The 72,089-nt window shown below is 43.4% G+C and overlaps 1 protein-coding gene across 1 annotated transcript; it reads left to right on the top strand.

The window, feature by feature from the left end:
- Positions 1-32,351: 32,351 nt before the first annotated feature.
- On the top strand, positions 32,352-62,393 carry LOC146801933 (matrix metalloproteinase-18-like). The gene is made up of 10 exons (XM_085621455.1): positions 32,352-32,598; positions 49,009-49,253; positions 49,353-49,501; positions 50,180-50,305; positions 55,561-55,722; positions 56,862-56,979; positions 58,445-58,578; positions 59,844-60,003; positions 60,427-60,530; positions 61,532-62,393. Exons 1-10 carry the CDS (start codon positions 32,494-32,496, stop codon positions 61,639-61,641), a joined length of 1,413 nt encoding a protein of 470 aa, XP_085477581.1. The 5' UTR covers positions 32,352-32,493; the 3' UTR covers positions 61,642-62,393.
- Positions 62,394-72,089: the final 9,696 nt, after the last annotated feature.

Genomic DNA, 72,089 nt, shown 5'->3' with positions numbered 1-72,089 from the left:
CCCCAAAAATTTAGCAACAGCAATTACCAAGCAGGGGGTGCAATCAGATTCTAAGATTCTTAAAGCTTCCTTGTAACTACGTGTTCCCAAATTTAGGCATACAGGCTTTATCCATCTACGGCGAGGGGCAATGTATAGCGGACACACAAACAACAAATGGCCAGCATCCTCAATCAAGTCTAAACAATGATGACATTTATCATCCTTGGAGATTGACCATTTGTGGGTGAACGCTTTTACAGGGAGAGACCCAATTCTGAACTGGAAATACAATTTCCTATCCATGGGCCTCTCTATGATATCCCAATATGCCTCATAAGATGGTAGAAATTTTATGTCAAAGAAACGGCCAGTCAGGTTTGGGCCTTGGCCAGCACGAGAGGCAGATGTCAGGGTCATATCCCAATACAATTTCTTGAGTATTGATTTTGATGGGATACTTGCACTGTTTATATCATTCCATAAATGCCCTAGTTCCAGCTTTGTAAGCAAGTTCTTAATTTCTTTAAGCCAAGTAATGGAATGAAAACAATCAGCCCTAATTATGTCCTTCAGGGCACTAGCATAGTGATCAAGTTCCGGCGTTGTCATGATCCGCCGCCAATACAGAAGTGGACGTAATTGTGCCAGATCCTCGATTTTTTTCCTCCCTAGATCATATTTTAATGGGATCATTGGGGTACTTTGGGGAACACCTGTTAGGCTGCGTAGAAATTTATTTTCAGCCAGCCGCAAGCCACTTAGATTTGCAAACCCCCATAGCTCCGAACCATACAGCGATGCACTAATGACTTTCATATTATAAATTTCCAAAGCAGGCCTAATTGGCTTAGTCAATGAAGATCTGTGCTTGGAAATAATTGCACCTGCAAGCTGGTGGAATTTTAATACAGTCATATCAATGTGATTTGACCATTTCATGTTATGTTGGAGCGATATTCCTAAATATGTAAAAGCCTCAACCTGTTCTAATAGAATACCATTATATTTTATTGCTCCTCTAAAATTTTGTCGTTGGTTTAGACACATAAATTTGGTTTTAGAGGTATTTATCTCGAGACCCCGGTCCTGACAAAATTCAGCGAATACATTTAACGCTTTCTGCAATCCGCTTGGGGTTCGTGAAACCAGCAACGTATCGTCCGCGAACATGAGAACAGGCACTCTGGATCCTGCCAGGATTGGGGCATCAGTAGGGGACCTGCCAAGGTAATCGACTATCTCATTTATGTATAAAGAAAACAATGTCGGTGCCAGGACACATCCCTGCCGAACACCTCGTTCAACGGGAAATGGGTCCGTCACCTCTCCCTGGCTTCCCCATCTGATTTGTGCATAGTTGTTCTGATGTAGGCGGACGAGTAAGGTTAGTAATTCCGGGGTCATACCTGCTTGGGCGAGAACCTTCCAAAGTTTAAAGCGAGGTACCAGGTCGAACGCTGATCGCAGGTCAATGAAGACTGCATAGAGAGTCCCTTTGGACAACTTCACATTCCTCCAGTAAAGAGCTAGAAAGTAGAAGACTTGATCAATAGAACTGGTGCAAGGTCTAAACCCGGCTTGATATGGTGACAAGATGTTATTGTCCTCAACCCAAGATTGGAGTTTATTTTGTACCAACCGACCTATTAGTTTTTGTGCTGAGTCTATAAGACTAATAGGTCTATAATTACTTGGGAGTGATTTGTCACCCTTTTTATAAACCGGGATTATTTCTGCCCCTGTCCATGAAAGAGGAACGGGTGCGCCCATAGCCACTGAGTTGGCCAGCCATTGAAAGTATTGGCACCAAGATAATCTATCAGTTAAAAACACATCCGCAGGTATCCCATCCATTCCAGGTGCACGACCTGCTGTTATACTATCCAAAGCTAGGTTAACCTCTTTAATTGAAAACACCTGTGTTTGGAAATAAACAGTGGGAGGAAGTGATTGCTCTTCTACGGATGGGACAGAAGCATACTGTGGTTTAAAAAAATCAACCCATTGGTTTTTTGCCACGTGGTTTTGTGGGGAGGGTGCAGAGCCACCTCTACCCCACTTTAATGTGGCCCAAAATCGTTTTTGGTCTTTAGCCAGGCATGCGCATTTCAAATCCTGCCACTGGTTCTCGTCCCAGTCCTTCTTAGCTGTTACCTGAGCTTGCCTATAGAGCTTCCTGGCTGATCTCACATCTTCCGCTACTCCTGATCTCAGAGCAACACTCAAGTTCTTGCGGGCTATTTTACAGGATTTGTTAAACCATCCCTCTTCAGGTGGACAACCCTTAATAATTTTCCCACTACTAGGGGATTTCTTAAAAAACCCTTGCAGTTTAGTGAAGAAAATATTATGGGCCTCGAGCATAACTAAATAGAAATCAGAGTTAGTTGATTTAGGGCCTAGATTGGCCACCTCGCAAATGATAGTTTCCTTGAGGTCATTCAAAATTTCTACCTTCTCAATGAATCTATCCCATTTGACATGTCGCATATTGTTTGATGTAACGATATCCATAGTTACTTTCCCCCCCTCAGTTTTAGATTCTCTAGGGGTGTATGGTAAATGTAACTCTAGGCACAAGGGATTATGATCACTTTCATCCCGTGTAATTACAGACATGTCATTCAAACTACTCCATACTCTAATATCCACCAAAAAGTCATCGATTCGACTAGCAGACCTTCCATTATCAAATGTGCTTGCACCCTGCTGATCTGATTTAGTGCGCCCATTAGCGGCTCTAAGCCCTCTTTCTAAACAAAGGGCTTTGAGTTGGATGGCTGCAGCGGACCATTTCTTGACTGAGGGAAGATCCAACTGGGGAATACCCCACCTGTTGTCCTCTTCAATAGCAAGGAATCGGTCCTCCGGACCAAGAGGCTCAAAAGTTGTATTAAAATCACCTCCAACAATTTTTATCATTTCATGGGGGACCACTGCAAGCTGGTGGTCCAAGACATTTGTCACCTCTGGCGAAGTACCCCCAACCATCCCTCGAGCATAGATATTAAAGATAGCCATATTCTTATTGTTAGGCCAGTTTAAGATTAAAAACATAATATCTAGCGATGGGAGATTAGGTTGAGTGATTTTGCAACATAGTGACTGTCGTACCCATATTATCAAGCCACCGAGTGGTCGGCCTTTAGCTTTTTTAGTTGCAGGTATACAGAAGTTAAGGAATCCAGGGCGAAAGACTGGGGCCACAGACCAAGATTCTTGAAATAAAATAACATCAAATTGATCCACAAAACTACTCCATACACCGGAATGCAACTTGTTATTTATACCTGCAATATTCCAGGATAGAATAGCCAGTCCTGAATCAGATACGAGAGGATAAAAGAGTTGTTTAGTCAATGATCCCATGGTCTCACTAGTTTCCCTAACCTGGCAATCACTAGCGGGACTTAAGATATCTGATGCAACATTTACCAATGAATCAAATACTAGGGAATCAGGTAAATTATTAGTCTGTGGATCCTGTACCTCACCTGATATCTTGCCCAGACAATCAATAGTAGCACTTAGTTTAGCTGGTAAAGCACTTCCCAAAGGGTTGGATGCTAAACACATCCCACCGAAATTATTTGAGGACTTAGACCCCAATGGGTCCATAACAGCAGTGCAAATTCTTTGATAGTTCCCCATTGTCTCAGTAGCTCCAATGCTAACAAGAGGAATGGGGTCTGCCACAATTGCGGCCAGCCCCATATCCGTATTCGCCATATTAGATCTATCTTTGAGTCAATCACAATCGTTTAAGCCCGACAACACCTCAAACCTATTCACCAGGCTGATGTTCCAATTGCTGGTGGAGACGCTCCTGCCCTCTATGTAAGTATTACTAATTCTAGTTGGAACTACTTTTTGTGAACTCTTTTCTGCATTTGTCACATTCTCTTTATGTATCTCAAATGTACCTATTGTAACTCTAAAAGTAACTAATAAAGCTAGAACACCCCATAATAGCATCAAAAATGCAGTACAACAGCAGCACATTCTACACCATCTTTTCAAGAAGGCACATCTACTTTGATTATTCTCTATGTTAGCCATTTTACTACTTTGACCTTGTCTTTTGACTTAGCCTCTACTACTCCACTACTGAAATTTCTTGAACTTTGGATTTTTTCAATAATTCTTTTTCAGACACTTTTCTCTTCACTTTCTCCAAGTGATTCTTTCTTATTCACTTAATCCAAGTGAATCCTTCTTCTGTTTATTCAGTTTGGATACTTGTCATTCTTCACTTCAACTTCTTCAACATCAAATTGTATTAGATCTCCAACATCAAAATCCTCAGTATTTGACTCTTCTCCAATGTCAGTCAAGATTACTTTCAGGATTTCACCTGTACCTTCTTCAACCACTTCACGTATGGCCTCCTCTGGATTTCCTTGACTTTCTCTCTCTTCACCTTCAGACAGTGCCACGTACATCCATTCCGGCGACCTATACTTCTGGTTAGGTTTTCTTATTCTTTTGATCTCCTCTGGTTCTTTTAATTCTTCTCCTTTTGTTGAATTCTGACTTGATACTTCATTCACTTGTTCAGCCTTCGAAGTATTTGCTCTTATCAATCTGTATCTCAACCTTTTTATTCTACTGTTAGGCCAACGATCTCCTTTTATCACTTTTTTCGGCCTTATTTCTTTATTATTTCTTTCTCCAATCCAAGTTCTCTTTCTTAGAACTCGACCCTCTGTTTTCTCATTCTCGCTTTCATCTGATTCTGTCTCAAACGCCTTCTGTTTTTGTTTTCTAGCAGCTTTCTTTCTCTCCACAGTCTTTTTACACCACTGTTTGAGACTTCCCTACTTCTGTCCCTCCTCGGGTCTCCGACACGCAATCTTCTTGCTGTCTACTTGTCCCTTCTCCTAGCTTATCAGGAATGTTCCCTACACCTCCTCGGGGGTCTTCCGCAATCTGTCCCTCTCTATCTTCTTCTGACCCTACTTCTTCTGGAATAGTCTCAAGTGGTTCTTCAATCTCAATCTCCTCTTCTAATTCAGGAGTAGTCTCTGTGGAATTGTTCTTTTCTTTTCTTTTTTCTTCACTACTTCTTGGAACTTCAGGCTCTTTTACAGAATCTGATCTCCTTTCTAAAACTCCCAATGATTCTCTTGAAGCCCTTTCTGCTTCTTTTTCTGAACTCTGATTCTTTCTTACTGTTTCTGGGTCTTCATCATCACTGGAATCTGACTCTTCAAAATACTCCTTACCAGTCCCTTCTTTTGGGTTTGGAACTCTCAGAGTATGACTTGCATGTACCCAGTTTTTCACACCAGCACACTTTACTGCAGTTGTTGTTGTGAAAATGACTTGTCTCGGCCTTCCCCACCTTGGAACCAAGCAATTTCTTCTTCTGTGCACCTTAATCCTCACCCAGTCCCCTGGACTCAGATCATGAGCTTGCTTCTTCTCAAGTGTGGTAGCTTCTTCTCCAACCTGGTGAAACACAGAATGAACTGCGTCAGCCAGGCCTTTACAATAATCCAAAATCATGTCATCAGTTATTGTCACCAACTTATTGACAGGTACAAATGCATGGCGCATTGCTCGTCCCATGAGAATTTCGTGTGGACTTAAACCAGTAGTTCTATCTGGAGTAGATCTAATAGTCATTAGCACTAGAGGCAAGACATCCGGCCATTTCATGCCAGTGGCTAAACACATCTTACCAATTCTATTCTTTATTGTGCCATTTACCTGCTCAACAACACCAGAAGCCTCTGGCCTGTATGCACAATGTAGCTTCTGTTGTATGCCCAATGCTTCACAAATCAGACTCATGAGCTCATTATAGAAGTGTCCACCTCTATCAGACTCAATCGTCACTGGAAATCCATACCTAGGAATCAATTCTCTTAACAGTAACTTTGCCACTGTTATTCCATCATTTCTCCTAGTCGGATAGGCCTCCACCCATCTTGAGAACAAACAGACTACCACTAGAACATACCTCACTCTGTTTACTTGGGGCATTTCAATGAAATCAATCTGCATTCTCGTAAAAGGACCACCTTCTCTGCCTATTGTTCCCAGACTCACCACTGTCTTTTTCCCAGTGTTAAATTGCTGGCAAATCAAACATCTTTGACAGATGCTCTCTGCAATTGTCCTGAACTTTGCATTATACCAAGTTTGTTTAAAAGACCTGATCATCGCATCCCTTCCCAAATGTCCCTGGCCATGATACATCCTTGCCATTGTCGACAGCATGGAATTGGGCATTACTGGTCTGCCATCTTTATAGACCCAAACATGGTCTGTCTCTCTTGGGGCACAACCTGCCTTGATCCAGTCTTTCTTCTCTTCCTTTTCTGCCTCATCCTGCAACTGTTTCACTTCATCCCATGTTTCTAGGACATTAGTAAACATCACAGAACAAAAAGACATTTCCCCTTCTCGTTCCCTATTAATGGACTGGTTGTGCTTCGCGCAATACTGAGCAATATCATTGGCATATCTATTGCCAACTGTCACAAAATCATCTCCTTGTCCATGAGCAGCACATTTTACAACTGCTAACTCCTTAGGCAGCTGTATCGCCTCAAGTAATTTTCCAATCACTTCAGCATTCTTTATTGGAGTCCCACTCGACGTCAAGAAACCTCTCTGCAGCCAAAGCTGGCCAAAATCATGCACAACTCCAAATCCATACTGACTATCAGTTATCACAGTTGTTCTCAAATCTTTCCCAATTTCACAAGCTTTTGTCAATGCCACCAATTCAGCAACTTGTGCAGATTTCACTCCTTTCAATGATGATGCTTCCATTACCTCTGAAACCTTGCACACTGCATATGCTGCACACAGCACACCTTCATCATTCCTTAAACATGATCCATCCACAAACAACACATGATCACTCTCCTGCAAAGGAAGATCCCTTATGTCTGGTCTCGGTTTTGTACAGTAATCCAATACATCCAAACAATCATGATCATCTTCCATCTTCACACCCACATTTTCAATATCCGGCAACAGTGTCGCTGGATTCACATTCACACATCTCTCAAGAGTCACATTTGATGCTCCCAGAATCACCTTTTCATATTTAGTCAGCCGACTATGTGACATGTACTGGGTTCTGCTTCTTGTCAAAAGAATTGCCACATTATGAGGTACAAATACCCTTACAGGATATCCCATTATGATTCCCTCACTCTGTTCTAGGCTTCTGCATGTTGCAGCCACAGATTTCAGACAACCTGGTAAACCCACAGCTACAGGGTCAAGTGTCGATGAGAAGTACGCAATAGGCCTTCTCAGTAGTCCATGTTTCTGAATTAACACTGAAAGTGCACATCCATTTCTCTCACTACAATACAATTCGAATTCTTTTTCATAATCTGGCATACCCAAAGCAGGGGCTTCACACATTCTGTTTTTTAGCTCCTCAAATGCTGCCATTTGTTCTCCATCTAATTCCAATGGGTCTGTCATCTCACTTTTTGTCAGCTTAATCAGTGGCTTTGCTATCAGGGAGAAATTAATTATCCACTGACGACAATAACCCACCATACCCAGGAACATTCTCACTTCCCTCTGGGTCTTTGGGGCTTTCATTTCTCTGATGATTCTGATCCTGTCATCAGTCACTTTTCTCAGACCTTTTTCAATATTGTGTCCAAGATAATGCACCTCTTTCTTACAAAATTGCAATTTGGCTGGAGATACCTTTAACCCTCCATCTGCCAGATGATTCAGTAAAGCTATGGTATCTACTTCACAAGCTTCACGTGTTTTTGATGCTACAAGTAAATCATCTATATACTGCACTAGTACTGAGTTTTCAGGCATGATCAAACTCTCTAATGACTTTTTCAATAACTGATAGAAAATCGAAGGACTCTCTGTATACCCCTGTGGAATTCTACACCATGCTAAAATACGCTGGCCAAACCTAAATGCAAAAATCGGCTGGCTGTCATGATGCAATGGAATTGAAAAGAAAGCATGACACAAATCAATCACTGTGTACCACTCAGCATCATGTGGAATCTGATACAAAATCACTGACGGATTTGGCACAATAGGACAACATGCCACCACAATTTGGTTAATTTTTCTCAAATCTTGTACAATCCTGAACTTTCCATTAGGCTTCTTTAGTCCCATTATCGGTGAATTACAAGGACTACTCAGTAGTTCTCTCAGAACCCCCTGCTGAATCATTTTCTCAATTATAGGAGTTATTCCTTCAATTATTTCTGGTGTCATTTTGTACTGAGGGATGTTAGGATAAGTAATTCCCTCTTTCACTGCAATTTTCACTGGATCCACATTATTCATCAATCCCACATCTTCTCCAGTAAAATCCCAAACTGTCCTTTTCACTGTGTCTCTCAGCTCTCTAGGTAAATCTTCCGGATCAAACACAGCATATGCACCAATTAACTCACTCTCTCTATTTTCTAGAGTCACTCGGTACAAAACATCCTCATCCGGTGTTTCAAAAGCTATTCCATCCGGTGTACAAAAAATTGTACAATTCATCTTACACAATAGATCCCTACCTAACAAGTTCACTGGACTAGTGTCACAGACAATGAATCTGTGCATGTCTGAAAATTTCCCTATTTGTACTCTTACTGGTTCAGTAAGACGTGTCCTGATTTGTGTATTCGCTACACCAACTACTTGGATTGTTTCATCCGAGAGAGGAAGATTTCTAATATCTGCTGACCTGACAGTTGATCTTGTTGCACCTGTGTCTACTAAAAAAGTAACACTTTCTTCATTTATTTTCCCATCCACAAATGGTCCTGTCTGGTCTATTTCTAGAGTTGCACCAAGTATGCACTCTTCCTCCTCTCTTCGGCACCGTCAATATTCACCCTCAGACTCACTCTCCTCATTCTTTAACAAGTACTGTTGTACCTGGTTAGAACGCCTTGGTTTGTTTACCTGCTCATCATTGTAGAATCCTGAATCCTGATTATACTTTTGTGACCCTCTATTCTGTGGCAAGGGCGGTTTCGGCTCTTGACTCTGCTGTCTCACAACTTTCTGTTGTTGTTGCTGCTGATTACATCCCTCGTTCTGCACCTGTTGATTTAAGGGTTTATTTTCATTACTCACTAATGGTGGATTGGTACACTCGGATCTCCAATGTCCCAGTTGGCCACAGTTGTGACATGGGAACTTCTTTTTAGCCTCCTCAAGATTCCCCTTTCCTTTCCCTACATATCTGGGCCTATTCCCTGTATTGTTTCCTGTATTATTCGCCTGTTCCACCAACTGTGCTTCTTGTCTTTCCGCAACTTTCACCTGTGCCCACATTGCTTTCTCCTTCAGCTTTCTCTGTTTTGCCTCAATTTCATCACTGAAGTATTTTGCATGTCTCAGAATCTCATCTATTTTCTTACTCTGCCAATCCACTGTATGCTCACGAATTCTCTCACCAATCTCAGGTCTCAGACCATATACAAATCTGTATACAAAATGACTCAAATCTTTGTCACCCAGGTGTTCATCTCCACTGAATTGTTTAAAAGCCAGTATCAGCCTCTCGTAAAAAGCATGAACTGATTCTTTTGCTTCCTGTTGTGTTTGATCTATTTTAACCCAGTCTGTCTCTTTTGCAGGTACTTTACTTTTCAGGTATACCATCACCTGATCATACTTTCTCATTACCTCTGGATCTGGTGCTCCTGTTCTCTGATCTCTTGGATATTCCTCAGTAGGCCAACTCACAACTATTTTACACTCAGTCCACAAGTCTGCTGGAACAATTATATCAAACAGACTATTCAGGTCAACCCACAGCCCTTTTGACAATTTCACAAACCTATCTACCTGCCTATACCACTCGACGGGCTTTTCTCTCAGTCGAGGAAAATCATTCGTGAATGATAAAATATCCTGTCTGGTCCATGGAACATGTACATATCCTCCTCCAGGTATTTCTCTCATAGGATAAACAGTAGTTGCTTTCTCTTTTTCTCTCACAGGAAATGCTGAATAAGTCCTATCTCCTGATTCTTCCCTTTTCTTATACCACCTATCCTTCCATTTTTCTACATCACCCCATCTTCGCAATAACGCAATCATTTCTTTAATCTGTCCTGTTCTACCAGCACCATTCAGATTTTCAATATCTTTGTCCGTGAAATCCATCCTGTAAGACTTCTGCAAAGCTTTCACCTTATCAATGTCAACTCCCTGTTCATTCGCTATTGCTCTCAATCTGTCATGTGTATTTCTAGCTCTCCAGGTGATATTCTTACACATGAACAACAACTCACCATCATGATGATTTTTGAGAATTTCTGTAGGAATTGTCCCTGCAACAAGCTCCTCCAATTCTACACGTAACCTAGCCACATCAATTGCCTGTGAGTCTTTATCCCTCTTTTGAAGAACTTTCATCCATTCATTCAAATCTTCAGCTGTTATTTCAGTAGATTTTCTCACTGGAACCACTTTCTTCTGCGGTTCTAAAATTGGCATTCTTGAACAACTAGCTTCACTAGCATCCACTCCTTCATTAAATGTGTCATGTCTGGATTCTCTTGAATCTTCATTTTCTATCCTTCTTCCTGAATCTCCTGAAGGACCTGCCAAACTTGTCATTTTATTTCCAACACATGGAATCACCAATCCATTTTCACCTATCCTCTGCTTATCAAAAACAGGCATAACTGGACCTATTGTTACAGGCACCGTAACAGCTTCCAGATTTTTCGTCAGCTCCCTGATCTTTTCAGACAACTCCGATGTCGTTCTGGCTAATTCTCTCGTATTCTCTCTCTCCTTTTCCCTGAAAGGATTACCACTTCTTAACTCAGGTGTCACATTTTCTGTCTCAATGATACGCAATGTATCTCTTATCGGAGAAACAACTGGTGTGCTCTCTTCTGGTTCCGGTCTATATGGAGGTGGTCTTTTGTAAATCATGTCATTCAAGACCTCATCCTCATATTCATTAACTCCATATCTTTTCACTTCAGCCTCAGGAACCCTTTCTTCAACTGTTCTCATAGGATATAATCCCTCTGACATACTAGCATCCCGCCATCTTTTCATTCGATCATGATGAGTTTCACGATCATGTCTCCTTCCGAACATATACCTATAATGTCCTCCAGACCTCTGCTTTTCTCGCTCATGCACTTCCTCTTCCCATTCTACCAGAGCCTCAAACTGTGTCGGCCTTGGTCTTGGGTCAAGACACAACATCTTTTCCCGTAAATTTTTCAACACGGCCAAATTAAATGAACCATGTTCTGGAAATGCTAAAACACCATCTTCCTTGGTATACCTAACCCAATTTTCCAACCATATACAGGTATGATACCCATATCTTGCAGCCATGAAGGATGCAGGTGTTTTTGATGGAGGTAACAATTCACCCTCTCTTGTTTTAACATCTTTGTCTTTGTCAAACCAATTCTTAATCTTTCTGAACAAAGATTTTTTCTTTTTCTCTTCTTGGTAATACATTTTAACGTTTACCAACTCTTTTAAATCCTTTCCGTATTACAACTAAATAATACGATATTTTATCCAATAACAGCGCGACTCACACTAACGCACCAATCCTGGAACGTCTACGTCACTAAAATCCCTTCCAATCCTTGCGCGGCTCACACCAACGCACCAATCTCAGCGCGAGCACTGTACTAATCCACTATCCAATCAGAGCGCGGTCTATATGACGTCAACAGTCGCTGCAGAGTCTCTGTCTCCTGTCTCCTGTCACTCGTCTACCCCTCCTTTACAAAACTTTTCAGTAGACTTCGTGTCAAATTTTCTACAAAATCTATTAGTTACAACATATAAACATCTCCATTGTCTGTTTCGCTAACCACAGAATAGTAAAGAAAAATCTATTTCACAAGAATCTCATTGACACAGTAGCACATCCCTCTACTTTGCATTCACTGTTTTCTCTAGGACTTGTCCAAAGAGTCTTACTATCAACTAAATACTTATACATTCACGCACATCCATTCAAGAAAAATATAGTACATACACACAAAATCCTACCTTCCCGAGAACAGCGAACAATCTGTCCTACTACAGGATTATAACACACGTTAACCAAGCAGATTACCTCTACTCAGTCCTTCAAGCAAGCTCAGAGAATACCTATTACTCCTCCCGCAATAAGCTTTAACGGTGAACCTTACGGATCCCTGGGACTTAAGACCAGAGTTTCACAGATAACCTTCGCTACCATACGCACTCCTTATATACCAGAAATATATCTAGTAGTAACACACAACGATGTCACTAATTCCGAACCAGACAATGTGACGCGCAACTTCAATTGTCACACGTTTTTCCTGCATACATACAGGACCAACAATTCCGTCTTTCCCGAGAGCAGTATATACTTCCCTCTGCCCTACTACGGAACTGCTATTAGCTCCCAAATTCCAGAAGCACTACATAGAACTCAACATGACGACTCCAACATATAGTATTAGTACATATACCAACATCAATCAATAATCAATAAATCAAAAAGCCAATGTACAAGCAATCTAATCAGATCAAAACAATCTCCAAAACCATCAAATTCTGCTACCAGGAAATTGATCCAGATCAGGGTATATAAATCCTACTTACTTCCACGGATAGAGTAAATTCACAGTTACACGCACATATACTCACCATACACTTGGGCCCATTTTACTAACATACACTCAATTACTCTATTACCACCAAACCTGTGGAAAGAAAACTCTTCTAAACACCCTGCCTCTGCACCATGGTCGATAAGACCTAAATGGAACTGTCTCGAGTCTTGATTTAAACAATAATTCTAAACATTAATAATGAAATAGAATACTCAATAATTGACAAGAAATAACCACCAACACCATATTATAATAATGAAAATTTATCTAAATTAGTCAAAGTAAAATCAATCATAGCAAATCATTTTCTCATAATTACCTATTCTAGCTAAACGTCAGAATGGGTCAGGACAAGTCTCTCAGTAAAGTCTCTCGGGACGCCGTCCTCACAGCAACGATCCTCACCAACGCAGATTTGGGAAGAAGTGGCATAGATGGCAAAACGCAACGACGCAAACCCTCTCTAATCTAGTATATTTATAATAATTCAGACAAAAGAAAGAAACATTTAATTCTACTGCATCCGCTGAACCGCTGAACAGAGCGAAAAGGAAAAGGATGTAGCATCGCTACATTTGGAAAAAAATCTCCGCTCAGAAAAAATCACAAAAATAAAAAAACAGAACAGGAACTGAATATTAAAGTATCCTTTCACAACTACATTTCCTCTGCTGCGCTCAGAGTTCATTTTTTACGGCTCCATTGTCCTTCAAGGTTACTTAGAAGCTTCTTGGATGCCGGCCCAGTGCTGCTGTCCTCACGGAAAATTTTAACCAGGCGAAGACTTGTAGTCAGATGACTTGCATCCATATTCAGCAAGGCCTTTTTCATCACAAACTCTCACTCGAGACTAGGCTTCAAATGTCGGCCATTTTGTAACAGGCCAAAACGCATAATCTTAATTAAAAGAGACAAAAACAACGTTACCACAGCATAATGATTAAACAGTGTTAACCCCACTAATACCCTTATGTGTATGTAATTAGAAAAGCATTAATTCAAAAGCGTTTTGTGCTTTAAAATAAACAGCACACAGCAACGTTTATTTAATAAACACGCACATTTATTATTCAAGCAGGACACAAAAGCACACACCCGCGTATAGTTTTCTCTTGTTAATTCATTCATGTTAGTTAGTAAAACTACATTTACACAAAACAAAATAATTAGTTATTTAAAATTAATAATTTTAATTTTACCACGTATAGACAACTGAAGCTTCAAAACCCGATGAATTTTCAACAGAAAACTCTGCTCCAGCACCGACGCATCACCTTCCCTGTTGCTGTTCTTGCATTTTGATTTTGACACATCCACGGTACTTTGTGTCGAAAGTGTTGCATCTGCAATTTGCTTTGAACAGAACTGTTTCTACCTTTTAAAAGTCATATTTTGATTACTGTATTGTGTTTTTTTGTCATTTTGGTCTTGTTTGGTTTAGATAAAGATGACTTATTTTTCTAAACTGGTGTGGTGTCCATTTGTAGTTTTTCACTGTATTACTGTATGTATGCACAAATGCTTTACACACTGACTCTGAGATAAGCCTGTCTGCTTGTGCCAATCTGTCGAGGGGGTGAGCAGGGATTATTTTAGAAGTGTATCCCCCGTACCCTGACTAGGAAGAAGGGGCCCTACTTGGACAATGGTGCAAACCATTGCCAACTAGAGACCCCCATTTCTAACATGGATCTTCAGCAAGTTTGTCAGCAATTAGTAACCCTGACATTTAGTTCTATGTATGCACCGCTCTCAGGGAAATCTTAACGGGGTTATCGCTTTGATTGGACAATCTGGAGATCAAGGTTGAGGTCTTATAGACTTTTACCTCTTACATGTTTGCAATTAATACTCAAGTGTCTACTACAAAATGTTGGGTGAAGTTCAAGTAAAATCCACTAATGGCTTTTGTTCCTTAGTCTTTGATACGCTGAGCTCCCTACTAATTATCCTGCAGACTGCAGTGAAGTTTTTTTATTTAAAAAAAGCTAATTAATGGGATGGTAAATTCATCCCCCTCCCACAATAAAAGCACAGATCCATTTAGCTGCCACAGTCCGTCAGGTTTATGTTTTAGGAAATCAATTCATAGAGAACCAGGCCCAAGCTTTTTTTCACTACATTGCTATTGAACCCTCGGTCCTTGCAGAGCATCATAATTTTGTACCCCTGGGTCCTGATAATGTAAATCTAGGTGATCCACAGATAACATTATATCCAGCCTTTTTGAAAAAGAATCATGAATTGTTAAAATAAGCTAAATTAAAAGGTAAATACTGAAAACATCCCGCATCACATGCAGGTAAACAAAAACAATTCTAAAATCTCACTCCTTTTTAGGGTGGTCTGGTAGTATCAGTCGAAGAATCTGTGAAGCATACAGTTTGGAACAACTTCAAGAATTTACCTAAAAGCCCACCTTTCCTTTAGGGGATTTGGAAAATCTATAAAAGCTTCATAAGGCTTCAAAAGACTGAGAAAAGGGACAGGTCAAACATAAATGCATTCATGTTTCCCCATCTATGCACTGCCAGTGGCATCCCAAAGAGGGCACTCTCCCAAAGTGCTGCTTGATCCATTTTTCAACAATTTTTCACCCAATAGTCAAAGGGTCAAGCAGGCATTTAATAGTCCAACTAAATGTGACGAAAGTGAGGTAAAAGTTGTTTGAGGCATGGAGACTGATAGGTTGTTTATTACCCAGGATGACAAAGCTTCTTCTCTAAAATCCATAGTCGCCAGGAGGACATAATGACAGCAGTGCTCTTAAAACCCCAATCCCAACTTTGGAGGCAACAGGGTATCCTTAGTGGTTATTTAAGGAGGCTTGATAGTCAGTGATTTGCTCGTGTTACTCCACCCATGGACTCTTAGGGGACAAATAGACACATGGAACAACGTTAACCCCCAAAATATAACCAAAGTTAGCAGTATTCATGTTCTAATTCAGGGCATGCCATCCTTCTTATACAAGATCTCCCCACAACATTACCCATTATGTTTTCTACTAATAGTCAATGGGGAGAGGGAGTGCATCTACATGGCCCTGACCAGCCTAACACAAAATGCTGGCTTTTTTAAATTTGTCCAGTCCCTGATCTTGTGCAGGCTTTGCTTAGTTACTGTGGATACTAAACAGAGTGTATGTGGACCTTAATTAAGCATTTCCCCAAATTATCTTTAACATTGGTAACCCTGCATTATAATTTTTTATGGATGTGCATGTGTTATTTACTTTTTATAATAAGATCCAAGCACTGAAAATAAACAATTAATTCAACACAATTTGATTTAAATAAGCCCATATAAAAAGATCCTTTGCTAAAAACCAAAAGGTCACAGTCATCTGTGAGGTAGATCAATGCAGTACATGCCAGGTAGGAGAGGCAGCATGAGATTTACTCAGGATTCTTCGTAGGAACAAAACTCACTCCTATTCTCAGTGTCATTCTTCATTCCTAGCAAGAGTGTGTTGGTAACAGTAAATTCTATGCAGTTTAGCAGTCGATCTTGGAATTTTGAGTGTGTAATCAAATGAAGTGTGTGACAAAATAACCAAATAAAGGAGGATGATCCAGTGGATTTCATTTAAAAAAGGGATAGAGTGCCCCCAGCCATACATTATTGCAAGTCACTGAGGAGTGTCATAACCATATAGAGGAACAAGGTGGAAAGCTGAAATCCATTATAAGGCTATGGAACTCCGAGGTGACTTGCAATGTCCTTTTCATGTACAGCAGGGGGTACTTTATTCCATATAATCCATAGTCATACCATCAACTTTCCCACAAAACACTTAAAACCTTGGTGAATAGCTCTCTTATATGAAAGAGAAAACATGTTTGCAAACACGAAGAACAAAATATAGAACCTCTAGTGCAACATTAAACACATCAAAAACCTGTTAGATATTTGTTGCAAAAAGATATCAGAAACTATTCAATGCAAGCCATTTTTTTTAAAGGTGAAATATTTCAGAATGTGCAGAAAGATTCCAACTGTTCTATAATTCTCTAAGGAATGCAAAAAATAATCATGTTCTTTCTGCTATTCACTTTAAGCTCGAAATATAGAGCAGATGAAAGAAAAGCAACATTTCATTTTTGTTGCTCTAAACAGCTGCTCTGTGACCTGACCTGCCTTTCACTGCAGCTGCTGGCTCTAGCAGCAGGCATTATGATGTCCGAACTCGACTGCAATAAGGTATAACAGTCGAGTTCTGACGTCTTTTCTTTATAATCAACGGCCGTGTACGTCACAAGTCTCTGTTTATAAAGACAATAGACGCAGGCGTTTATGCAGGCATTGCAGAATCCCATGTATTATTATAGGGTATTATCTGCTTCCAGAAACCTTAACTTCGATAAGATTGTACTGCTGGATTCATTGAGCATGAAATTGGAGGCTGTTGGAAATTGGGTTCTAACCTGAGAAAAGCTGCGCTTCTTTTAAGCGTTTGGACCGCTGGTTCTTGGACGTCTACTTTGGTGAGGGGCCTACAAAGGAGTATTGCCCAATGTAAACCCTATGGTAACATGAATTTGAGATGAAACCATAGTGTGTCCCTATTAAAGTAAGGTCAGATGCTATGACAAGCTGGAGTAAAAGTTGCAGGCGATACATATTCACATGCATGTGCAGAGGTGTAGAGGCTGGGAGAGGAACTGCTTGGCTCACTGAGCCTAGCATCTGCACACAGATAACACTGTGGAAGGTGGGGGTCTAGAGCAAAGTAATATGATTCTGATTGGAGACCACAAGAAAATGCATCCCATTTGGTATGTTGTGTTATGTTTAACGCTTATCACTTTGCACTCAAAGTCATTTTACAAAGGCATCTATGAGTAAGTCAAGTAGTACTATAGGAGTAGGTCTTCACATACTTTAAATGACTCTGTAAATGCCCCTTATGAGTAAATTGTGTTTCACTGTAATTCCAGGTAGGAATGAGATACGATACAAAGACATAATTGTTGAATTATATATACATTTTGAAGTCAGAATTAAAATATGAGAATAGATTACACATATTCCTCGTTCTGCCTTTCCTAGAGGAACATTAGGGGAAATTCCTGGGATAGTGAAAATACTACTTTCTTCCAGGCATTTTACTTAAGATTGCTATAGTCCAAAATGTGTATTGCATAAAGGAAGTGGACCCAGTGATCCTTTTGGGTAATTTATTTACTAGTGGAATTTGGTTGACCTCTCCAAGTTGGGCGTCCACCATCTTGGAAAGATAAAATAAAACAAAAACAAAATGTATTAGGGCGACCAGATTTTGAGAGGCAAAAACTGGGCCGGACAGACATACAAGTAGGACTTAAGGCTTTAGTCTTACTTCTATATCTGGCCTGTCCCATTTTTTGCATAGCCCTGTAAATATGTGTACAAACATACATATCACACACACATTAGGCTTGTAAATATATATTCATATATGTGTATATACATATACATATATATATGCACACAAATGCACGCAAGGCTTGCAACTGTGTGTGTGTGTGTGTGTGTGCAGGAGCGGCCCGTGGAGGGAGTTCGGTGGGGCAGTGAGGCGGGGCGGGGGAGGGAAATTGTAAACACTGGAATATGGATGAACGGAGGTAAGTACACATTTAAATAAATATAACAAATTCCGTTGCGCACGCTGCACCGCAATCAATGGCAGGACCCCTCCACACTGAGCTCCCCCTGCCTTCCTCCCCACTCCTCTGTCTCTGCTGGGAGGAGGCAGCCATTTCCCTCCTGTGCTGCCTGGCAGAAACAGATAAATTACTTGAAACATTTCAGTGTTCAGAGGCGCCAGTGAATTGGACATATATCTGCTTTGCAGAATGGCCTAACCTTTCTTCCAAAAACCGGTGCATTTCCCTAAAATTAGGAAAAGTGTGGGGACATCGATATATGCCTCTGAAAACCGGGACTGTCTGGGGAAATCTGGGACGTCTGGTCACCCTAAGATGGATGTGCATGATGATAGAAGCTCATGGGGCCAAATTAGCATCATTATGGATGTGCACGTGTTGATCCATGCAGGCAGATTCATCAGTTTTTTGTTTTTTTGCTGATGCTGTTCTGCATCGCCAAGCAAAAATTTTTTTCATTTTGCCAGTGTAGAACAGCATCAGCAAAAACATGTTGGCTTTAACAATTATTGCTACTTTCAGTAACACGGAATATATTTATAGCTATTAAAGGATGGAGACGAACTATTATTTTAATGAACTGTGAGGTTTTAGATGTGAATAGAAATGTATGATTATTGTACTTTTTTTTACTTTTTATCACACAGCTAAACAAATATGAATAATTGATAAACGGCACTATTTGCACTGGCTTGTCAGAGCTCAGGAGTAAGGAGAAGACTCCTCATGCCTTTGTTTAGAATTTTGAGAGTAAAAAGTGCTGGGTTGGACTGCTGCCTTTTAGGCAGGAACATGTAGATATGCATTGTGATCATTTACAGATGCTACAATAAACTAATTTCATTTGATTTGGTAAATGGCACCGTGGTTACTGCGGTTGTTTGTGTATGGTCCTTCCATAGTTACAGCCCTAGAGCAAAGGTTCACTTGATGCTAAAATGCACGAGAAAGAAATTCGTAAGAACAGATGATGTGAACGGGAATTTTCTGAAAACTTGTATGACAGGCCAGGCCCTACATTATACAACAAGTGATGGTCGCAGCCCCAGCTCCTTATTGGCGGGTAACAAGTTCACACAGTTTCTAATTCTGAGTCATGGAACAGCACCTGCTCATCGAAGATGCTGACGACATCTCTCGTCAAGCCTTCTTTTCCAGCAGCCAGCAGGATCCAGCCATGACTGGTTCGGTGACTGACAGCGGGGGAAGGGTGGGCGCTTCCAATTGGAAATTTTAACGAAGCAGAAAGACAGAATTGTGAGCATCAATGTTATGAACAAGATAGGGAAATTCTTATTTGACTCGTTAGCGACTGCTCTATCCCGGACGCCGCTTCAGAGACGTTGGTCTATCCGTTTGGGACGCCCGTCGAAGAATTGAGCCTATTATCGGCTTTTTGCCTTTCCGCCAGCTTCACGTATCCATTGATGAATCTGGCATACACCGTCTAGTATTTCTCCTTTCTCTCGGACGGATTACTATGACGTTCCTTGGTGTTTTTTGTAAATAGCGGCGACTCGACAAGTAACAGTTTCCTTCGCTGCTGCTTATCCGCCTGCATTGAATTTCTGAAACTCTTGGCGGTTTGAGTTTCTAGCGGTGTTATTACCTCCGAGTTTTCCTGGACTTGTATTCTATCCTGCTTGCAATCGCTAAAGTCACTCTGAAATCTCGTAGAGTTTATCTCCCGGACTTTTGTTTCTTCTATCAACGCAGGTCCCTTCTTTGATTTGTGTGGTTCTGTTTTTAGCCCTGAAGAAGGTGGTTCTCCGCTCCTCGGAGTTGTTTCACCGAAACGCGCGTCGGCGTTTTTCACAAGAGCCCCACCCTCTTGACCCTCTATATTGGATTCAACATCCAGACATATTGTCTTCCTCTGAAATCTTTATTTCATCTAGAATTTCTATACTCATTTGTGTTCTTGAGTAATTTTGTGAAGACCTCCTTGAGGGCTGGGGCCTTGGTGTTTACCACTCATTCAGTTTTTGCATAAACAGCACAGTTGTATATATCTTGATGAATGTGTGTGATTGGTTGTGAATGAATGTGTATATGATTAGATTTTTCCTCCTTTGAAGTGGGAACCTGTGTTTTTGGAATCTGTTTTTTGAAAATTGTCTTTGTTTTCTGAATTTGTCTTACTAAAAAGCCTTTAATGTATTATATCTATTTACAACATTTATCTAAAGCAATGCAATAAATATTTGTATAAAATTTCAATCAAAGCTGTGTGTGTACTTATATATGTATACAATTGTATGTTCTTTGTTCTTTTTCCTTTGTGTGTCTCTAGCTTGCATCTAAAGATATTTATTGATACTGTGTACCTTTTTGATAAATAGGGTAGAGTTCTTCTTCGTTTGCTCTGAGGGAAATTCTTATTGTCAAATTTGCATTATTCAGGTGATTTCACTTGTAGAGAGAGGGAGAGGGGGCGGGGTGGGGGAGAGCAGAGAAAGGGAGAGAGAGAAAAAAGAAGAAAGGAGAGAGACATAGGACAGCCAAGTAAAATACAAAGGGGCATATCAGCAACACCAGGCGATAATTATCTCTCATCGCTCTTAGCGTGAGGATAATTATCGCCGGGTAACGTGGATTTTTATCGCTGAGATAGCGTGCTATTAGCAATGCTTATCTCCTCAGCGATAAAAATCCTCACACAATGTGGCGTTAGCTTGCTGATAGGGACTCACAAACTTAGCCATGATATCCACCTTCCATAGGATATCATGGCTAAGTCAGTCCTGAAGCATGCTTCATCGCGTGGGGCTTGATGATATCTCCTGTCATGTTAGGTCAGGAACGCCCACTTTGCATCTCATTAGAGATGCAAAGCTGGGTGTTAGGAATCCCGACGCTAAACCAAGGTTTCACGCGTTAGCGTGGCCTTGCTAATTAGGCGATAATTTTTTATTGCCAGCTTGTAAATATGCCCCATATTTGGGCTTTTAACTGATCTCCTCGGTTAATTTTCCTTTCTACAGTCAAGGAGAAAAACAGGAGAGAAAGACAAATAGCAACATATTTAATTGTGTGAGCTGATGGTAAAATAATGTACATGTTACAGCGTGAATTGTGACTTCTACAAATATACAACGAATAAGTGAAATATAAACTAGTTCACCAGCGCAATGTGTTAATCAGATTTTTTTTTAAAGATGCCCAATAAATTATGGAGATAATATTTACCCAGTCCTGTCTTTTTTTTAGTTCACAGTGCTTAACATTTTGGGAGTGTGGGAGTAGGATTTAAAGACCCATAATTTTACTGGAAAAAAGAGAAACCACGAGTTCTCTTCATACTAATTAGTATTGCCTGAAAATGCAATCAACAGCAAAGTAACACAAGCATCCTTTCTAGATGCAGAGATGACCGCTGTGCTAGTGGTCAGACGGATTACCATCAGGATGGCAGACCTAATCTACTCTACCAACCAGATGAACTGTACTCCATTTGCCAAACAGTAAGCTAGGCCCAAAGTGACTTAGATGAAATGATTGCTGCAGATGTATAGATAACATAGTGGATGGTAATACTTAACCATCATAGCTGGGTAACCATATTCAGGCAATGTAAACCACTAGTGTCCAGACAGTATACTGTGAAGGTGATCATTTTCTTCCCTTCTAGCCAGCGTGAGGATTTCCTTGAATTAGGCACATGGCTGCTCCTTCACCCATAGACAAGATGACTGTGGTATTCATCAATAACCTGTAAAGCAAATTTTTGGTAGGTCAGCAAAGAGAGCATTATTGCCATATTGTGAAAGTATCTACAGCCACACCCACGTTCTGTTCTTCGCATAAAGGCAGACTCTTGTGGACAGCTCGAAGAAGCAGTTCTGGACTATGAAGTTAATTTTTACTTTGAGAGTTGTATGGAAATTTCCAAGGGTTCTTCATTAATTTTGTCAGAAGGCGAAGAGTTGATACCATCTGATGGAGAGACAGCAGTAAATAAACATGTTGCCTAAATTGAATTTAATTTAGCCTCACTCTGCATGCAAGCGTTCATTCTATGATAGGTGGTGTGAAGTGGCTTAAAGTCTTAGCACTTGAATTCTGATATGGAATTTGATGTTTTAAGAAATTGATTGTTAATTTGTGAGTGGGCGCCCTACCAATCACTACTCTACTAGATTACAAGTTCAAGCAATACCAAGCAACAATAAAGTCAAGAAACAACACGAAGAAAACCCCAAACTGATTTAGAAAAATGAAGAAAATCTTCTTAGTGCCTTATTTAGAGGTTGACTGACAGGGTACTCCATTAAAGAATTGGCAAATATTACTGCCCACCATATTATAAGTGCATTATATTCAATAGCTCTCTAAATAGATTACTAGTATGCAAGGCATCTGGGTGAAACACTCCTGATGTGTGGAGCTACTGCACATCTTGTAATTCTAATTTGGCTTGGCAACTCCTGTTACAGGCTGAATCTGGATTACCAAGGGACTCCTAATAAAGACATAATTTAGAACGTGGCAGAGTAGGGTGTAAAGTGGCACAGGAGGTGTAAAACAATAGGTTGAAATTTTACCCAGTGTAGTGATGTGCTGGACATGTTCTAGTGTTCCAGCATATGTAACCAGTCACTCCCGAGGTCTAACCTCTACACTCACTCCCACACCCATCTATCACAGGTGTCACTGGTCCGGTGACCCTGCTTAGAAAAGGTGCCGGGCGCACATGCCCTGGGCCAGTTCCAGTAACCCTACTACTGTGTCTGCGTGCATTATTTCCAAGTATGTGGGCCTAGAGCCTACTACATAACAATGGTGATGAGTGAGTCAGCCCAACATGTGAATGTGCAGCAGCATTGAAGTTTGGCGAGGGGGAAGTGTAGCCTGTGTCAAAGGCACGCCTGCCAGCAAGCTACACCCAGCAGATGAGAAGATGATGCTCGCAAGTACATGTCCCTGCAGCAGCTGCCTGCTGTGAACCAGCGCCAGCCCACTGACTAGTGGTGTCCCCTGAAGCACGAAGGGAGAGCTGGCCAAATGTCCTGCCTGCCGCGACCCCAGTGAGGCAGTTACGGACTAGGAGCAGTTCCCGCTGACCAACTGGTCGTGAGGTGAGCCTGCGGGTTTGACCTGCATGAAGCCGGGTGGGATAGTGACCAGTGACAGGGTACGGAGTGCAGCAGCAGAGGAAGGGTGCCCTCAACGTGTGAGGTGCGACAACCCTGCATCTGAAGTGCCCATGTGGGGCGCGGAGACTGGGCCCAAGTGCCTGCAGTGAAGGGAAGGAGGAAAGCAGCGCCGCCCCAGTAACGAGATGAAAGGAACGCTGGCTGCCTGATTAGGCCCCAACCGGTGCTGTTTTAAAAGGGTGGAAGCTGCCCGGCCGTTCCTACATCATGTGGCCCCTGTACCTACATCTCCAGCCCCCCTCCACAGTATGAAAAATCAGCAAGACTTACTTGGGCATATTGTGTGCTGCGGCCCGACCAGGGCTAGAACTGTGACAGGGCATGCTGTCCTGCCGCACCCACAGTTGCAAGCCCCAGTATGCAGCTCCAGTCCCTGCGCAACCCCGGGGAAGAAACGGAAACAGCACTTGCAGCATCAAAAAGTCTGCCTAGACTGCTGCAGTCTCAGAAGAGCGGTGATTGTAACACCCGGCACGAGAGATAATGAGGCATTGAAGAAAGTGGTGCACCAGCACTAAAGGAGTGCTGCGAAGCAAACACTACACCCGCATTCCTCAGCAGCCACACATGAGTGTCCAGTGGCGGGTTAGCCCACACCATCGGCGAGGCTGCAGCAGCATGGGGAGAGTAGCTGCAGCGTCACCGTGCTGTCATCTGCCGCACAGCACAGAGGCCCAAGAAGATTGCCGCAAGAGCCCGCAGCTTGAGTGAAGGCCCCTGGAGGACTGGAACAGCCCGGGCTGATACGGGCATGTTGGGGCAAGACTAGCCCCCAGAGAGACAGGCTTTGAACAGCCATGTGCCAAGGCTGCGTGAAAGGAAAAAAAAGTAAGTGAGAGAACCTCTAATGAAGAGTGAGGCAACCCTAGAGTACAGCCTGCTCTTGAGTCTGCCATGTGCCTGAGTTGTTGACACCCGAAGTAAGAGAGGGCATGCAGTGCCCTGAGCTCCAAGCCAAGCAGCAACAGTAAGAGGCTGGTTAAGAGGCTGCCTCATGCCCGCTGTTGGCTGCCTGCAGTTTCAAAAGGGAAGAGACTGTTAACCCCACAAATAGCTCAAGGAAGCCCTGACTGCTCCAGCCAAGAGAGCTGCCAGGAGTCCAGTAGGAGCCAAGGCTATGAAGTGTCAGGTGAGCCAAGAAAGATCCAGTGAAGGTAATTGAACTGAAAACAGACAAGCAGCAAACCCACACAAAAGGCAGGAGAGCATGTGCTGCATGATTGCCCCTAAGTGGCTGTCTGATGCCACCATAAGCAAAGACGTAGCATCACATGCCCCAAGTGGTGAACGGCAACTACCGCAAGGAAAAGGAGCAGGCAAACAAGGAGCCAGCAGAAGGCACTATCTCATGGGGCACAGAGACAATGCAAGATTGCAACAGAGAACCCCCGAGAGAGAAGAGGCTGCACCAACCGGTGACACCCAGGCACCGAATGGCCACTGTTGGCCCATTATTGAAAGTGTCACATGGAGTGACCGACCCTGCCAGCATGTCCGAACCTAGGCAGGACCCAGTGCCGCGATGGTGCAGCCTCAAGGAGAAAGCACTATGCCCTCGAGCGAGGAAGAGGAGCAGAAAGACTGTGACCCTATATCCATTGAGAGGAGCACCAGGAAGATCCCTGAGGAAGAGACCAGACCTGCAAAAAGGTCCTTACAAAGAAGAAGCGTCAAGTCCTACCAACAGGACAGACCTGCGACATGTCTGCAGCAAAGAAAAGACACAGTCCTAAGAACTGGACCGACCAGTGAGATGTACATGTGGAGTCAACATGTGACACTTAGCATGGCGCCACATCACAAAGGAGTTGAAGAGAAGAGGATGGCATGATGTCACAGCATGAACAACCATCAAAGGTGGGAAAGAGAAAAGGGAGAAGGATGATAAAACTGAGGCCTCATGCCAATACCAGAGAGGACATACATCAATACACACCTGGCACTGCACATTCCGAAGAAGAACTGCAAGTGGCTACGAAGTCCCTTCAGTCATCCTCACTCTAAGAAAGACATCGCCACCTGTTGCCAAAGTTGTTAGATGGTAAGATCGTCATCACTACCAGGTGCATCAGCAGGATCACCTAAGGAGCATTGCAGTGGAGCATTGCATTGAGTGGAGTCGTATGTCTGCAATACAACTTGAGGTTAACAAGGGATCCCTGGCACCGTGGGAGGCTGGTCACCCAGAAATCTTCTGGGAGCCAGCGTGAACCTGAGAGCTGCCAAAGTGAGCATACTCGACCATTGGACCATTCACCCTTGGGGTTGCACGAGGCTTGGACGTGGCCCTGTTTTAGTAGCACAGTGAACCCTTTGCGTGGCCTATTTGAGACCATCCCAGCCCACACAGTCCAGTGGACATCCAGGGGCAAAGGCCCAGAGGGAATTCCAGTGTGAGAAGAAATCCCAGCTAGAGAGATGTGGCTGCAGAAGCTCCATGACAGGCACTGGGAAGCAATGAGGTCACAGACAGAGACTGGTCACACAAAGACTATCTGATGAAGGCCAATGCACGTGTGTTCTGATGGCCAGAGCACAAGGACCCTTAGACAACCACCCTTTGTGGCTGAAACAGCGATTTAGATGTAGTCTTGTTGGCAGTTCCTCAGCAACGCCTTCGCACAGCCTACGAGAGGCCGACACAGTCCACACAATCCCATGGCAGCTTGGCCAAAAGGGTCTCATGGAGATTCCTGTGAGAGGGGAGTCCTGGCATGAGAGGGAAGTCTGAAGCTGCTCCACCAGCGAGCACTGGGAAGCACTTAGGCCTTCAAGGAAGACCCCCATTCATCAATATCGTCCACAGCCTTTGGAGGTTTGCCGTCCATGGAGCCTGAGCACCTTCAAAGAGATCTCCACAGTGGACTCCACCACCACTCCGGATGCACCCCCATCGAACTATGTAAATAGTCTCCAACACTGTGAAATCAAGCCAGTCCGAACCACATTGCCGAGGTGGACTGAAACCTCATGGGCATGCGGTCAAAAGATCCAGTACTGCCCAGCAGATGGCCTGAAGAGAATCAGTGGTGCTGTGTTTTCTTTGTTTGTTCTTTCCATCAGGATGGACTTGTTTATCTCTTTTTCAATAAAGTTTGGGTGAAATATAGTGATCTGATGGACACGTTTTAGTGTTCCAGCATATGTCCTATGTAACCAGCCACTCCATGAGGGCTGGCCTCTACACTCATTCCCACAACCATCCATCACAGGTGTCACAGCTCAAGTGACCCTACTAACAAAAGGGGCTGGGTACATGTGCACTGGGACAGTTCCAGTGACCTTACTACTGTGTCTGCATGCATTGTTTACAAGTATATGGACCTAGAGCCCACTACCTTACACCCAGAGCATTACCAGTAGCTTAGAGTATTGGCAAGAATTCCTCCCATTATCTTTCATGTTTTTGAGAGCAGGAACTCTGCCATTATTTTGTATGTGTTTGAGAGCATGAGCTCTTCCATAAATAAGAGAAACCACTTTTGTGGTTCCCTGCCTCGTTTAGAGTTGGATGAGCCTGAGCTGGCTCCCTCAGTGGAATCCATTGACTCAGCGTTCACGCTGCCATTCAACTACTGGATCACATTGATAGTTGACACTTCCTGTTTAGGTCCAAGCAACTGTCTCTGGCTTTCCCTTCCCAAGGCTGCAATGTAAAGTGTGGTGGACACCAGCAGGGAAAACAAACAATGGCCCTGGTGTGCAAAGAAGAACCTTCTTATGTGTCAGGCCATAGATGTTCTGTTTTTCTGAGACAAACTCCTGCTTTGGAAGTTAGTTTCACAAAAACATAAAAGAAAGCACAGAAAGGTAAGAAGTAACGTGGTGCCTGCTCGGCATCTTCCTCCTGCAGTGCATCTCTCTCACCAGGCGATGAACTGTAGGCACAGAGATCCCCACCAGGTAGGTGGGCTTTCCTTCACCAAGATCATTCATTGACCTGGTGGGCTGGAGCACTGCCCACCGAATAATAAATAACTAGTGAAAATGCTGATAGATCTGGCATTCATTGCCAGCTTTTTGGCTTTGCCAATGTCTGCTTTGTTTTGGGTTTTGCCAAACTTTAGTATTGGGAAAGCTGCTGGACCCTCACCAATCTAAAAAAAAAAACACAAAACAAGGGTCTCAAAAAGTATACTTTGCAATTGCAGTTTCTGCCAATAAATGGAACTTTTTTGTTCATGTATGTACTCCTTGTGAAAGGGTTGAATGCCATCACTCACACTGAAGGTTTCCAATGGCTACAGTAGACTGCCCCATACTGTATGCTGTAGTGGGTGAGAAAAATGTAAGTGACGCAACAACAGACCACTGGATGAAGAGATCTGACTGAAAGTCCATAGAAATAAGTCAATTATAGATTTAATTGTAGTAAAATCCAAAGGTGTTGACTAAATCCAGACCAAATAATCCACTTACTGTTTAAATATGGCCAAAACACTCCTCTATTTCGTTCATATGATGTAAATAATTCGGCTAAGTACTCATTAGAACCCACCTGAGTGTTCTATATGAGTGTTTATGGACCAATTGAATGTTGCAATGTGTGTCGAAGGTCAAAGAGACAAGTGTGTAAATAATGATAGTGCTACAACATGGAATAAATTATAACACGTGCCCTGTGTACACTGTGAGAAAATTGCAACTGACTAAGCGGTTCTTTCACCACCTGAAGAGCACAGCTCCCCACACGCCTCGCTGCCATACTGTTACCGTCATTTAAATCACCTCCCCAGCAGAGCATGGGCTTGTATGGAGTGTTTTTGACAACTAATAATTGGTCCCGTCAATTAATATGTTGTCCCTATGATAAGACATCTAGTCAATCGACCATCCATGTACTGTTTTTCTGTAAATTTTATACTGATCTAAGGATCATTAGGTCTCACCTAGGCAGCGCACATGCGCTGCTCTAGGAGGGCCTTTAGCCACCGGTTTTCACTTTTCAAGCACTGCACTCGAGCTTGCTGCGGCATCCATCTTTCGGGAGCGAGCTGTGGTGTGCACAAGCATGAGTGCAGTGCTTGAAAAGTGAAGACTGCGTGCGCTCGCACGCACCACTCCTGGGCTTGTTTGGGTTAGCAATATCTAGTATCTTAAACCTTAACCCGTTGTAAATATTTTTCACATTTCTCATTTTTAACAGAGAGACCGTAATAGATATCAAATATTCTGAAGAAAACTATACTAATCATTTCTAAATGTTAAAATATTTTGTAGAATTGTGTGCATGTGTATTTGCATTAATCAATGGAAAAAACCTACTTTTGTCAATTGTGATGTACGTTTTAAGTCAGTTATGTATCGATGGCGGTATTTTCTCCACACTGAACGACATAAAACACCAATTTAAGATGGCAACCAAGGGTTCGGCCTTTCTGGTTTAGTCCTTCTTCTTTGTCGATTCACTTTCACGTTAGTTCTTTGAATGTGTATCTAAGACGATGTGTTCGATCTAGTGTCTGTGTGGGCTTTCGCATTGGATCTGCTTTTCAGGTTCATGGGTAGCCGTACCTGTCCTTGTTTCGCATGCTTTTCTACTAATTATTTTACCGACAGCTCCACTGGGCTGCTTTACGCAGCATGGAAATTCAGGGAGAACTGAGCTACCGGAACGGAGGGAAGCGAAAGTTTCTAGCGCCATGCGACAACAGCTGCAAGGGGCTGATGGTGGGTCTGGAGCAGCTCAAAGCAGAGGTGTCCCACGTGCTGAGCGAGTTGGTGCTAAAACAGGAAACTGGTGCTGGAGACCAATGCTTTGAAGTTTGGAGAGCGATTCCATTAAAATAAATTGTATTGCATTTGCATTATATAAATGAAGGATAACCCGTATAAGTAGGTTGCTACAGATTTGCACGGAAGGAACCAGGGCTTTAAGTGGGCCGGGTCCTGCCGGTGCACAGGTGCCGAGGCGGGTCCCTATCGAGCTCTCTATTTTTGCTGGAGGAAAAAAAAAGCTTAACTCTGCAATAGCACCATCCCTCACTGCTTGTGATGTAACTTCAAAGAGACTCTTTTTTCTGTTTTATGCGCAAACATGAGCACCACTGCACCACACGTTAACTGCGACCACTGCACAATGTTGGCAACAAAAGGCAGAACCACTTCTCGTTTAACCGTAGCGAGTCTGCGCTGCTTATTTGACTGTGGTCGGGGCTTCAATCAACATGCAAACTCCACGATGCGCTGCCACTCCGCGCCACACGTTAACTGCGACCACTGCACAATGTTGGAAACAAAAGGCAGAACCACTTCTCCTTTAACCGTAGCGAGTCCGCGCTGCTTCTTTGACCATGGTCGGGGCTTCAATCAACAATCAAGCGTTTGCATTATGTAAGAAATCACCTTTTTTTTTTACAGTTAGATGTCTTCGGAGGATCCCACCCATGTGTCAAGGACCAATCCATATCAAAAGGTGGACGGGGGAGGTGGTTGAATAACTGAGATATTATTTGTTTAAACTTTTGTTTAGGGGAAGTGATCCCACTGTGGTGTACAGCACGTTGTTTATGTCAACTTTTTGAAGGGGGAAATGGAGAAGTAAAGCAGGAGCAAGTATATTGAGAATATCTCCCTACCCCTTTGGCTCTTTCCAATGTCCCATTTTACAGATTCCTGGCATTCCTGGGTTTCTAAGTGACGTACCAAGACCGGAAGTGAAGACTTCTTGTAACAGTACACCTTCCCTTTTGTTTAGGATAGTATTGCAGACCTGCCTTGCTCTGGGCACAGAGCTTTGCAAGCTGTTTGCTCTGTGGACAGGGTTGACCTGGGAGACACTCTAGTTTAAACTATATGTATGTATATCTGTGCCTACATTGCTAAGCATGTATCCATGTGTATGCGTGTTTGCATACAAATTAGAACAAAAATAGATATACAAGTGTGTAAATAGTGCTATTTTTGGGAGGAGTTTTCTATAGCGTGAACTCGACCCGGAGGTATTAGAGCGATTTACATGAGCACCAGTTGAGTTACAGACGAACGCATTCATTTTGGTAGGCATCAGGAGATTAAGTGATTTGCCCAAAATCACAGAATTTTGAGCGTCCCTGCCGAAACTTGAACCTCGTTCCTCAGCTTCAAGGTCCACGGCTCTAGCCATTAGGCCACAACCTCTTACTAGCATGGACCATCTTGGTGAGTTACAATTTCTGTGATACTGGGGATGAGCAACTATTTATGTTTGAGGGCGTGGGGGGCATGTTTCACATTTATTTAGTGAAAGTCAGCAGACGGGTGCTGGCCAAACTGATTTCCAGGCACTTTTAACAACAAAGCCGCACGCCTCGCAGGTTCCTAACATGCCCAACTGATTTCCAGGCACTTTTAACAACAAAGCCGCACACCCAGCTGGTTCCTAACATTTTTGCTCCTGAATAAGTAGTGATGGTACTCCAGGGTTCAAACTTTTTGTGGGAGTTGTTGTACTTGCCTTTATTGAAAGTCACCTACTTGCTTCACGGGAGGTCGGTAAATTTGATGACTTAGGACCCTGATGGAGTCAAGCATTCTAATTTTGTTATACACACAATTCAAAACCACCCAGCATATTTACACTACACATAATAACACTCAGCACAGCTTCATTCAACTTTACATAATAACATTCTACTCACTACCACATAATTACACCCCACATAAAACCAACCTATACCACATAGCAACAATCAACAAAAACACTCCACAACATGCCACATAATTACAATCAGCATAATTTCACCCAACGCCACACAGTTCTACGCCACAGAAACGCAACACGTTTCCATTACACACCACATAATTCAACAAGAAACCACATAATACAAAAGAACACAATTAAATAACACACATATACATACAATCCACACAACATAACTCACATCACAAACTTAAACAGCACACCACAAAATTAAACTCCACTACATAATACTCCACAACACAAAATACTTACCACATAATTACTCTCCATAACACACAATCCCACACCACATCATTCCTATGCAATAAATACCGCATAATTTCAAACCACATATTTCCACTGCACAACATACCACATAATTCCCCTACACACCACATACATTCACTCCAAAACACATAAGTAAAAAACATTTACAATGCCAATAGCACTACACTCTACTCTAATTCACAAACCTTCTCTCAACAACCCTCTACAACAAAAACCTTTAGCCATACTACATGGCAACAACACAAATCGACTACAAATAAAAAAATGACAATGTCACAACAAGCACAGCTATCAACTGTCCAAACGTTATACATTAGTCGGAAACAGAAATGCTTTTAACAATTTTTTATTACAACTTTTCAGCATGCTAGACAACAGCCACATTGCTTTACAACATAACGTTAATACATTGGCATAGCCACTAGCTACAGCTAAACACTTAAAAGGTCCCAAAGGCGAGACCTATTGGCTATGCCAATGCTTGTTTTTATTAAGCCTTTACTGAAATCACTAAATTTTAGACAATGCAGACCAGCTTATCTATTCTTACAACTGCTTCCAAATTTGCTTACATGTGTGGCATTGGCAAGATTCTTGAGGGCTGTATCACCAGAAGGAAGATATCAACTGATGTATTTTAAAACTGTGATTGTTTTTATTGCACCAGTTTTTAAATCCTGATCAACTCTTCTTTTTTATCGCATTGTAATCATTACTTTCATGAGTCTCCATCTGAATCAAGTGAAGATGATTTTATGTTTTTGATAATTTTTTTTGATTTTTGACAACTCTTCATAAAATATCATACAATTTGGAACTCTGCTGTGCACACATTCGTATGACATATAAATATGACCCAGCGTAAGGAAGGAAGTGCTTGCCTCACTTCCCCGTGGGGTTAGCTCTGCAGCAAGAAGTTCATGGTCATCTGGTGAGGTGGGGGTGGGAACAGAATTGCCAAACAGTCAGTGTGTCACCTTTGCACGTTTGTGATTTTTTTTTCATTTCTTTGTACAAAACTGCAGGAAGTTGTAACCCTTGAGCAACCCAGCCTGCCCTGGTGATGCTCGCGCATCCTATATAAACTCTGGGGTCCAGGTGAGGCAGGGCAGTGAGAACGGTCGCCTCTAGACTCCCATACACTGACCTGAGTGGAGACAAGAATGGCGAGCCTCCCCGTTGTCCTGATACTTTGTGTATCACACTCCTTTGCCTTTCCTGCACTCAGGGAACCTGAGAAACAAGACAAGAACTTGCGCCTAGCAGAGGTAAGTCTTTTACTCCAGTATGTACCAAAGGTTTGATTTTGGAGCTCTTCACGGTAAGGTAATGAAAATATCTAATATGAATAAAATGCCCCAGTTCAGTGTAGAAAATAACTACAATATCTTATTGCAATATTATAAGAAATAGTAACACACCGGCTGCCAGAGTTGGACGCAATTGGGCAAAAATCGTGTTAAATGTTTGTTATTAAGTACCTCACATTTAACTAATGTTTGCTGTTTTGTGTGATGCGGTTTTACCACATAAAGTACAAATACGGTAACACAGAACATGTAATTTAGAAACAGGAAAGCTGAGCCTGTTTTTCACCCACAAACATCGAATGCAACTCTGTGCCATTAAATGTGGAAAAATATGTGCAAGCGCTATTTCTGCAAATGATTTCCCATGTATACCTAAATGTGTGGTAGTATTGGAGCTAACGTGCGTTGCGTTCGCAATTTCTGAATTGTGATATCACTGCACGTCTACAGAACGAGTCTTTTGAGAGACTTTCAACCAAAAAAGGTTTAAAAACCAATTGTGTTTCCCATGAATCACTTACTTTACAAAGGGCTGCAGTGGGTGTATTTACACAGTTTTTCTTTACCTCGTTTCACAGCAGTGTAGGCATGCCCCGGAGCGCCATTATGCGGCATGAACTCCTGACTCACCTTTGGATAGGCGGCCAATCGCGTGTGTCATGCTTGCGATGAATGCATTTCTGAATGCCCTCCGGCTGAAAGGTCATAAACACGAGCTCCATTTAAAAGAACAACTGTGACCCGGGAGATTGTCTGAAACAGAAAAGAAGGCTGGACCACATACACAGCTTTGTGTCTGCGGTGTTTGCATTTGTCACATAAACAGTTTGGTGTTGGCAGCTTTCGAATGTGTCTGCAGTATACTCTGGGCTGCGGTTTCGAGTTTCGTTGGTGGGAATTTTCGCAGCGCTTGAGGTTAGCGCCATATAATGTGTTTTTCATTATTGCCCCTGGCCTTGTAGCAGCTGTCGATGCTGATTCCCTTCCAGAGTGAATGTGCCACGTTGTTTGGTTTATATTAGTCAATTGTGCTCTTTGATTCGGAGGCCCTAAAGTATATCGTTCAAACGAGGGTTTTATTTCCATTGTAAACTGGACCCTGGAATCCCTAATTACGCCGGCGTCACGAATAATGAGGAAATCATACCTCCTCTAATAACAGGAGGGTGCCAGCTGAATGGGGGCCACAGGTTAGGTGGCAATCCCACACTTAGGGCATTTTCTCAGAACACCTTCTGCGTACTTGAATCAGGTGGAACCTATCCGAGGAAAACTGTTGTAATCTAACTAGGCTGTTTAAAAGGATATGTGCATAAAATAATTCTAAAATCCAATGCTATTCCTGTACAACACAAGGTGCGCAGGACACCCTTAGTAGCCAGGGAAGCAGTTAAAGAAATGTTGAAAGATATGGTTACTTCGGGGGTAATAGAACCTGTGGAGAGCTCCATGTGGGTTTCTCCGGTTGTCATCACTGAAAAATCAGACGGAAAATTTAGATTCTGCATTGACCTTAAGTCACTTAATCAAAATGTAGTCGTAGACACCTTTCCTCTGCCGAATATCAATGAGTTGATTCTGGCTTTGAGTGGTGGTAAGTTCTTTTCGAAATTAGATTTAAAAAATGCTTATCATCAAATTAAATTACATAACGAGTCCAAGCCACTCACAGCCTTTATCACCATGGATGGCATTTTTCAGTGTACTAGGATGCCGTTTGGCCTCTGTTCGGCTGCCAGCATTTTTCAGAGGATGCTGAATGTACTGTTTAAGGATGTTAAAAACATTGTCTTTTTTCAAGATGACATCCTTATTTTTGGGGACACTCTTGATCAACATAATCATACGCTTAGAGAAGCTTTACTCAAAATAAGAGACTCTGGTTAAACTCTCAGACGTGAGAAATGCAAAATTTTCGTTGATAAAGTTGACTATCTAGGGTATGAAATTTCAGACCTGGGAGTAAAACCCAAACAAAATCTGCTGGATGCTATTCGCTTGGCCCCCATTCCCTCTGATAAGGACAAGCTGAGGTCCTTCTTAGGACTTATAGAGTATTACTCAAAGTTTGTTAAGGATTTTTCAACCAAAACTGTTGCTATGATATCTCTCTTAAAGAAGGGTGTCGCTTTTGTTTGGGGCACGTCTCATCAGACATGCTTTGAGGATATTAAGAAAAGTATTTGTGAAGCAGGTATTCTCACTCCTTTTAACACCAAACGCCAATCAGTACTCACTGTAGATGCCAGTGCCACTGGTCTTGGAGCGGTTTTGGCTCAATTGCATAATGGTCATGAAAAAACTGTGGCATTTGCATCTAGAACATTGACTGATTCCGAAAATAATTATTCGGTGATAGAACGCGAAACTTTGGCGGCTGCTTGGGGGTGTGAATACTTTAGAACTTATTTATGGGGTTCCAAATTCACACTTAAGTCAGATCACAAACAAAAACCATCTACATTTGGGAAATACAGATGCAACAATACGTGGTGAAATCTCAGTTTTCATGTTCGTTTCCCATTCCTTCTTCACAAACGAGTAATGAATTCTGGAATTCACATGCGGCATCCGTGCGGTGCTACCATTACCGCAATGCCACATCGGAATTCCCCCCCCCCTCCTAATGATAATCCTAATAGTTTCTAATTTTTGATAATTTGCTCAGTATTTCTTGTATGGAGGCAGGTCATTACCTAATGTAATAGGAAGTTACAGCGTAAACATGTATATTCACCACCACTTCTGAAACACTCAAATTGGACACATAGATCACAAAATCACTTAACACATTACAATTCAAAATGCGAAAAACAATCAAATAAAATGCATAGGCAAACAGGAGTTAACAAAGTAATTTAAAAGAAGCCTGGGGATTGTACAAAAATCCAAAGTACACGGTGCACTAAGGTGTAACTAATAAGGCTTACAGTACAACTCAACTTCAGGGATAGTCAAGGAAGGTTGACTCACAGGATTGCCTGTGAAATGCCCACAGGTTTCCCTAACTTCTAGAAAGTCACAGCAGCGGAAGTACAGGTTAATGTTTAGAAGTCAAACCATGCTTTAAAATGAGACAAAATATTTTTTTTTAAAGAAACAACATGTCGACCTGGGATACCGATGATACAATTGCCATAAGAGGCCCTTACGTTTTTAGGTTTGCAGTTGGAGCTAAAACACCATTGGCACTTTTTACCTCCAAGGAATGGAAATACTGGCAGCAGAAGCTTGTCTCACCAGCTGCCTAATGACAGTCAGACATCCAAGGATCACTCAAGCCAAACCGATTTAGCCTCTTAGAGGAACGAGTCACCAAAGGGATTTGCACTTTCATGTATAACTTGGGTGAATGAACACCACCATATATAAGTGCAAACTCAGAGTGGCTAACAATAGACACGCATACATAGGTTTACTCACATCTAACTTAATATTCTGCCAGTTTGGACGCTTTTTAAATGTGATTAAATCATATAATATGGGGTATATATAGATATATCTATAGATATATATCAATATATCAATATATAGATATATATACATATATATATTACCTACTGGCGGTCACCAGTAGGTAAATATAGTTAGGACCTATTTTCCATAGGAAATCCGCAACATTCTATTTGGAATAACGTTGGCACCGATTGACGAACCTTCGCGAAATTTTCCAAACTTTTGGCCAGCTCCGGTCTGCTCCTATCCTGAAAATTTCACAGTGATTCGTCAAGCGGGGGCCGAGAAAAAAGGGGGTTCCCAAAACACGTTTTTCCCATGCATTTTTCCATAGGACCTGTTGACGCAGCTACAGCCCGAACTGCTTAACGGAATTACACCAAATTTGGCAAAGAGGTAGTCCTCAGTTCAGACTCGTGCCTTTTCCTTAAGTGGTGTAAATCCGTTCTGTAGTTCCCGAGAAAATTAGAGTTCAAAAGATAGATATATCTATGGCCTCGTAGGATCCACGCACCCTCCCCGCACCCAGCGCGCACCCTGCCGTGCACGAGCTGTATTCTAATTGGCTGTCAACACTCCAGATCAGGAAGTGTTGGCAGCCATCTTGTGCCTCGGTAGAACCGAGGCACAAGAAACCTGAAAAACAAATGTGAAAAACACGACAAGGGGGCAGGGTAGAAACACCCTGACCCCCTAGGCCTGCTCAGGGGGTCCCACAAGGACCCCCAGAGCCAAAAAAAGAATTAAAAAAAAAAAACGGCGAGATTCGCGCACCCAGAGCAAATTTCGGCCGAAAAAAAAATAATAATTAAGCGCGGGCTCCCGCGCTGAATATTCTAATTTGCCCCCGGGTGCCAAATCCCAGGGGCATAATTTAAAAAAAAAAAGTGTGGGGGGGTCCCACTCCCCCCCACACTGCCCCGGGACGGCCATCCCGGGGGCTTTATTTCAATGTATGCCGGGGGGGGGGCTGATGGCCACCCCGCAGCCCTGGTGACCGCCACCCCCGGGGCTTGCTTTTTTTTTTTTTAAATAAAAAACCCTGTGTGGGGGGGGCTCGAACCCCCCCCCCCACATGCCCCGGGGACCGCCACCTTCCCGGGGCACTAAATATTTAAAATAGGGGGTCCGTTACAGACCCCCAAGCCCCGGGGACCACCACCCCGATGGCTTTAAATTAAGTGGGAGGGGGGCCGTGCGGCCCCCCCTGGAGCCAATGATGGCCCTGGGGACCGCCACTCCCCAGGGCCGGCTCCTGCAGTGTCCCAGGGTGCCCACCCCCGGGACACTGCTGTTTGCAATGGCGGGGCGAGAGTCTCCTGGCTCCCACCCTGCCATTGCAAACTGCTTTGCTTCATTGAAGTGAGAGCAGTGAAACCTGCTCTCGCTTCAATGAAGCAAAGAAGATTGCTTTTTCACATGGGGAGCAGCATGTTGGACTTAACAAGACTGTGGTAACTGCTCAGAGGCCCACTTAGGGTGATGAAATGATTATAAAAGGAACAGATGCACAGGACCTACTAAAGGTGGAAAATGCTTCGTTTTTGACTATATGTCCCACAATGCAAAGCACGCACGATGCGCGTCCTACTAAAGGCGGAGTTTGCAGTTACGAAGCTTCCCTGTGACTGTTTTAATCACTGTGACCTCTGAGGAAGAAGCGAGTGCTTTGAAACGCGTCAGGTCCACAGTAAAATACTTTTGAAAGAGCAGTTTCTCATGGTCCTGTCCAATTATTTATGCCGATGATGATACCTGTGATGGGAGAAACCGACTGGTGCAATTTGCCGTGAGTGCACCCCTATATGCTTGGGCATTTTGTTGGAGAATATATATATATATATATATATATATTTTGCAACATCTTCGTGCGATTGTTAACTCGGATTCCACATATCCTGTTGCCCGACATTTTAAAGCCATTCATTCCAACAAAATCAGTGACTTGAAATATTTTGTCATTGGGGCAGTGCCCCCCTCAATCCGTGGGGGTAACAGAGAGAAACAACTTCGTCAGTTAGAATCCTCCTTCATCCTATTACTTGACACTAAAATGCCAAATGGGATGAATACAAGTGAGGACCTGCACAATTTTTTGTAAAATCTGTATCTGAACCTTTGGTCGTTTTTTATGCTGATGTGCAAAAAAACTTTTTGATTAGTCACTTACACATCTAGTTGTTTTATGCTTCTCTGGCAGTTTTAATATCAATTCTATGTTTAGGGACATTTTCTTTTTCTGTTTTCTGCTTTACCTCATTTTCTCTTTCCTTTTTTTTCACCGTATTTTATTATTTGTTTGACTGTCTTTTACTCTTTAAAATCTTTTTATTTTTTGATTCAAAGAAATTATTGTTTGCTTATTTTTTATCATTCAGAGAACATGAGCATGAAACTATGTTATAATTAATCAACTAACCATGGATCTTGTAATTTAGTACATTTTAATCTTGATTGAGATTTATTATTGCATCTAATTAATTCTGGGGCACTTGCCAGATATTTTTTGTATAGCCAATATATGCTTAATATTGTGATTTGTACTATCCATTGTGATCTTTTGGAGTGTTGAATTCTTTGAAATGAATTCACAAAAGTTTCATGGTGATTTCTCAGTTCTCTAGTATTTCGTTTATGTTTATTGAGCACAAGAGAATTGATTGGGTGTCACTATCTTTTTAAAGGAAGGTCCGGTCTCAGCGCGTCAGGTGATCAATATCGCGGAGGCGATCGAAACGCGTCTGAGGCGGACACTTGTCTGACTATATGGAATAAAGTCGGAAATGAAACTTTAAACCGCTTGGTACATTTTCTTTGGACAACAGCAACGTGTATGGTTCGAGGTCCGTACCTGTTTTCTAGACTCCCCAGCTTGGATTGGGAGTTCAGGACTTGTTTGATATATATATATATATATATATATATATTACCTACTGGCGGTCGCCAGTAGGTAGTTATAGTTAGGACCCTGTTTCCATAGGAAATCCGCAACATTCTATTTGGAATAACTTTGGCGCAGGTCGACGAATCCTCGCGAAATTTTCAAAATAGGTGGGGCGCTACGCTCCGCTCCTACCCTGAAAGTCTCGGGGGTATTCGTCAAGCAGGGGCCGAGAAAAAAGGGGGGTCCCAAAACGCGTTTTCCCCATGCATTTTTCCATAGGACCTTTAGACACAGCTACAGCCCGAACGGCTGAACAGAATTACTTGAAATTTGGCAGAGAGGTAGCCATAAGGTCAAGGAAGTGCCTTTTGCAGGTCTGGTGTAAATCTGTTCAGTATTTCCTGAGAAAATAGCATTTAAAAGCATATATATATGTGGGCGGAGCCTAACCACACATCTCATCCTGAGATCTGATTGGCTGTCAGCACTTCATCCAAGAAGTGTTGGCAGCCATCTTGGGACCATTATACATGATAGCACCTCATTAAAAAGCATTGCAGTTAATAGAAGGTTTTAAGACTTTAGTTACATTATAAATCATTTGTTGATGGTACCATACTCATTTTAGGAATTGTGGTATGTTCTAAGGTGATTTCACCATGTGAAAAAGCCTTCTGCTGGGATATCATGATTGAGAGAAAAATATTTTCTCATGCTTTTACCACAGAGGTTTGGAAGGTGATCTATAGGCTAAACTGAGAGCTTATTTTCTGTAAATTCACATTATCTTTCTCAGTCATGTGAGAATGAAGTCTGACATTCTCAGTAAAACATGTACATCCAACAAGGGCAGAGACTGTCAGTTGATTCCTTTGTGTTCTACTGCAGCTTCCCAGAGTGTTCCAAAGAACTACTAGAGCGCTAACAGTCCTACTTATGATAAACGTATGGCACACCTGAAGCCATCTTGCTTGGATTAAAGTGGTAACTCTTAAAACATTTAATTTAAAAAGGAACAAAATGAGGGGGTTCATTTTTCCATAAAAAGTATGATTAGTGCTGCAGAAAGAAAAATTAGGGCACATTTTGAGTGACTTCTCAAATCCTCTTCTATTTCATTAAAAAATTCTGACATGCAGACTGAAACATGCACTTTCAATACCAGCAGCAGTTTTCCCTGGTGAGCAGTAGCTTTACTACAGTGATCTAATGAGCAAAAAGAGTGCTAACATTCTGAATTTATGGCAAATGTGTGACACATCTGAATGCCTTCTTGATGGAATCAAAGTAAAAAACTGAAAGTATTTCCTACTGAGGAGACTGCAGTAAATGAGGAAATTAGGAAACTTCATAACAAATAAGTCTCCCAAGATGGCCACCAGAGACAAAAGAGCCCAAATGTAGCCCAAATATCACCCAGATGTAGCCCAAGTATAGCCCAATGACAGAATGTCCCAGAATGTTCTTAAAAACAACTAGAGCGCTTACTGTCTTCATTATGACAAAAGTATGGCACACCTGAAGCCATCTTGATTGGAATAAACTGGTAACACTTAAAACATTTAATTTAAAAAGGAACACAATGAGGAGGTTCATTTTGCCATAGAAATTATGATTAATGCTGAAGAAAGAAAATGAGGGCACATTTTGAGTGACTTCTCAAATCCTCTTCTATTTCATTAAAAAATTCTGACATGCAGACTGAAACATGCACTTTTAATACCAGGAGCAGACTTCCATGGTGCAGTAGTTTTACTACAGTGATCTAATGAGCAACTAGAGTGCTAACATTCAGAATTTATGGCAAATGTGTGACATATCTGAATACCTTCATGTAGGAATCAAAGTAAAAAACTGAAAGCATTTCCTACTGAGGAGACTGCAGTACATGAGGAAATTAGGAAACTTCATAACAAATAAATCTCCCAAGATGGCCACCGGAGACAAAAGAGCCCAAATGTAGCCCAAAATCACCCAGATGTAGCCCAAATATAGCCCAATGACAGAAGTGTGCAAAACACTTATCATTTTGTGTTTTTGCAGTGTTATATAGTGCAGACTTGTCAGGTATTGGAGTGCTTTACATGAGCATTGGTTACATCACACAAGAACAAATTCATTTTGGTTGTAGACATGGGGAGACTAAGTGATTTGACCAGAATCACAGAATGTCGAGCTGAAGCAGAAACTTCAACCTGGTTCCCCAGTTGCAAAGTCTGCAGTTCTGGAAGTAACACCACATCCTCTCCCCTAAGTGCAACATTTAATCAAGTGGTCAACTGGATAAAAAAACATAAAGATAACAAATAATTTAAAAGTGCTTTGTCGCTATTTGAAAACTCAGAAAAAATGTCCTTATTTTAGTCTTTTAGAGCACTAACCATAATTTTGATGCCAATAAGACCCTCTCATATATGTAATTTCTAAAGGAAATGCTCTAGGTATTACAGTTTTGATTACATCAAGATGATGTCAGGCGTTCCACACTTTTGTAATAAATATAGAATGTTAGCAATCTAGTTGTTCATTAGGATACTGTTGAGAGGCAGAGGCCAGGGGCACGGACTCTGAAAATTGAAGGCAGGTAGGAGGGTGCAAAGGCAACAATTTAACCACACTGAGCAGGCAGGAAGGGCCGTGGAAGCACAACAGACTATGGAGGGCAGTGGAAAGGGGGGCAGGGGCAACAAACCAACAATACAGGACTTGCAAGAGAGGCTGTTGGAGGGAAGATCTATTACGGGTCAAGGAAGCTAGGGGCGGTCCCCAGATCCCCGGGAGCCACCACAGAACTGAGCAGGAGAGTGAGTCAGGGACAAAAGGGGCACCTTAATTTGAGCCGGGGTGCCTAGGAACGCTTGCTCCAAAAATGAAGAAAACAGACATATGAGACATGGAATTGGAGGCAGAATACAATGGCAGTTTAATGAGAAGATGCAACTTCAAAGAAACCGCAGAATAGAGACATAAAGTACAAAATACAGAATCCAGATAATCATACAGCTGTCATAATATTCTCTGTATCTCAATTAATGTACTGACAGAGAGAGAGAGAAAACACATCTATAAATGCATCATGAGAAACAAGTTACACCAAGGAAAATGTTACCTAGGAACACTCACGTTTACTCTTAGAGCAAGCATTCCTGCAATTACAATACAAAATCTTTTAAATGCAAAAGTAAAGAGAACAATGGTTAAACATAACATGACATTTCATATAGGTAAAATAGAATAAGATACTTCAAGCAAAGCAGAGCAAGACATTTTAAGCAAAGGAAGACAAGAGCTCCCAGCTCTTGGGGAAAACCTGCACTGCCTGTTAACCTACATACAGACGGCGAGGTAGTCCGTCGATATCTGTGGGTGCTCCCTTTTTATATCATTTTGTGGGCTCCTTTGCACGCTACATCTACCTACGTATGCTACCCAAAAGCTTCGTCTGCAGATATTACCAGACATTTCGTCATTTACCCACTTAATGCTGACAATGGACTGGGTGAAAAAGTCAGTCTCTCAGGCAATCGCTTATCGTAAGTTCCATAGAGCAAGCAGAAAATAATGGGTATTGTACGGGAATTCAATATATTCATGTATAAAATCTCCTCAGTTCTCCTAACTTGACGCTCTGCGGTTGCCACTTCCTTAAAAGCGGGAAACCTGCCCAGGAAGCAAGTACCAGTCCAGGATGGAGCCTACTGTATGTCGACAGCTTCAGGGGGATGTTGAACTTTGATACCGAGCACAGAGCACTCGGGTAGGGTGGGGGCTACTAGTTTGGATAAGAAGGCCTCGCAGACCTGCCTTCAGACTGCTATACACTAAAATTGCAGAGCTATGGTCAATTTAACAAAGAGGCCTACATATTGAACAGAAGGGCCTACACAGGGGTTTTATGCTGGCTGAGTGGTAAGGATGTCTCAGGATAATTATATAGCAACACAGGACCCGCTGGTCAATTTAATACGGCCTACAAATGCAGCTGGCAGGGCAAGGACAAGGGTCTCATACTTCAGGTGTGGACAGAACGGGCCAGGGGCCCCCTGTGATACAAAATCTACCCTCTTTCAAGGCTGTGGCAATGTAATAGACCATTGTGGGCAGAAGGAAGAGGCAATGGTAGTACAACCATACATGCCAACAGACCCGATTCAGCCAGGAAACGTCCAATGTTTTTAAGCTCAAATGGGCTTTATTTGATCTGTCTCCTGTCTACAATATCCTCTTTTTCAATGTAACTCAAAGGGGAAAATCAATACCCCAGTTTTTTTTCAAAATCTCCCTCTTACCAAGTTCAAAATGTTCGCAAGTATGGTACATTGGATCATGGAAGGAAATGGGATAGGGACATGGACTTGGATAACAGAGGACAGGAGGGACATGGAGAGGTGCTCCAAACTGACCCTGCAGGGCAGGCATCAGGGTTTGCAGCAGCACAATACACCACACAGGGCATGCAGGACGGGAGTGCAGCACAACAATCCATAGAAAGCAAGAGGGAGGGGACAGGACCATGCACATGGACAACAGAGAACAGAGGGGCAAGAGGCAATGGTAGCTAGCTGACAATAATGGACAGACAGGAGAGAAAGCTGCAGCATAACAGACCATAAAGGGCAGGAGGGACGGATCAGGGGCATTACAATGGAACAGACAAGCCAGGAGGGAGGGAGTAGGGCTGGGGGCAAGGGGGCAGGGCAGGAGCAGCAAGATAGCCATGGAGGTCAGGCAGGATGGGCACTAGAAGCAAGACACACCATGAAGAGCAACAGTGAGACTGTGATGGCATACACACAGACCATGGAGGGAAGGTGGGAGGGGGTCAGGGGCAGCTAACTGACCACACAGGGAAGGTGGGAGGGGCCATGGCAGCACAGAAGACCATGCATGGCAAGTGGGAAGGTTAGTGGCAGCACAATGGCTATGATGGGCAAGAAGGAGGGTGGAGGGGCATGCACAAAGGACGATGGAGGATAGAAGGGAGGGTCAGGACCTGTGCACAGACAAGAAAGTTCAGGGGAAGGGACCTCACAACAGACCACACGGGGCAGGCAGGAGGAGCAGTTGCAGCACAACAGACCAGGGAGGGCAGAAGGGTGTGGCAGTACAATGGACCATGTAGGACAGGAGGAAGAGGATAGGGGCATGGCATGTGGACAGGCAGGGTGGAGGTAGCAGGGACAGGTTACAGTCATCTGACAATGCTAGGCAGGTGGGAGGGGAGTGGCAGCTCAACAGAACACTCAGAGTAGATAGGAGTGGCAGGTCCATGGGACATGGTGGGCAAAAAGGATGGAGCAGGGGCATGCACAAAGACATCGGAGGGCAGGGGGAAGGAGAATAGGGGCAGCAAGCTAAGCACAGAGTTTAAGCAGGAGGTCAATGATGGGGCATAGAATTGGGCAATGGAGGGCAGGAGGAGTGGACTGGTACATCATACTAAATTGAGGGCAGTGGCAGCACATCAGACCATGCATGGCAGGAGGGAGGAGGCTAGTCCATGGATTCACACAACAGAGGATAGGGAGGAAGGGGATGGGGCAGCAAGCTAACTGTTCAGAGAAGGCGGGTATTAGGAACTTTATTGTTTCTATAACATTGTGTCTGTGCGAACTACTTAAAATATGAACAAGTATGCAGCATAATCTCACTTTTATTCAGGAAGAAGAGGACGTTTGTGACTGTGACTCCGGGCTCACTTGGCAGAAATACCCCCTGACCCTCCACCCCCTATCGCAAAATGTAATGCCCGTGAAAAGGGTAGGTGAACACAGTGTTATATAGAACATAGTCCTGAGAGCACGATTGAAAATGAAAACTAGATATAGTGTATGGTATAAACTATGCACCAAAAAGTGTGATATAAGATGAACCGGGCGTGAAATATAATATGCAATACATTGTGCGCAATGACAGATTCATTGGAGAGCGCGAGATAGCACAGGCACTAGCGCGTGCTATGCGATATGCGCCTTGGAGTGTAATATGCACAGGGCAGTGTTGTGTAACCTAACTAGTCTCTAAAGTTGTAATATAAAATATGTGCTGGGGAGTGTAACGTTGCATATGCACTGTGACAAAGATATGGATCCCAGATTGTAATATGTATGGCATAGCACTGTGCGTTATAACATAGGCATCGAGAAAGGCACGTTAGATGGGGCAATATAACCCGTGCGAAGACAAGTGTGGCATGACATATTCACGGGGTGGTGTTACAGTGCACATGGGCTAGAGAGTGTCATAGCATATGCACTAGCTAGTGGAATACAACACAGAGGTGTGTGGCACTCGGCAGGCAATGGTGGGTGTAACACAGCATTGGGCTCTGTCAGGAGCACGCTGTGACTCTCAAGTGATGTTCGTCCCCTTTCCAGAGAGTAAAATAAAAAGTATTACACATCCGGCAGTGGATGTGTGTTTTATTAACCGTGAGGGGGGTTTCTTGCATAGTTTTGGTCGAATTTTTGTCGAATCCCCTTTGAATGGCTTGGTGTGCATGTGTATTAAATGTGCCCGTCAATAGCTACCCATGTTTGTATAAATAAACGACAAGGGTGTCTACCAGGATTAGGCACGGTAGGGCATCAGACATGTCAGAGCTTCACTAGTGGTGTAAATACATTCCACGTGGATTCATTACATGCATAGTCGCCTTTTAATGAATATCACGCAAATCGTCATGGTGATAGGTACGTACGGTTTGTCCAGCATGTCCTAGGTGTGTCTATAAATATATATTTTTGAAAAATATTAAAAAACAGTGGCCGGCCCTGGGGATTGGGGTCAAAAAAATATAATTAGGAGACTGGCCCTGGGGGATGGGGTCATCAGGGCCAATAAATTAGAATAAGAAGGGGAACCAAACAGCCCCCCTTCTTAAAAAACTAAAATAAATAAAAGACTGGCATCGTGCCGGAGGCCATGCCCCCTCCGTGCAGCACTCTGCAAACGCGCCCCCAACAGGCATCTCCAGTATGCGCCAGGGAGCTGCGCTGCAGCCAGGTGTTCTGAGGCCAAGCCCCTTTTTACACCTCTCTGCAACGCAGCTCTGTGGCCCTTACTGGAGGTACCTAGTGGTCTAGTTTGACCCTAGGGACCCTTAGGATTCAAGGGGACTTAATCTCTCAACTTAGAACAGCCACAGGGCGCCTTTACACAGTGGTGAAGGGAGGGGACGGGGCCTGAGGTGACGTGTGCAAACACGCACTATGGCACGTTTTAAATTGGGGATATAATTTCCCTTCAATACTGAGGGCCCCTGGGGGCTAACTAGCCCACCAAGTGCTTCCAGTAAGCGCCACTGAGCTGCATTGCAGAGAGGTGGTCCAGGCCGTGCCACTTTTTACACCTCTCTGCAACGCAGCTCTGTGGCACTTACTGGAGGTACCTAGTGGGCTAGTTGGACCCTAGGGACCCTCAGGATTCAAATGAACTTAATCTCCCAACTAAAAATGGACACAGGGCGTGTTTACACAGTGGTGAATGGAGGGGACGGGGCCTGAGTTAACGTGTGCATAAACGCCCTGTGGCCTGTTTTAAGAGGTAGTTTTAATCCCCATGCCCTATTATATACTAGGGGCCTACAGAGGAGGTCATGCTAATCACAGGGGGACCCCAACGCATAATGTTCCCTAGTGTATGTAGGTGTTTTCACTGTATTCTAAGTGTCTTTTAACATAGCACTGGCTCTAGGACTGGTTAGTCAGACTCAGTTACCACCAGTATCCGTCTGAAAAAGTTGAGGGTACAGGATGATTTTGCAACAAGGCTTCTTTCTGCTCTTCTTTTTGTTCTTTCTGCACGTTATCCTTCTTCCTGCACTTATCTTCGTATTTGAGGACTTCTATTGCTTCTTTCTGCACTTCTTTTGTTTCTTTCTGTGCATTTTTTCTTCTTTCTTCACATGTCCTATCTCTGTAGGCATAGTTAGAAATTAGCATTTAAAAAACCTTTGAAATTCACAGAAAAAACCATAGGTTTCAGGCACGTTATAGTTAGGAATTAGCATTTAAAAAACCTCAGAAATTCACTGAAAAAACCATAGGTTTCAGGGGTGTTATAGTTAGCTGGACTTTTCACTTGTACAAAACCATTGAAATTCCCCCGTTATAGTTAGTTCAGCTAACTATAACTCGCGCGCCCGCAATGCACTGCTGATGACGTCACATATTACATCACTCATGACATGGTCAGTGACATCACTCATGACATCACTGATGACATCTCAAATGACATCACTGATGACATCATCCTTGTGATAGAGTGGCAGACCTCCTCTCACCCTAATATAACCTTTGATACACACATTCAAAAATAGAGACTAAAATTTTCAAAACAATGGACATACCAATACCAGTTACAACAACCTCTTCAGTAATTCTAAGATCCACATACACATCCACTCATTCACCAACAGTCCTATACAGTCACTCATACATGTACTCACTCATCATATGTACTCATACACCTATACATCCTGTTACACAATGCCACTCATCCATAGAGTTACTCACACACATAGTCACTCATGCTAATAAAGAATCAAACATACATTTACTTGCATATACAGTTATACACACACCACCATACTTACTTCTACGGAAACTTACACATACTTAGTCTTTTAAACAATCACTTATAGAAACACATACTTATTCATACAGGAACTCTTTCAATCTCTCACTCTCACATATACTCACATATATACACCAATAGTCACATATACTAGTTTAAAACATATGTAGTTACTCATAAAGACACTATTGAGACAGTCATTCACTCACTAACACACCCATACACACACTCATCCACCCATACAGTCCTGCACACATGCTGTGTTCAACACATACAAACAGTGAGTCACTCATTCATGCACCTATGCACTACGTAATACCCCCCACCGAACCATGCAGACACTCAGACTGATACTCAAAAAACCAACTAATAACCTATATAGACACCCATGTAGCTACTCACCAACCCATGCAGCCACTTATACACAAAGTGAGAGACTGATACAGATATTTACATATTTAAACATTACTCACTAAGCCATGTATTCACTATGATACACTTAATCAGTCAGTTACACAATCAATTTTTCAAAAACAAATCATCCATTTAGACACTTATATACCCATTTATTCTTCCATCGACCTTGAGATATACATATATAAAACATATTTAATTTTCAGAAAAACACACATTCACTGGATGATGTCATCAGTGATGTCATCAGTGATGTCATTTGAGATGTCATCAGTGATGTCATGAGTGATGTCACTGACCATGTCATGAGTGATGTAATATGTGACGTCATCAGCAGTGCATTGCGGGCGCGCGAGTTATAGTTAGCTGAACTAACTATAACGGGGGAATTTCAATGGTTTTGTACAAGTGAAAAGTCCAGCTAACTATAACACCCCTGAAACCTATGGTTTTTTCAGTGAATATATATATATATATATCTATATATATATATATCATGTATTCTTTCAATCAAAAGCCTTGAGAAAATCGTCCAGGACGAAACACGTGTCGGCTGTTTCATCTTTTGACAATAACCTGATTGTCACTGAACTTTGGATGTCTCGACAATAAAGTCTTGGATCTACTACATTGACAGACCATGAAAGAATGACTGTGTAGTGCTCTGGATTTAAAAATGTGTTATATATATTTATATTTACAATTCTTAACTCTACGTACCTAGCAGATATATCTCTCCAACTCACATACATCTAAAGCTAAGTATGATGAACATAATACATGCCTGAATGTTGTTCCCTTCATGATTTTCTTGTAGTCGATGTTTCTGCCACAATATTATGGCTCGTCAATATTAAACCCTTGATAGTCTCAAGCCCAGCTGGCCATGGAGAGTATTTCCAGAGGACATCCAGAATGGAATGTTTTGTAGCCAACCTTTAAGGCACTGCACATCACAGAATACAAATATCTTTTTTAATGACTTTTCACTCAATGCCTATGAAATCCAGATTTTAAATACCCCATTTCCTTTTCAGAAATACTTGAAAAGCTATTACAACCTTGAAACTGTGGATAGGCCTAACACACGGATGAAGAGCAGTAATCCGTTCTCTGAAAAGCTCAAGCAAATGCAAGACTTCTTTGGATTGGAGGTGACTGGGAAGCTGGACCCGGCCACGGTGGACATAATGGAGCAACCGCGGTGTGCAAACCCGGATATTGCAAACTATGTTACCTCGGAAAGTCATTCAAAGTGGGAAACAACTAACCTCACATACAGGTAGGAAGAAGCAGGGTTATTTCAGTTCTTCAGAGATGTCCCTCTGCTGATTCAAATCTACACTCTATGGGAAACTAACTGGCTTGCATTCATTTTCAGAATTCTAAACTTCACACCAGATATGATACAGGCTGATGTGGAGCAGGTAATCCAGAAAGCGTTTAAAGTTTGGAGCAATGTGACACCCCTGAAGTTCACCAGGATATATGAGGCCACATCAGACATTGAAATCTCTTTTGTGGCTGGAGGTAAGTCCTTTTGTCAAATCATTTGCCATTTGTACCTTTGAATTGGCTACAAAAGTGCCACTCAGGACCTTTCTATTTACTTTAAGAGGAATGTCTGCCACACAACCCTTCTTGTTAACAAACTGTATGAGAAAACCAGGAAACGTCATTAAACCTCTGACAAAATATCAAGGGACAAAAAATTGAAAGTTAGGAGCATGTAGAGAAGGTATAGATTTACTATTCTTAACTCCACATTTACGTACCTTGAAGATTTATATATATGTATTGTCAAGGCACATATGTGCTTACTTACCATTCGATAATTTGTCCCTCAATATTCTGTCTAAGATATTAGGGTTCCATTATATTCCCTGCTCAATATTTAAGAGGTACAGCATTATTTATGATCTCTTTTCAAAAATCTAGATTTTTTATTAGAATAGGAAAATAAATTTGACCAAGGGAGTAATTTCGATGGTATAGCCAACAAAATTGCATAAGAATTGCAGGTAAAGAGATAGTGCAAAGGCACACAAGGTCATAAAACAAGACTTTTACACATTTCTCCTGTCATTTCTATCTGCACAGTACCCATCCTTGGAACTAGGAAATAAATATGCCCATTAAATTCAAAGAGATGGTTCCTATTGGTGGCTGTGCAGTAACTGTCAAACAATTATGTCTTTTTTACTGTAGATCATGGAGACAATTCGCCTTTTGATGGGCCAGGAGAGTTTTTGGCTCATGCTTTTGATCCTGGATATGGTGTAGGTGGAGACGTCCACTTTGATGAAGATGAAACATGGTCAAAAAAAACAGATGGTAGGTTATAAGCCTCCTTCACTTTCTCTTGTACGTATCTCATGACGTTTTTTGTAAATATAAGATACGTGTTTGACGTAAAGCATTTTATTTTAAACTCAATATTTGGTTTTCTTTTTCATAGTTTTCCATTGTAATACAATTAAGTTTGATTCTAGGATCCCCATACAGGATACTCCACTTAAGACTCCTATTTACAAGCCCCTTGCGCCGCCGGTGCGTCACTTTTAACATGGGGAAAAGTGATGTACCAGCGGCGCGAAAGGGGCTTGTAAATAAGCCCATTTGGGTGCTCACTCAGGGGCTTATTTACAAGCCCCTTGTGCCGCTCCTACGTCACTTTTATCATGGGAAAAAGTGATGCAACGGCGGCACAAGAGGCATGTAAATAGGCCCATCAGTGCTTATAGGATGCTGTTGCCTAATGTTCCGTTGTGATAGCGAGTAGCTTGTATTTCATTCTCTTTTATTTTCAAATTTATAGCCAGATATTCCATTATTAACTTTGTTATTTCTATGGTAAGGAAAGCCATAAACAGTTTTTTAGTAAGGTCCGAGTAACAGGACCAAAACGCTGCATGCATAAGATTAATTCCATGTTTTCCTTCAGAATGGATTAAGGTGAACCTTCTTATGAAATGCCAATGCAATCGGTCTCGCCTTTGGGACCTTATATGTATTTAGCTATGCAGCACATTAGCCTGGGGGCTGAAACATCTATTGTTCTTTGACATGGAGGGAAAGTAAGCACCAAACTGCGTGACACGCCAGGTATGAGAACACATGGAGAGAAATATTGTCATTCAGCGGGAAAAAGTATACTCCAAGGCTCTGTTTTTAATATAAAATCAGGGCCTTCGGTGGTCATATCACTGAAAATACAAGATTTGAAAAATATTATTGTCTACGGGTGCTCGTGGAAGACAATTTCTATAGACTGGAATCTAGAGAATGCTAAAGTGATTCTGGTATTTTACTGACCTCTGCTGGTCGTTTTCTATCAAGAAAGTTAAATAGAGGCAGTTGCCAGAAAAATAAAACAAAGAAAGTCCCTCGGCAGAAAGCAATTCTGGTATTTTACTGACCTCTGCTGGTCGTTTTCTATCAAAACAGTTAAATAGAGGCAGTTGAACAGAAAAAAAAGTCCCTACGCGGAGGCAGACAAGTACTAGGGCTGATCTCCGGAGCCCACAAAGTACACACACATATAAGTGTATATATATTATATATAATAAGTACATCCTAAAGTATATGCAAGAGGTCGAGCATATACTAAAGTATATACAAGAGGTCTCGAATGCTCAACCTAAAAAACACAAGACCCAAAGGATGAGGTGCTTTACAAATGTTACCACAATCCGGAGGAGATGGCAAACAGAACCACATGACACCTGTTACTGGTTATGCTTTTTGTTTACACTTCATGTCTATTTTGGAGTAGTTAACTTTAAAAAGCTGTTTTCATCATAGTGCAGCTAGCAATAGGGACTGACTAGAATTCAAATGTTTAGATCCACCTTTCATGAATACGTTGTTGCTAAAGCCACTGTCAAAGGCGAAGGCCAGAGCATTTCTTTGATTCTGTGGCAACAGCCTCCACCACATAATTATATATTTATGACATTTACTACATAATTTGCTGCTTAATTTGCAGATTTCTGAAAACGCTGTTTGTAGCTCAAATGGATAAAAGTAATGCTGTCAGAGAATATGCCACACAGTTTGCCTATTTTGCCACATTGTTTAGCTAACCCTGCTTTATTACTTAGATAACCTTTCCACATAATTATAGTGACTCAACAATGTTGAGGATCTATAGAGTAGTTTGGAGGCTATGAATATAATGATGAAATCCATTTTCTCAATATTTTATGGTTCTTTGTGAAATATGTGTTTTTATTTCACTATAGTTTATGTTATAAAAGCAATCAATTATTCAATATAACATTGAATACCATATATATATATATATATATATATATATATATATATATATATATATATATATATATATATACATATGTCATGTGATCAAGCTCGCATGATGCGAGTGAAACGTGTCATGGAGGGCACTAAGCCTGACTATTTGGTGGCGATTCTCTATTGAATAAACTTTCACTGCTTCACCATTTAATGCGGTCCTGATTGTTGCTGAGCTGAGCGCGCTGAGGTCCTTGGCTGGGTTGTCTTGGTGCGACTGCCAAGCCAGGTTTTGATGTTTTCGTCATATATATGTATATATATATATATATATATATATATATATATATATATATATATATATATATATATATATATATATATATATATATATATATATATATATATATATATATATAATGCACACCATTTAGGAGTGTGTGTGTGTGAATGTGTATATATTTGAGTAAGGAGCAGCATGTTTATCACTTACTGTGAGGACCAGACTGATGCCGACAGTGTTTGAAAACCCTGACTAAACCACATAAACACCATGTCTGCAAAGCTCAATGCTCAATCGGGACGGGTTTCTGTAGTGTATTTAGGTACTTTCGAGCAAGTTCATCAAGTGACTAAACAATCTTATTTGCTGTTCTTTGTTCAACCCACCCCATCTCGCGTGGAGTTAGAATAGTAAATACGCACTTATAACAGCCAATGGCTCCTCCTGGTATATTTAGGTATGACGTGTTGTGTAAGGGTGGGCATGTCTGTTTATGCATGTCTGTGTGAATGTGTGAGTATTTTATTGACTTGTAAAGATAAGAACCAAAGCTGAGGAAGCGAAACTTATCAAGTATATTGAAGGTAGACCTAACCAGCAAAATACCTTGCCTCACTACTGCCTCTGCTCTCAACTGTCAGGAAGCAGAAAATTAAGAATAAAACCTGGAGAACATCCAAGATGGGGAAGAACCGGAAGGACTGAGCACACAACACAGGGAGGAGAGAGTAAGAGCTGGAGGGACACAGGAAACATATACAATTCCAAATGGCATACACTAAAACACTTTTGGGGCCATATGCATCAAGTATTTTTTACCTTCGCAAACGGCCGATTCGCCGAATCAGCCATTTGTGAACGTAAAAAAATACCTTTCTGATGCAGCAAACCCTATTTTGCGATGCGCTATTAGGAAGGGGCGTGTTCAGGGTGTCTCTTCTTAATTTCGCATCGGTATGCATGAATGGTTTGCGACCGAAATGTCGTCGCGAAACATTTGCATTTTACCACCTACTTCAAATAGGTGGTAACCAATTCGCAAACGGGGAGGGGGACTCCTTCCCCTTTGTGAATGTCTGTAAATGCATTTTCTAAGAGCAGCCATTGGTCCCACGGACCAGTGCCTGCTCTTAGAAAATGAAAGGAAAAGTTTTCATTTTCTCTTTTGTAAAGCATCCCGTTTCCCTTTTCCTAGGGGGTCACAAATTGCGACCTACCTCATTAATATTCATGAGGTAGGTCATTTTCGATCCTCTAGGAATCACAGAAAGTGTTAAACACACTTTCATGCATTCTATTTTACGATTATCTAATTGCGAATCGCAATAATTCGCAATTAGGAAATCGCAAATTGGATTGTTGATGCATCTGGCCCTTAATTACTTGTTACATTCAAACACATACAAAGAACATTGATCTAGCCAGACTCTCTTCGAGGGCAAGTGTGCCCCAGGCCTGTACCTGCTTTTGAGGTTTTTAATCATTTTCGTTTTTGATAAATACCCTTTGATTTGAAGCCCAGCACAAATGGCAGTCCTGGCCCACACTCTGGGAGCCTTGACCCTAGCCTCTAGGGAAAGTAGGCAACTTCTAAACATGCATTTGGAGCTGCCCAGTTTGAGATGTAACTAATCATACAGTAACCCGCTTTGATGCTGATTAACTGAAATTATGCAACTCACTACCCTCTGCGCAAGTGAGTAGCATAGCAACTCATTAAAATAAAAAAGGCAGCTTCTGAAATCCTTATTATAATTCATAATGCTCACAAATAGAATTACAAAGGTTCAAGTCCTGTTTATAGACATTTAGTAGCACACAGTTGGACAAGCAAATACATCGGCAGGTAGGTCATTGATTTATTAACGACCATATATGCACATGCGTAATTGTTTGAAATTAAAAGAAAAAAACATCCAATTAGAGAAAATATGTTTTGCTCAAATGGTCGATGTTTTCATTCGTTGGCGCTGTTGGAGTTCTTTACTGCCTGGTGCCACAGAGAGAGCTTGTGTTGCAGGGTTTGCTGGTTTGTAGTGGGGCTGGAATGGTAGTTTATAGTTTGTTAGGGGCATATTATCAAGACAGGCGATAAAATTATCGCCGCTTTAGCGGCAGAAAACTGCCGCTAAAACGGCGATAATGGGCTTGATAATATGCTCTATGGAATTCCAATTGAAGCCCATGTTAGACGTCAAGGACATCTAACCTGGGCTTCAATTGGAATTCCATATTGCATATTATCAAGCTCATTATGGCCGTTTTAGCGGCAGTTTTCTGCCGCTAAAGCGGCGATAATTTTATCGCCTGTCTTGATAATATGCCCCCTAATTGAGCAATGTAAGCACTTTACAGCAAAGAGGATGAAAGTTTATATTTTTGGTAATGGAGAGCACAGTGCATTCTATCACAGACTTGCAACAGGAGGGTGGCAACAGCTTGAGGCATATGCTTCCCCAGTCCTACAACTAGAAATGCTGCCAGGTTTTCCTCAGTTTTGAATTTGTGTTTGAGCTCAGCAGCAAGATCTGAGTATAGGCTAGCTCCAATCTCAGTCAGGATATTACAATTACCCGGGTGGCAATTATTATTATTATTTTTTTTTAAATGTATTTGGAGATGGAACTTGCCTACCAATATTTGGTATTGCATTTCTCGGGTTCAAAAATCAAAAGGCAGGACACCAGATTCATGCAGTCGGGCACTCAGGGTAGGGAAACACACCCATTTGCCAGATGGAGTACAATTCTGTCCCCACCAGAATTGAAAACCAAATGGTTATGGCTAACATGAAGGCGAATACTGTTCGACCAAGAGTCTTCATGAGTGACTTGGACAGAGCAACATTAACATTGTTTACTTGCTTGTGAAAGCAATCTGGAAATCTATATGAATTTTCCACATTAATTATTAAAGCCTTTGTGTCAAATATGTCTCCAATTGAAAAGTATTCATCAAAGGGATGCAAGACCATCAAACATGTGCTGCCTAGTCATGTCTGCATCTGGAAAAGTCTCACCTTTAATACATTTCAAATCTCTTTTTTCTCTAGGAACCAACTTGTTTCTTATCGCAGCTCATGAAATTGGCCATGCACTGGGTCTCGCTCACTCCAAAGACCCTGGGGCTTTGATGTTTCCATTTGTCATCAATGTTAACACCAAGGAGTTTCAGCTATCTCAGGATGATATCAATGGAATTCAGTCTCTTTATGGTACGCAACAATTGTGGATGTGATTCGGAATCTAAAGTTTATAAAATGACAAGCGAATAAATGAGTCTGGCAAAGCAAAGCCTGTGTAAGTAGAGTTCCAATGTACACAGTCAACAGCAACAAGATTAGGAGACATAAACACTAGGTTCCCTGCAATGAAATCTATGGCATTGAAGTACACAAACTTCTCACTCAACTCGTCAGGGATTGTCTACAAAAGGAAATCTCCAACAAGGAGACTGAGATACTGATACAGCCGACATTACCACGCTGCACAAATGTCCAATACAGCATCATATAAGAATAACAAAACATAGCGCAACATACCATTCGATGAATTAACCATTACTTATTTCAGTAATTCCTCAATTCTACAATGCTTAATGCTATCATAGCTCATTTCATAGACTACCGGTATTAATATTACTTTTGGCATTGTTGGATGTCATATGTAAGTGACATCTAATGTCAAATAATCAATCAATAAATCAATCAATCATCCGTATTTGTGAAGAGTACTAATCACCTTGAGGGTATCCAGGAGCTTGGTCCATGTTACATGGGGTCTCAGTCGAAGAGCCAGGTCTTGAGTCCCTTTCTGAATTTCTGAAGGTAGGGAGATGTCCTGGATGGAGAGGCTGTTCCAAGATTTTGCAGCGAGGTAGGAGCAGGAGTGACCTCCACTGTGGCTGTGGCGAATGCAGGGAAGTGTTGTGTTATGGTTCCAGCATAGAGAGCATTGCCATAGTCTAGGCATCTGACGATGAGGGCTTGGGTGATGGTACATCTGGTGGATACTGGGAGCCATTTGAAGATCTTATGGAGCATGCAGAGGGTTAGGAAGCAGGTGGAGGAGACAGCATTGATCTGGATCTTCATGGTGAGTCTGCAGTCGAGTATGATTCTGAGTTTTGTGGCCTGAACTTTGGGGTGGGAGGGGTCCCAGGTTGGCAGGTCATCAGGAGTTGTCCCACAGCACGGTGGTGCTTCCGAAGAGTAGTACTTCTGTCTTGTCTGTGTTGAGTTTGAGTCAGCTATCGTGCATCCATTTGGCAAATGTCATATTCAAGTGGTTCAAAATTTCTGAGTATGTGTTCATACTATTTGAGTTGAAAACATAATTTCGATTTTTCTCCTAGGGTTATCGAAGAATCCTGTTCAGCCTACAGGGCCTACCACTCCATCAGGTTGTGATCCCAATTTGGTTTTTGATGCCATCACCACACTCAGAGGAGAAATTATTTTTTTTAAAGACAGGTAAGCATACTTTGCATGAAGTGAGGGTCTGTCCCATAACACTTGAGCAAGCATGCAACAGAAAGTTGTAGGAAAACCACTGACCCCTGACCTGATAACTATAGTAAAAGGCCACTGCCATTATGCAGGAGACTGATTAGATTTTCACACTTTTCCTAGCTATATATGAACCAGCTTTTCTGGCCTAAGTGTAGAGAATAATGAATTGATAATAGGCTGCCATCACCAATAATGGCTTGAGGACAGAAGGTGTTAAGAAGAGGAAATATGTGCTTTCACCCAAAGCTCAAGAATTTCTAGATGTAGTTTAATTTAACTTCTTTAATCACTAACTAGATTTGCAACAATCAAGTAACAATGGACAGACTCCCCATATCTTCCCCCTTCCTTCAACCCTGTTCCACATCTTTGCCCTCCAGTGCACCCTCTGTTATCTTTCAATAGTATGCACACTTAGGGGCCCATTACGATGCCGCCACCGTAACAGTAAATGGGACCGACCGCCAGAGGTGTGGCGGTCCCACTATGGCAATTAGGATGCGCCCGCCACCATGGCGGTCGCATCCTGCATTTTCTATGTTGCGGCGGGCGGTGCTGTAAGCAGCACCCACCGCAATGCAAAAAATGCATGTTGTGCATTGGCTTGCACAACGTAACAGGCACTGTGCGGTAAAGCCACCCCTGGGACCCCCCCCAGGCCTCCCAGGGGCCCACAACGGGCCCCCAAAGTTGTCACCGCATTCCTTTCCATGGCAGAGTCTCTGCCATGGAAAGGCATCCAACCGCAGGCAGACTAATATGGATGGTGGTGCCGGCAAGGCACCGCCACCATTTTATGTCCCTTTTCCGCCCGGCTGGCAATCCGACCAGCGGAAAAGTGGTGGACGGTCTTTCCGTTCGCCTTGGTACTCCTCGCCATACTAATATGGCGGGGGGTGAACCAGGGACATTTGACGGGTGGATCGCCACCGCCGGCCCGGTGGTGGCGATCCGCCCGATATCATAATGGGCCTCCAAGTCTGTTGTTCCAGATCAAAAATAAACATTAAGGGATATAAGCTATTCTTAATCAACTAACAAAGTCTTTGCAATGCACTTTTTAAATTCCCATGTAGGTCCTTTTTGTGTAGGACTCTTTGTAATGTGATTTCGATATTTAAAATAAAAAATGTTCATCTAACATCTCCATGACACATCACATGGGCATTTTTTTAACATATAAGCTAGTTTGACAAATGATAGAATCGTCATGCAATTCTTGGGAGAAACTTAAATTAAAAGTAGTACATTTATGCTCTTGATAGGGTAACCAAGGAATTCCTATAACCAATGTCTTTTCACCAATCTGTCACTTTCCTAACCAAATGATGGCAACGTGTGTTCATTGGTCAACACGATTATAAATCTACATCTAGTTTAGTAGTATGTATATCACAATGTGAAACTATTGCATTCTATTCTATAGGTTCTGTTGGCGCAATCTTCCCCAAACCTCAAACACTGAACTGCGTGTGATCAAAATGTTTTGGCCCTCTTTACCATCACAGATTGATGCTGCCTATGAAAATACTGATATTGATCAAGTTCGCATTTTCAAAGGTGATTCATAAACATATTTTCCAGGTTACTGCGAACAAAGTAATGCACTGATAAAAACCATTTTTGACGGGGAACACATTGTTACAGCATTTAAATTCTCATTGAGCATAGAAAATATACTGATGATCCAAAAGTGATTTCCATATCGTTAATTTAAAGATGAAGTTCAACACTTTTGGTCTTGCAAAAGGTTTTAGATTTGTGAGTGTGTGATTTATATTTTTTTTAAGTATGTATGAGTAACTCAGGAGGACCAGATTTATTGCAGCTTTGCGCCAGCTAAATGTCACAAAAAGTGATGCAAACCAGCTCAAAGCCTCGAACAAGGAATTACTGCTAAACGCAAATCCTGATTTCCACTCATAAGTAATCCTAAAGTAAAGCAGTATTTTGCGTTACTTTGCCCCAAGTTGACGTTGCATCAGGGTGGTACATGGGCATTCCCATGCAATGTTCCATGGATTTTGACCCAAAACCCTATCTAATAAAAAAGTAGTTGTGGGTTTAAACCAAATATGTATAGAGGCAGGCAGACTTTACATTGGAGAAATGCTTTATTTTCTAAAAACGTTTCTAACTTTGCATTCAAAGTGTTATGTTTGTCACAAAACTCTTAATTCTGTTATGTGCGGTAAATAGAAGAAGTTACTGCACATAGTGGAATTGACTGGGGAACTCATTTAGTCGACACTAAACATAGTGGAATTAACTGGAGAACTCATTTAATCATGGCCATAGGGATATTGTTCCAGTACTGTGCTGAACCTGATACGAGGAAGAACTGGTTATTCACACTTCGTGGCTTTTAGCACTTAATTTGAGCAGGTGTTTTCCAGTGCTCGGCACCAGAACTTAATTGTTAATATCGGGACATATGACAGTCTGCCACATGGTGGCACTGTATGTCTCATTTTGGTATGAGAACAGTACAGTTGTTTATTAATGTATACATTAAAAATGACATACCTGCCACCCAAGCCATTCTTATAGCTGTGTGAGCCTGTAATAGTCTGAATTGTCCCACCTGTAAGAGTGTGATGGCTGTTGATTGTGTTTTACTGTCATTGGCTGGGCAATGGATGTTGCAAACTGCAATAGCCTCCTAAAGAGGCACTTATTCTTTTACAAATTAAGCACTCGCGGGGTTTCTATTTTTAACCTTTTCTTTCCCCAGTGACCTCTACCTCTTGCTGCTGTATAGTATCTTGCATGTCAAATGCAACACCTAAAAGACCAGCAATAAAGAAACACGTTATTTTTTGCAGGCTCTAAATACTGGGCTCTTAGTGCATATGAAATACTTGAAGGGTACCCCAAGAACATCTACAAACTTGGATTCCCAAGAAACGTGACGCAGATTGACGCTGCTTCCTATGACGAAGGCACAAGAAAAACATATTTTTTCGTTGGAGAGCAATACTGGAGGTAAAAGGGACGAAAGGGGATAGGGTGAAGGTAATGGGATCTTATCACCTCTCTACAAGAGTCCGATCCAGATCTATGTTATGACTTGAAAGCTGTAATATTGGCTGTTTTTGTAAAAATTGCTAGAATAGAAATTTAACAAAAGCAGATTATCAATGCGGTGGAGCACTGGAGAGATGTAGTTAATATTACTGAGAGTGCTTACTATGGTCTCCCTTTAAAGAGTCTCGTGAGAAGAAACATCAGATGTCAACTAAAGCTTTCCTCCCCCTCTCGGTTCCTCTTCCTCTCTCTTCTCTCTTCTCTCACATACTGTTCACCCTGCTCTATGTCTGGGCATGAACTCTTCAAACTAGTCGGCCATCATGTTACAAATGAAGTAGAATGATTCTGACAATGCTGGGTCTCCTCCTCTGTCCTTAGGTTTGATGAAAAGAATCAGAAAATGGACAAAGGTTTCCCGAGACGGGTAGAAGAGGACTTTCCAGGAATTGGCCAGAAGATCGATGCTGTTTTCCAAAGCGATGGTAAGATGTTCAGACGAGCTGCACTTATTTGACAATTTTGGACGCATTGCTTATAATAGCATCACTATACAACTGATGCCTCTGAAATGTGTTAATCCAGTGCTGCACTGTGTGTCACGTGACTGCCACCTGATGGATTATTGATCCCCCATGGACCCATGTTACATTTTGAAATGTCAAGCAACGATCAATTTTCGTCAGATCATCTGGCCTCAACCATCGCTTCTCTCGACCCTTGACATTAACATTTAAGCTTTCTCGTCCTGCATTTCTGTGGTTTCAGAAATAAGAAACATGAACATCCATGTTCTTTTCGGAATGCTTGGTCTAGTTCTTCCCTTACTTACTCAGCCTTCCTGTGTGGTGGGCATCACAGCTCCGAGAGCGTCTCAATGAGGCCAGCCAGGCCAATGGCATTTATTTGAATATGTCAAAAACCGTAGTTTCTTGCTACGAAGCATTGCATTCAAAATATTGCTGCAGGGAGCCGAGTGACTGGTAACTTTGTTGTATGTGGAAAATGTATAGAGTTTACACCGTGGTAATAGTGAATCAGGGAAAACACTAAGGCCCATCCTTTTACTACACATATATACCTGCATTATGCTCCACTGCAATGTCTGAGATCTCTGACCTGTCACCAACTGGTGGGGCAATGCCCTTCCTTAGACAGCCCCTACTTCAATGCCCTACTTCAATGGGCCAATGGAGAAAGGTTTCCATCAATGGAGCCAATGGGGTCTGGTGGAGGAAAGTTGATGGTGCGCCCGACTCTTAAATGAGGCAGACGGACTGAGGGTTTGACAGACGGGGTACTCTGCTGCATTTGGGGGTCTACCCTGTCCTCCAAAATACAAGTCAACCCCTAAATCTGGCCCTTAGTTAATAATGAAAACCTGCCTACAAGACGTGTGTGCATGCACCTCCGTACAGCCTTGAAACACAAAACAAACATGTTAGCAATATCAATAGCCACTAACTCCTGTTTCTCGTATCTCTAGGATCCTTGTATTTCTTCAGTGGACCAGTGCAACATGAGTTCAGCTTGAAAACCAAGAGAGTTACCAGAGTATTGAGAAGCAACAGCTGGCTGAGCTGTACAGAGAAATAAGAGAAGAAAGAAGCTTTCCGCGAGAGGATTCTACATGAAGACAAAAGAAGAAACGCCACTGTGCCGCAGTTCACCTTGCCATTCCACATTCTTTGGAGAATTAATACCAACTGTGTGCCCCAGGTTTACCACTAAGCACTCCTCTGAAGTTTAAGATAATATTACAACAGGGCTCATGATCTTTCTTCTAGCTGATGAGACCCAGAAAGTGAGCAGCTCTTGCTTTCATTTGTCATATTACATATTACACTAGGCAGCGTGTGGCTTCCTGCAGGGCACAGCAAGGCTTCTGCAGTGCACTGATAAAAGTATGAGCCTGACCTCTGCATCACAATAAATCATTTTTCCCAAGCCCCAGGTTGCTCCTTCTTCAACACTTGATGAAGGTCTATGCTATGCCACGCCACTACCTCGAGGTGGCGTAAGCTCCATATAACACAATAAATAATGAAAATGGTTACGACTTTGTTGACTACAATAAACGAGAACCCGAGCCACCTTTCAAGCTATGAGAGTTCACCCCCACTATTGGTAGAGCTCATGTTTATTAAATGTGGCCACTTGCATTGACACATTTCACCATCCATCTGACAGTCTAGGCTAATGCAAGGGATTGCAGTTCCGCCACATATTTAAGAATATATTAAATATGTGTATTTAATTCGTGTTTTTAAAATAAATATATATATATATAATATATATAAATGTATATATTTATATGTTGTACTGAAGAATAAAGTATTTATATGTTTAAAAATCCTATGTATTTTAAAGTTATTTCCGGTGTACGTATAATTGGGGGTATTAAATGTTCCTTGCCAAGCTGACGATGTCAGGTATACAGTACATACATAGCCTTCGAATTTCGGTTCATGATACATCACACAGAGTGAGCAGAAGGAGGAGGGCTGAAGAAAGACGCAAAACCACTTCGTGGGGGAAGTACCCTGCACCCTAAGCATGTCGGCATTCTGTTCCGGGCGCACTCCCCTTTTGAGGGTTCACAGAAATACAAGCAGAGGAATCTTACACAATTTTGGGATAATCATTTTAATGGGCATCTGAATGAGGCCTAACAAATTTGGTTTGAGCATTTTTAAAACATTAAAAGTGTCCAATTTCTAAGGTGGACACTTCCAATTTTATTTATTCAAGTCAAGGTACAAATATCTATGCCTAGGACATAGTGAGGACTGGGGCATTATTCTTGGTATACCCCTTTACACTTTTAGTTGTACCCTCCACTTTCCAGGCCTAGTGGGGAGGATCATGCCCCACCTTTCACAGGAAGTCTGTTTTCGTTGCAGCCCAACTGTGCCTTGCTCTAAGGTTGGATTACTGTAACATTCCCTATAGTTGCATGTACTCATATACTCAACTGTGCGGGGCCCAAGGTTGTGCTCAGAAGCCCGTGTCTGGCTCGACTGAATTCAGCTTGAGGAATACCAAGGCTGCATAGTCTTGATTCCACCTCAAGCTTTTTTAATCCACCAGCAGACACTCTCTGACTCTTTAACTCTCTCTTGTAGGTTCCTGCTTTCTTCATTTCTGAATATTTTTCTTCTTTCTCTTCCTCCGTCTCCCATTGTATGTTTTTCTCTCTCTTGCTCTGGTTCAAGGCCTCTAAAGAGGAAAAATAAGTGCTGGTCCACAAAAATAATGCAGGTGGGCCCCACCTGCATCCATCGGCACTGGGCTGACATTTGCCAAACAGATTCTGGAGACCTTGGCAATATTGCACCTTCCACATTGTCATTTATTGACGTGCAGCGCCCTGTTTGTCGCTCCTGTGTGGGGTACAATGGAAGATTGAGAAAACTGTTTTAATAGAATGCATTTTGGGCAAGTACAGTGCTTAATTTGAGCCGGTGGTGTCCGTTGCTCAGCACCTGCATTAAATTGTCAACACCGGTGCTTATGAAAGTCTGCCACATGGTGACGCTGTCTGTCTAATCTACAAATGAGCACAACAACAGTTGTGTATTAATAAAATATAGATAAAAAGTGGCTAATACCTGCCACCCATGCCATTCCAATAGCTTTGGGGCCCAGGAATAATCAGAATTGTCCCACTTATAGGAGTGCAATGCTTAGAAGTTATGATGACATTGGCTGAGATGACAGAGACAATGGGAAGTGCAAGTTACAGAGGGCTCCTGATGAGGGCCTTGGCAATAATTATTTTACAAATTAAGCACTGCCTGCACACACCTGCTGACTTTGTGTCAACAGTCATACCTTATTCTTTTAAACCTTCGGTAATTAGAACGTCCGAATGACCCCCCATTAAATTGAATACCAACTTAGAGTCATAAAGGTGCCGATTCCGATCCGGTAAAACCCGGGTACGAATGGTCGTACGGAGCGTTTTTTCCGTCCGACTCGTACCCGGGAAAAACACCTTACAAACTCGCAAGTACGATTCGCACAGAAAAACCATTTCCGTACGAGTCGTAAAAAACACCGACCTGCAAAAAAATACATACAAATCTGAATCTGGACGGCGCATACGCGACGTCCGGACGGAGTCAGGCAGCTTTCTACAGACCAGCAAGTACGATTCGTGCCGACGTCACTCCGCACGCAGCATTTTTTACGGGAGCCAAAAACTGCCGGGAAATTGAGGACGACGCGAACAAGGAGCCCCGGTACGCGACGGACAGCGATGGACCCCAACCTACGCGTCATCCCGGCCCTCATAGCCTACCACCTCGTGTACAGAAACCGACGTAGACGCCGCAGAAGGTCAGAACAACCCCCAGGGGCAAAGGGGGGGGGGGGGTGTGTGCAAGGGGCAGGAAACATAACCCACACCCCACAAATTACTAATACATCCTGCACATTAATTACCTCCATGGTCTGGTCACTTCGGGGGGCGTGTCCACCAATCCCACGTCCCGCCACAACTGAAGTGGACGTGGACGCGTACCCGTCACCACCACAATGGTGGTACGGGACATACCCACGCTCTGGGGGGCCGTACCACCATTGCAGTGGTGATGTAGGGGTACGCGTGTACGGACCATACCCACGCCCCCAAGGCGTGGGTACGGGCCCATACCCACGCCCCCAGAGCGTAGGTACGGGCCATACACGCGTACCCCTACGTCACCGCCACAATGGTGGTACGGCCGTACCCACGCTCTCCAGAGCGTGGGTACGGGCCGTACCACCATTGCAGTGGTGATGTAGGGGTACGCGTGTACAGACCATACCCACGCCCCCAGAGCGTGGGTACGGGCCGTACACGCGTACCCCTACATCACCACTACAATGGTGGTACGGCCCGTACCCACGCCCCCAGAGCGTGGGTAGGGGCCCCTACAGCCCCAATAAATGATGGATACAAGGCGTACACACGCCACAGATGTAGGTGTAGGGCTTGGTGCAGCACATCAGCTGTAAATTGGGGGTGGTGTATGGCCAGGACAGCAGTGTACCACAGCAAGGGCGCAGGTGGGTGGGTGGGTGCAGAGGACCCCCAACAGTGCCCAGACATATGAGGGGTGGGTGCCTATCACTCCCAGCAGTGCCCAGACATATGAGGGGTGGGTGCAGAGGGCTCCCAGCAGTGCCCAGACATATGAGGGGTGGGTGCCCATCACCCCCAGCAGTGCCCAGACATATGAGGGGTGGGTGCAGAGGACCCCCAGCAGTGCCCAGACATATGAGGGGTGGGTGCCTATCACTCCCAGCAGTGCCCAGACATATGAGGGGTGGGTGCAGAGGACTCCCAGCAGTGCCCAGACATATGAGGGGTGGGTGCAGAGGACCCCCAGCAGTGCCCAGACATATGAGGGGTGGGTGCCTATCACTCCCAGCAGTGCTCAGACATATGAGGGGTGGGTGCAGAGGACTCCCAGCAGTGCCCAGACATATGAGGGGTGGGTGCCCATCACCCCCAGCCGTGCCCAGACATATGAGGGGTGGGTGCAGAGGACCCCCAGCAGTGCCCAGACATATGAGGTGTGATTGCCTATCACTCCCAGCAGTGCCCAGACATATGAGGGGTGGGTGCAGAGGACTCCCAGCAGTGCCCAGACATATGAGGGTGGGTGCCTATCACTCCCAGCAGTGCCCAGACATGTGAGGGGTGGGTGCAGAGGACTCCCAGCAGTGCCCAGACATATGAGGGGTGGGTGCCCATCACTCCCAGCAGTGCCCAGACATATGAGGGGTGGGTGCCCATCACTACCAGCAGTGCCCAGACATATGAGGGGTGGGTGCAGAGGACTCCCAGCAGTGCCCAGACATATGAGGGGTGTGTGCCTATCACTCCCAGCAGTGCCCAGACATATGAGGGGTGGGTGCAGAGGACTCCCAGCAGTGCCCAGACATATGAGGGGTGGGTGCCTATCACTCCCAGCAGTGCCCAGACATATGAGGGGTGGGTGCAGAGGACCCCCAGCAGTGCCCAGACATATGAGGGGTGGGTGCAGAGGACTCCCAGCAGTGCCCAGACATATGAGGGGTGGGTGCCCATCACCCCCAGCAGTGCCCAGACATATGAGGGGTGGGTGCCTATCACTCCCAGCAGTGCCCAGACATATGAGGGGTGGGTGCAGAAGACCCCTAGCAGTGCCCAGACATATGAGGGGTGGGTGCAGAGGACTCCCAGCAGTGGACAGAGACATGGGGGGGTGTACATCATTATCAGATGACCACAGCTCCATGGGTGAATGTACGTATCCCTAACTTAGGACAATGAGGATAGTGCCATAACAACACATCACTGACAGCATTGTCCCACTCCCAGGAGGAAGGAGGTCTTACCCCCACTGCATGACACACCACATGTGGATGTGAGGACAAAAAAAACATGCATACCCACCCCTGGCAGATGCAGCACAATACACACACTGAGATCATGCACAAGACTGTATAGTCATGTCACTGCCTAACAAACTAAGAGAGCCAAAGAGAACACACACTGTCACGCACATGCCAGGACTGATAGGAATGTGCAGGTGCTGGGCTAGCCACCAAGATGTTGTCTGTCATGGAAGGAATAGTGTGGAGTTCCCACAGATACAATGCCCACAATTGTGAGTCAGGTGTTCAAATACCCAGCAGAACAAGTACCATATGTGTACTAGGCTGGGATTACACACATGCATTGTGCGGAAAAGGGACCATTTATCCATGAAGGCATGGCAAAATACTCTATACACAAGTACAGTGAGTACCAAGGATGGCACAGACAATGCAGGCAGACACATTGCTGAGCAGGCATGCCCAGAGTTGAAGGGATCCATCACCAACAAAGGACATGTAGACACAGGGCAACACAACAATTGTGCAACTCTCTGCAGGGGAGATGTCAGGTGCCACAGAGAAAGGAACACCCCTTGGGACAATGTCTCCAAACACAAAGAGCATACACGACAAAGAATCTTTGCAGAGATCGCGTGATGGCACGCAGATACCACGTTCCACCCCATGAGCAGCAGACCACAACATTTCCCTGAAACATAACACATGCCCACAACCCCAACTCCTGTAGCATCAGCATCAACATCAATACCTGAAATGCAAGACTTTTCCAAAGAAAAAGAAAATGCTTTATTCAGCATGAAAATAACAATGTGTAAACTAGACTATTCACAAAGGTCAATGGCCAGTCCATATCAGCAGTCCTTGGGGGGGGGGGGACACATGGCCATGCGTCTCCCCTAGCTTGTCTGCACATCACAAGAGTGTTTTGTCGACTGGGGGGGGGGGGCATCATGTGGGGAAGGACCAGGCACCGCAGGGACAGGAGGGGGAAGGGTAGGTGTTGTGGGTGCAGGGACGGACGACTCCGCCACAGGGGGTGGGGCAGCTCCAAAGGTGGAGGCGAGCTCAGCGATGCACACTTCTGCCAGTTCTTCAATCAAGCGTCTCCCCTGCACCCGGAGAAACAACAGGCCCCAAGGAGGGGGGGGGGTCGGAGGGATGGGTTGCAGTGCTACTGGGGGAGGTGGTGGATGGGCTGGGGGACTTAACTCCCCTACCCGTGGAGTGCCGTGACCGTTTGCGTCCAGGTGAACTAGTGGGGCTGAGGCCCAGCAAAGTAGGCCTCCTTCTCCGAATCTGGGGCAGGGGAGCCAAGGGGAGTGACATCGGAGGGACTGGGGAGTGAGTCATGTGGATGAGGACTGTGGCTGTGTGCCTGCCTGTGTGCCCCAGACCCAGTGGGTGTGCCTGCTATACCCTGAGTGTGCGTGTCAGGAGGTGTGCGCTTGCCCTTACATGGTGGTGTGCTGCTTGTGTCTGGTGGGGTGCGTGTGTGTGGATGTCTGGGTGTGCTTGGGACAGGCATGGATGTTGGACTTGTGGATGGGCCAGGGGTAGGGGGGGGAGGCAGCGCTGCAGGTGACTCGCTACTGCCGTCAGTGACGAGTCCAGGGACCTCAGCAACATCCGTTGGTCAGACATCGCTGATGACATGCCCTCCATGTACGACACCATCTGTGTCAGCAGTCTGGTGTGGCCATGGAGGACAGTCAGGATCGATGTCTGCCCAACTTGCAACTGCCGCTGAATGTCCACAGACTCGGCAGTGAGGGCAGCAGGGGGGACAGGGGCAGGGGGTGCGGTTCCTGGCACGAAGGAGACACGGTGTGGCCTAGCACGGACAGAAGGGACCCGAGAAAGTGGGAGGGCGGTGATGGGAATGGAGGGGGCGGCGAGAGATGTACTGCTGCTTTCAGCTCTGGGAGCAGCCTCCGCCCCCTCTGGGAGCTCAGCCTCGGACCCGTCTGCCTCGTAGTCTGTGTTGGTACTGGGCAGGTCCTCCGCCTCACTCCCCTCGCCCTCCGTGCCACTAGATTCCACCGACTCCACAGCAGTGGTGGCACCACTGCTCGATCCCTCCTCCACGTCCGTGCCGGTGTCTCCCTCGGTGTCCTCCGATGATGCTGTGGGCAAGGTGAAGAGACAGGAAAAAATCAGTCACCTGTATACATCTGACACATGAGTCCAAACAAAATAGGCAACAGTGCATATCAGGAAAGGCATCAGGAGTAACATCTAGGATATCCCCCACATATGTAAGCCCTGCACTCCCCAGTTGGTTGACGCACCATGCCACTTGCAAACAATGAAAATTAGGACACAACAGCAAATAACTCGAAATCACAAGATCATGAGAAGCTAGTGTCTGGGATCAGTTGAGCACAGCAAGACTATGAAGGCATGCCACCTCTTGTTCACTGGGAAACAAACAGTATTGTCGCACCCAAGGCCAAATACCACATGCCAATGCAGAAGGTGTCCCCACACTCAGAGACCTGTGAGTACTTTTGACACCCCAAAGAAATACATTGTGACTCCTGGAGAATCACAACCCTTTACAAAATGGACATGTCTAGCATGTGTGAATGTGGCACTCTGTGAACACAACACACATGTGTCTGTATAGCAGAAGTCACACAAGGAGGTGCACACCAAACTAGATGTACACAGTCATTGTCTGAGCTGCCAGACTCATTCAAATCAGCCACTGTTAGGACGAAATGGCGTAGCAGTAAGTACATATACATGGCACCAGGGTGGCTGGATGACTTGACACTCGTAATTTGGTACCAGCAACAACCAAGGACTAACCCAAATGCTAGCACACTGTGGGAACATGTATATCTATGAACTCCAAACAAGTGTTGTCCAAACTGTGCATTACTGTAAAATGTGCCAGCGTGTCCCTGGAAAGTGTAAAGGTGGTGTCTTGTGCAATTCCTTGGGAGACATCTGTCATGCAGGCACATCATTGTCCTTCACAACCAAACAACAAGGTCAAGCATATGAAACATTGAGACATGTTGACAGGTGTAGTGAGTGCCAATGGACATTTCCTCCGAGTAACAAATTGAATAATGTCATTTGTCACATGGCTATCCGTCACCTGATCACACAGTTGGCTACACATATGACCTACTGACTGTCATCTGGAGTGGCACACATGTCCACACCCAGGACAATGCATAAGCTAATGGGCCTGCAATTGTTTAGCAACAAAGCCTAGCTGTACTGTGGGTTCCCCCTCATGGCAAGCCAGAATGTACCCACAGAAGTCAGCACACAAAGTCACAACTGTGTAGCATCTGAACCACACACAGGTGCCAAAAATGTCCAAGCAGGATACATGATTGCCAATAACTGACACAGGCAATGAAGCACCAACAGCAAGCACTGGCCAACATCACAGGGGCACTGCACGATGACTTTCTGTACTTTGAATCATCACACACAAGTCAGAACTGGCAATGAAACATCAGGGTTGAACATGTACGCCCCTCCCGCGCACACCCACCCATACCTGAGTCAATGTGACTGATACCAATCAAGAAGTGAGAGCTCATATTCAGGGTTACAATAACTGTGCTTGATAACTAGCTTCATTAACACGACATCACCTTGTAGGGCTGGCAAAACATATTGGTCACAAACAAACATCAACAGATTGTTGTGAATAGCTACACAGGCACTGCCCAGTGTGAGTATGCACAAGCAAACTGGTGTATCCCTGTCCAGTGGGCAAATTTATCACACATGTGAAAACTACTACCTAGGCCAGGGAACAATGCCACAGAGGCAGAGCCATTATGAACCCACAGTGAATGTGCACAGTGTTGGATGACATACATGAGTAGGAGGGCAGGTTGTGACAGGGGACTGTAGTGTGCACACTGCTCCATGGTCCTGGAATGAGCTGACTGTTACAGGAGCAACCGTCCCGGCACTATGCATATATCCCACTCATGCACATCATGTCTGATGCCACAACATTGGTAATGCATGCAGCAAGTCTGTTAATTTGAAACCTCACACTCCTATGTTGGGACTCAGCTTCAGTGGCAACAAATATGCACCCCCTAATGACTGTACAGGACAGGGCACAGGCAGAACACCCCCACACATGATGCTGAAAGCAGTGTGCACCTTGATAAACTGGCAGCCTAGATGACCATGTGCAATAGTGATCACACACAGACCAGGTAACACATGTCAAGGAGGGGAAGGGAGGAAGAACAGCACAGGTTGACTGTGGGGGAACAGGATATGCACTGCACATATATACCCTGGCAGTGTCTCCAGGCGACGGAGCAGCAACAAAAGCTTGCGACACACAACAAACACACATGTACCTACCACTTTCCTGCTGCTGTAACTCCTGTATCCGCCTATCCAGGTCAGGGAAGACCACCGCCAGGACACGCCACATCTGGTGGGTCAGGCGCCTCCTCCTTCAGCATGACCCGCGCGATCCTCCGGGTCCAGCACTGGATGTCCTGCCATCTCTTCCTCACTTGTGGCAGGCGCCGACTGTGACCCTCCGCCGATTGCACGGCCTTGACGGCGTCCTTCCAGATCTTCCCCTTGTGGTAGGGGGATACCTGTGTGGATGACAAAGTGGGACAACATCACTACACCTGCACCATGTCACAGAGACACACAGTTGACCATCTTAGATTTGTAGAACAGGGCATAGTATGCTGGCAAGTAATAGCACCTTAGTCATAGGGACTTTTTCCACTGGGGACGCAGCAATGCACTACATGGCATAGTAAGTACACAGGTGGCATGAGGGGTGCGAACCAATCCCTGATCATGGCACACACGGTGCATCCCAAGCAACACAAGGCTGATGGACAGCAACGCAAAGCAGTCACATGCGCCAGGCCACTGACGAAACCTCAGCAGAGTACACAGACACACACAGGCACACCTCAATCACCTGCCATTGGCAACAGCGGATGCAAACCTCACTCTGCACATGTGCCACTTGCCAGGGGGGTCAGAGGTGTGGGGCTAGCTCAGCAAGTCAGACACACAGCACGGGTTACTTCACACATCAGATTGATTGAGCAGTTGCCTCCTCCATGCAGATGTGGTGCAACACTCCACATAGACACTCATCCACATGACAAGAAACATTCACACACATCAATGTCCAGGGGGCGTACACATCTTTTGGACACTCTCACCACAGCTCCACTCAACTCTCACACACATCTGTGGGTGCAGTCACCTGTCACACCAGGGTGACCACTGAATCACCGCAGGACAATAGAACAAGAATGCCCAAGAGGATTTGACTGGCCCTGCATTAGAGACATAAGCCATCCCCCCCCCCCCCCGGAACCCACTCCACCCAACATTGCATGTCTGTCACACCTGGCCACAATGCCAGAAGTGACAGACACAATAACGGTGCACAGGCAAAGGTACCGAAGTCAGCACTCACCTGCTCCCCTGGTCGACCATACAGCATGGGGTACTGTGGGAGGATCACATCCAGCAGGGCCTCGTTCTCCTCCTGAGTGAAAGGCTGGGCCCTCTCCACAGTCCTTGACATGGTGCCAGAGGGAGACAATACAGCAGCAGTGGTATCGACTGACATGTTGTGCAGGCAAGTGCCCTCTCATGGGTTCTGCCTGCCTTATATCTGCCTTGCTGGCCTATTTCAT

The sequence above is a fragment of the Triturus cristatus genome, chromosome 8, assembly GCF_964204655.1.
Source record: "Triturus cristatus chromosome 8, aTriCri1.1, whole genome shotgun sequence".
Lineage (NCBI taxonomy): Eukaryota > Metazoa > Chordata > Amphibia > Caudata > Salamandridae > Triturus > Triturus cristatus.
This window is presented reverse-complemented; position numbering and strand designations above follow the sequence as displayed.

Coding starts and splice junctions, on each gene's coding strand:
- LOC146801933 (XM_085621455.1), top strand. CDS start 32,494: ATGGCGAGCCTCCCCGTTGTCCTGATACTTTGTGTATCACACTCCTTT. Junction 32,599..49,008: donor AGAACTTGCGCCTAGCAGAG/GTAAGTCTTTTA, acceptor TTTCCTTTTCAG/AAATACTTGAAAAGCTATTA. Junction 56,980..58,444: donor ATTATTTTTTTTAAAGACAG/GTAAGCATACTT, acceptor TCTATTCTATAG/GTTCTGTTGGCGCAATCTTC.